Source organism: Mchenga conophoros, linkage group LG23 (genome assembly GCF_057382185.1).
Source record: "Mchenga conophoros isolate Kocher_MC1m ecotype Shallow Benthic linkage group LG23, M_conophoros_male_GT1.1, whole genome shotgun sequence".
NCBI classification, from domain to species: domain Eukaryota; kingdom Metazoa; phylum Chordata; class Actinopteri; order Cichliformes; family Cichlidae; genus Mchenga; species Mchenga conophoros.
Genome location: NC_140547.1, coordinates 43,384,319 through 43,456,407, shown reverse-complemented (window position 1 = coordinate 43,456,407; position 72,089 = coordinate 43,384,319). Strand labels below are relative to the sequence as shown.

Below are 72,089 nucleotides of genomic sequence, written 5' to 3'. Positions count from 1 at the left end.
TATTACACAAGCAAGCACGTGTGCGCATGCGCACATATTAGAATCCCTTCGATCGCTTCTCATATGTGCGCATGCGCACATATTAGAATCGCTTCGATCGCTTGTGACGTGGTAACTTTGCTTTGATCCTTTCTGACGTCATAACTTTGCTTTGATCCGAAAACCTATAAATAGAAGCGCTCACCTGTTACTTTATGCTTAACGGACGTTGACCTGCAGCAACTAAAACCCTTTTGAGAAGATTTGAGAGCAATTTACGAGAGAAACCAAAACAAGTTCAGTTTTGTTTCTCACCAATTCACAGCGCAAACTTTACACCATGTCAGCCAACCCATCCTTCGGCTCAGATGAGCTTGGAATATCTAAAGGGACCATTTTGGGAGATCACCACATGGTGGAGGCTTTTCTTGGAGAAGGAAGCTTTGGTGTTGTAACCAGATGTCGCGATACAAAAAACAACAAAACTGTTGCTGTTAAAGTCAACAAGAGCGACCCTGAAATTCTGCTCCAGGCAAAACTGGAAATTTTCATCCTGGAGCAGCTACGACGCTTGGATCCAGACAGGTGCAACATCGTCGAATGGAACGGCTATTTCCTCGATGGAGAGCGCATTTGCCTGAATTTTGAACTCCTCGACCAAAGCCTGTCAGACTACATAGGGGACCGGAATAACCGAGGTCTCCCAATGAGAGAAATCAGGCCAATTTTGCATCAGCTTGCAAATGCTCTATTCCACCTGGGTTCTGTGGGAATAGTGCATGCTGACCTCAAACCTGTCAACATCATGGTTGTGAACCGCAGTGAGTCTCAAGTCAGAGTCAAACTCATAGACTTTGGCATCGCATGTAACACCTCTGCAGTGATTCCTGGTGACTGTGTGGGGACAATTGGTTATTGTGCACCTGAGATTATGCTTGGCACTCCATATGATGAAGCAATTGACATGTGGTCTCTAGGGCTGGTAGCTGTGGAGCTTGCTACAGGGGTGCCTCTCTATCCTGGGGAAGACGATTATGACGTTTTGAAATTCATAATTGAAACCCAGGGTCAGCTACCAGATCATCTCCTAGAGTCTGGCTTGTACACTGACAGCTATTTCATCGAGGATAACCACAAGGAACAGCGCTGGACATTTAAGACCCCAGAACAATTTCAATACGAGACAGATTATCGATCCAAGGAAACTCGATCGATAAAACTTAAGCGTCTCGATGACCTCGAACAACTGCTGAAAGTTAGGCGAGGACCGGAAAATGGCCAAACATTATTTGTAAGGCTAATCAAAGAAATGTTGGCCTTGGATGCAAATCTGCGCATAACACCCTCGGAGGTTCTGAAGCATCCCTTTTTCCACCCTGGCCTCTCAAGGAGAACCCCCTGCACTGACATGAATAGTACAGGGGGAGAACTCCTTGTGCTCTCTCAGCAGCCTTCAAGCTGGAAAAGTCATGGATTGCAAAAATTCAGCTGCAGTTTCCAAAACTCAGTTGAATTTCCTCAAAAAGGAGACATCAACACCTCAGCCAACCCATCTGCCTCTGAAGATGATCTTCAAATAACGGAAGGGACCATTTTAGGAGATCACCACGTGGTAGAGGCTTTCCTTGGAGAAGGAGGCTTTGGTTTGGTAACCAGATGTCGCGATACAAAAAACAACAAAACCGTTGCTATTAAAGTCAACAAGAGCGACCCTGAAATTCTGCTCCAGGCAAAACTGGAAATTTTCATCCTGGAGCAGCTACGACGCTTGGATCCAGACAGGTGCAACATTGTGGAATGGAACGGCTATTTCCTCGATGGACAGCGCATTTGCTTGAATTTCGAATTGCTCGACCAAAGCCTGTGGGACTACATTGGGGACCGGAATAACCGAGGTCTCCCAATGAGAGAACTCAGGCCAATTTTGCATCAGCTCGCAAATGCTCTGTTCCACCTGGGTTCTGTGGGAATAGTGCATGCTGACCTCAAACCTGGAAACATCATGGTGCTGAACCACAGTGAGTCTCCCGTCAAAGTCAAACTCATAGACTTTGGCCTCGCATGTCCTGCTTCTGCAGTGATTCCTGGTGACCGTGTGGGGACAATTGGTTATTGTGCACCTGAGGTTATGCTTGGCATTCCATACCACGAAGCAATCGACATGTGGTCTCTGGGGCTGGTAGCTGTGGAGCTTGCTACAGGGGTGCCTCTCTATCCTGGGGAAGACGATTATGATGTTTTAAAATTCATAATTGAAACCCAGGGTCAGCTACCAGATCATCTCCTAGAGTCTGGCTTGTACACTGACTGCTACTTCATCGAGGATAACTACAACAAACAGCGCTGGACATTTAAGACCCAAGAACAATTTCAATACGAGACACATTATCGATCAAAGGAAACTCGATATATAAAACTTAAGTGTCTCGATGACCTCGAAAAACTGCTGAAAGTTAGGCGAGGACCGGAAAATGGCCAAACATTATTTGTAAGGCTAATCAAAGAAATGTTGGCCTTGGATGCAAATCTGCGCATAACACCCTCGGAGGTTCTGAAGCATCCCTTTTTCCACCCTGGCCTCTCAAGGAGAACCCCCTGCACTGACATGAATAGTACAGGGGGACAAAACCTTGTGTTCTCTCAGCAGCAATCATCGTTTGGGTGGCCAGAATTCTAGGGGAGCTAGAAATTCTTGTGGAAAAAAAGCCCAAAACAATAACATCAACAAAAAAAAGCAATGAATGTGGTCTTAAACTTGGGCACAATTTGGCTTGAAATCCATCAACTAATCTGTCAATATTCAAAGCGGAGCAGCAGACAACTTACCATCACATCAGTCCTTCAATCAGACCTACAACAAACGTCTTCAGTCTCTCACCCCAACCGGTCGCAGCAGATGGCCGCCCCGACCTGAGCCTGGTTCTGCCGGAGGTTTCTTCCTGTAAAAAGGGAGTTTTTCCTTCCCACTGTCGCCAAAGTGCTTGCTCATAGGGGGTCATATGATTGTTGGGTTCTTTGTATGTATTATTGTAGGGTCTACCTTACAATAATACATACAGCCTTGAAGTGACTGGTGATGTGATTTGCTGCTTAATGAATTCGGAACTAATTGGAAATCTGGATATTAATTAAATAAACCTGCTTTGAGCATCAATTAATTGTTGTTTGAAATTCTTTATAAATATATAAATATAGTGCCACTCTTCTACTGTTTAAATTGCAACTGTTTAAAACTGACTAATTTATTCATACACTTGAGCATAAACACATGCACAGTAAATGGCCTGTACTTGTACAGCGCTTTACTTAGTCCCCAAGGACCCCAAAGAGCTTTACACTACATTCAGTCATTCACACATTCACACACTGGTGATGGCAGCTACATTGTAGCCACAGCTGCCCTGGGGCGCACTGACAGAGGCGAGGCTGCCGGACACTGGCACCACCGGGCCCTCTGACCACCACCAGTAGGCAACGGGTGAAGTGTCTTGCCCCGGGACACAACGACCGAGACTGTCGGAGGCGGGGCTCAATCTGGCAACCTTCCAATTACAGGATGAACTGCGAACTCTTGAGCCACGATTGACCTATATACACATATACTTTACAGTACTAGTCAGTGCTTACATACTAGTTCTTTTCCCTACTTTTTCATGCTTACTGGTACAAATGCCTGTTACTAGAGTTAAATGCTATCAATGTATTCTCACAGTTATGGAACTGTACAAATGCATACAAAATAACGCTCACGTAAACATAACTGTGCACTAGTTTGCCCTTATTGCTGCAGTTTGTTTCAAGTTGTTCTCTCTCTCTCTCTCTCACACACACACACACACACACACACACACACACACACACACACACACACACACTCACTATGTAACGTTTCAGCAAAAAAATACCGCCCCTCCCCCCCACAGTGACACCACCACCACTAGTCTGCACAGCTGACATAAGGCAGCATGGATCCATCCTTTCATGCTATTTATGCCAAATTCTGACCCGACCATCTGCATGTCAGAGCAGAAATCAAGACTCATCAGACCAGGCAACATTTATCCAATCTTCTCATGTCAAATTTTGAGAACTGTAGCTTCAATTTCCTGTTCTTAGCTGACCAAAACGCTCTTCTGCATTCTTTGGTTGCAACAAATGGTTGTATGAGCTACGGTTGCCTTCCTATCAGACATTTTTCTCTGACCGTTGACATCAATAAGGCAGTTTTTCCAAGAGAACTGCCTTTCACTGGATATTTTCTCTTTTTTGTCACCGAAAAGGGTGTCTGTGTTACTTCTTGTCTTATATATATTGTCTCTGTTTTCCTCTGTCCTTTGTCAGAGTGCCTGTTCACCTACCCCCTGTGTCTCCATATTCCCAGTGTTCAAGGTTTCCAAGTGTTTTCCCAGTTTAGGTTGTCATGGTTGGTTCTGTTTGCTACTCAGCCAGAATAAACAGCTCGCTCTTTTTAAAAGTAGGCTCCAGAATGGATGATGGCATGTTCGCATGTCTTTATGCAACACTGAGTGTGCTGAACTAAAGGTAGGCCTAGTTTCATTTTCATGGTCATTATTATCAAGACAATGATTACGCCTTATTCTGATTATTTCTCCCTTTTGGAGGTGTAACGTTTACATGAGGGGTGTAGGAACATTTCCCCCTAAATATTTTTAGATAAACTTTTGCTAAAGTCACAGTTTTTGTCGTATTGATGATGCAGCTAGAATAAGTGCTTTTAAATAAAAGAATAACCATTCAAAGTGCTCAGTGGTGAAACTGTAACTCTTTCAGAGTTTGACAGCTGGACAAGTGATGCCGTATTTTAAGAAACATGAGATGAGTGCAGCATATTATCTGAACAGAGACCATTCAATGAGCAAGAATAAACACTGAAAGAGAAACACTTCACTGTTGATTATCATATGAAGTCTAATGAAAGCTGTTAATCTGTTAATATCCTGTTAATCTGCAAATACAGAACATGCGACTTTAAAGCATCCAGCAAAGTGATAACTGTCCTCTGCCCACTAAGTAGTGACTCTACAAAAGATTATTTTCAATATCATCTTTATATTATATTTAGTTATTCTCCAGCGCAACAATGTAAGGAGCTCTGTGATTGGTTAGGAAAGGACAGACTGGCCACCTGGATTTTTCTTCACTGCACATTGATCCATAGCTTTGCTCTGTAAAGGCTAACAAAGTGCTTTTGCTTTACAAAGACATTCAGCGTCGGTATTCACTCTTTTAAAATGCCACTGAACACTGGAGTGAAATGGAGCCCTGATCCTCAGAGTTTTATTGTTGCTAACATTTCTTATAGATAGCACAGATAGTGCCCCACTGCAGTAATCACTCATGTCTAGATATTCCTGTTAAAACGGAGTTTTTCCTCCCCACTGTTGCATAGCAAACCTAGCAAACACAAACTATTGTATAAAACGATCTAATTTAAACGAACAATCATATTGAAGCTTCAGACAGCCGTCATATGACAGTGAAACACTGCCATCTGCTGGACTCGAATAACAAAGACGCTGCTTTGACGGGTGAGGGAGTTTCAACAAGTCTGCAACGACTCAAGCATCAAACTACAGAACTATTGTAGCGGACATGGTGCTCTAATGACTGCTTCATTAACGCAGGTCAGAAAGGATCAAACATATCAATAAATTGTGAAATACAAAAAATTACTGTTTCACTGCACACACAAACCTTCTCTTATTAGCACAACACTGCCCAGGCCTCAGAGTGTATTCCATATAGACTATTAAACCTTAGCATGTTATTTTAATGTCTTACAGGTAAAACAGCCAAAAAGTAAAGTTAACTGTAATTTAAAATATTCAGCTGCAAAAATGCTTTTAGCAAATAATTTTTTATGACTGCTGCTAAAATTCAATACTAGATTTTTGCTGGTCTGATTAAAAGGTTAAATGTAGAAGTTTTGGGATAATATATTAATACTTCCAAAACAATAAAGTTGTTGTAGAGAATCTATGTTCATTATTGTTGCTCATCATGGAAAGACAAAGACATTACACCCTCCTACTCTCTGCACACAGTGGTCTGAGGGATCTTCCAGGATCGGGGATTTTATTTATTTTGTTCTTTTTCGGTCTTACTGGTTAGTAGGTGGTGATTTTCTACCTGTTGATCTCACATTTGGAACATGATTTGCTCTGGAGCAGATTAGGTTCAAAGCATGAGTTGACCTGGCATTATGTCTTGGATTACAAAAAAATCCCACATTAAATCTTGAAGTTAACCGGATAAGACAGCGTTGTGTTTCACAGTAAAGGCCTCAGAGAGTTGTTGCTAACCAAATTCCATCTTGTATGGCCACTCAGCATCTTATGATGTTTTGTAACCTGCCACTACAAAGAAGCAGTGAAACAGTTTCTGTTTTAGCGCACATACACTGTGTGCTGAACAGTATAAGGGCAATAAAGTGATGGTACAGAAATCTGCATCTGGTCAGAAGGAAAAGCACGCACACTTGGAAGACTTGGCCAGATTTTTATAAAATTATTGGCTGACAGTGGACAGATGAAAGGATGTGGATGGTCACACCCTCGTGCAGTAAAGACGGCGTTCGGTTCATTGAATACACAAAACCAAACACACAAAAGACACAATAAGACAGCTGATCAGTTTGCTTCACTGACTCATCTTTTTTTTTTTTTTTTTGCCTGTCCCGTTTGGATCTTTAGCCATCAGAATTGTTGTCTGAAGGCCAAGAAAGATGCCAAGCGGCTTTACTTTACCAATTGGATCATCACGGTCTTGCGTTTGGGCCATTTGATTGACCTTTATTATAATTATATATTTATTTGATTTGATTTTTGGTTGTTACAGATGGGACAGACATGACTGGGGGATAGGACAGGGAGAAAGAATGAAAGAAAGAGAGGGGGAGAAAAAAAAATAGAGGGGAGAAGAGACGGTGAGAAAGGGGGGAAGAAAAAAAGAAAAACAAACAAAACACCTGGATCACCTGTATGGAGATAAGAAAAAACAGAAGAGAAAACAAACAAGAAAGAGCAACATAATAAATATAGCACCATCACAATAAAACAGCTAACAGTAGATAACAGTAGATACCAAATATTAGATGTTATGTTACAGCACGCAAGATCGACAGCGCACAATGTGCTTTCAGGCAGCAGCCAAGAAAGGTGTAGTTTGTGTCTGTGAACACCTGTGTGCACACCTGTGTACACACCTGTGTGGATCAGCACGCTTGTATTCAAAAGGTTTCTCCATGTAACGATCTGCTAGGGAGTGTGGGGAGCCATAGCCCCGTCCCCCAGGGCATGAAGCAGGTATGGAGGAGATCCAGGCCCCAGACATCCAGAGGCCCCAGAGTACGAGGACCCGAGGAGGACCACCAGGGGGCCAACGTGCCACCCTCCTGGGAAGAGCTGAGGAGAGCCCCAAACGAGAGGTCACCCAGCAGCCACGGAGCAGAGGCCAGAGGGGGTTGCAGTGATGTGCCCGCGGGCTCTGCCAGCAGCCAGCTGTGCCAGAGAAGACCGGGTATCAGGCCGAGAGGCCTGAGGGCACCCGACCCCCCGTAAGGGGCCTAGCTGGGCCACAGGTGCCAGGCCCCGCCAATCGGCCACCAGGAGTGAGTCGGTACATACATGAGCGCCCCGCCCCAGACACCAAAACGAATAACAATAATGGATTGCATTTATATAGAGTTTTTCTAGGCACCCAAAGCGCTTTACAATTCCACTATTCATTCACTCTCACATTCATAAGACTGGTGGAGGCAAGCTACAGTTGTAGCCACAGCTGCCCTGGGGCAGACTGACAGAAGCGAGGCTTCCCAAATCCCTGAGCCACAGTCGCCCCCAGAACCACCAACACACCAACACCAGCCACCGGCAGGGAGCGTGCCGAGGGGGGAGAGGTCTCCACACCTCGGAGAGCCCGAGATGTCCCCAGAGAGGTGGAGTCTTACACCCAAGCTCCCCCGCTGACCCCAGTAGGCACCCCCACACTCTGGAACCCACCGGGGCAAGAGGGCCCAGGCCCATCCGGACCGGGACCCACAGCAGCAGCACCACCCGGCCCCACAGAGTCCGGGACAGCCCACCCGACCCCACTGCAGAGAAAAATGCACCCACCCCGTCATCCAATCTTCTCCCAGACTACACAAGACAATAGACACCCAGGTTGAGTCATTCTCCACCTCTCCAATATCTTTCCCCCACCTGCAGAGTCTGCTCCTGTAGAGAGGAGACCTCCTGCAAAGATGTAACAGCCTCCCCACCAGTTAGAGAGCCCTCCATTCAGGCCGATGCACCAGAGGTCCCCCGCTCCGGGGCTGAGCCCCCATGCACCACCCCGGCGACACAACAACCAGGACCCAAGGCCCCAAGGCCCAGCCAGAGCCCCAGCCTGGGGGCGGAGCACCCCCAGACCCCCAAGCCTCCACGCCCATCCCGGACCCACCCAGGGGCAGCCAGGCTACCAGGCCAGTAACCAACGTCCACCAGCACAGACCCTCCCCCATCTCCGCTGTAAGCAGCCACAAGGAAAACACCATCTAAGAGCCACCAGAGCCCCTTACCAGGTCATGGCCACAGGGAAAACGTCCCTAGGGAATCCCTAGATGCCCTAAGGCCGTCCCGACCCCCATATCAACCACAATAGCGAAGGCAGAACTAAACCATGACCCCCCACCCCCACTAGGTGATGAAGCCAATCAAAGTAGTCCAGAGGGATTGATCAAATGTGATGGCAGAGGCTGTATCAAGACTAATGTGATCTATTAGATGGTTTTTATATTGGTTAGAATTAAGATTATTTTTATTTTTCCAGTTAATGAGGACCATTTTCTTGGCAATGCATAGGGCCGTAAAAACAACGTGGGCTGTGTTTATTTCTGTAGTGACCTCATCCAAGTTGCCCAGCAAGCATACTAAAGGGGAGGCTGGAATGTTACATTTCAGACACTTTGATAAGTCGTCACATATCTTGCGCCAAAACTTCTGAACTGGTGGACAGAACCAAAGAGCGTGGATATAATTGTCCGGTGTATTTGCTGTGCAGTGTGAGCAGTTGTTGGAAGACGTATAGCCCATCTTGAACATCCTATGACCAGTATAGTGCACTCTGTGTAATATTTTGTATTGTATTAATGGCAAACTGGGATTTCTGATCCATTGAAAGGTTTTTAAGCATATCTGAGACCAAAGGATTTGGTCTAAGCTGATTGATAAATCTGCTTCCCATTTTGCAATCGGAAGGGATATTGATTCATCTACTTTAGAAAGTGTGCTGTATATTTTAGACAATAATTTTGGGGGGGGGGGTTAGATTAAAAAATTGTACCACACTTGGTGGTGTTTGTAATTCAGCTTCACTGGAATTAAATTTCTTTTTTTTACTATGGATTTAATTTGTTGATATTCCAAAAGTATTTTCTTGTTGATCCCATATTGTGTAACTAGTCTGTCAAATAAAATAAAGTCTGTTCCTTCCAATATATGTTCCAAGTTTTTAATTCCTTTATAACTCCAAACTGGAAAGTTTATCATGTTATTGTTTTGTAATATGTCCGGATAGTTCCAGATAGGTGTACGTTTGCATGGGATTAATGAAGACGCCGTCAATTTTAGAAACTCCCACCATGCTGTCAGAGAAGAGCTGATATTGATGCTTTTAAAGCATTCATGTCGTTTGATGTTTGAGCTGATAAATGGTAGGTCTGAAATCTCTAGGTTATTACATAGTGCCTGTTCTACATCTATCCAGGTTTCATCTAAGAAGATGTGTTTAAACCATCTAGAGATGAACTGAAGCCTGTTGGCTAAAAAGTAGTGATTAAAGTTAGGCAGATCTAATCCTCCTTTATCCTTGGTCCTTTGTAGTGTTTTTAAGCTGATACGTGGGGATTTATCTTTCCAAAGGAATTTAGAAATATACGAGTCTAGAGATCTGAACCAATCTTGTGATGGCTTATTTAGGATCATTGAAAATAAATAGTTTATTTTTGGCAAGACCATCATTTTTATAGCGGCGACCCTTCCCATGAGTGATATGGGTAGAGAAATCCATCTAGCCAGGTCGCCTTCTACTGTCTTTAAAAGTGGGATGTGGTTTAATTTAGTTAATTCTGCAAGCTCGGGAGAGATATTACTAACTCATCTACACAAGTCGTGTTGTAGAAGGTACAGTATTTATTGTTGTATTTATTATGTACCAGCTCAGGTAGTATAAAGAAAAATGACGTGTAACCAGATGGTTTTTTTAGTAACTTTTTTTATTGCTCAAACACAAGAAACATGCTTTGAAAAACAAAATTGCTGGGCAGCACACAGCCCTGGAATGCTGCTAAAAACAAAGAAAGAAATTAAAAAGTGGCTAACACGTGTTCAGGTTGTTTACTAAGCTCCAAAAGAAATGACAGAGTCAAAGGTAAAAAGACAAAAAAAGTGACAGTCTTCCTCCTGCTGTGACTGACAGAGAAACTGTCACGGTCCTGGGTCTCCTGACCCAGCGTTTTTAGTTCTTTGTGATTTTTGTATTATTGTACTTGTGTGTGATTTATTCTATGGCTTCTAGTTTTGATCCCTTGCCCTTCATGTCTCTCTGTGTCCCCTCTGTTCTGTGTAATTGTGTGTCTTTGCATGTTTGAGTTTCTTGTTTTCTGTCACTCTGCATTGTGCATTATGTTCTCATGGTTGGTTTTTTGTTACTCTCTCTAGTCTAGTCTCTTGTGTTCCCAGCTGAGTATTTCCCTGTGTATTTTGGTTCTTAGACCTCTGCCTTATGGTTTATGTCTCTGTATTTCTTAGTTGCTGTCTCCACTGTGTCAAGTTCGCGTCTCTGTGTGATACTTCCTGTTTTACTTTGATGGTCCGTGTCTCATGTGAATGCGTCCTGCTTTGCTTGTCTCGTCAGTCCTGATTTCTCCCAGCTGTGCCCTCCTTCTGTGTCTCATTCCCCTCGTTACTTCCCAGTGTATTTAAACCCTGTGTTTCTCTGAGTCAGTGTCGCGTTGTCCCTCATGCTGTGTGGATCTCCCTGTGTGTCTCTCTGTGAGTTTTCCAAGTTCCCAGTTTAGATTAGTTTGTATGTTTTTTCCCTGCCAGCAAATAAAGCTGAGTTTTGAGTTCACCTCCCTGAGTCTGTGAGTCCTGCACTTTGGGTCCAACTCCTGCCTGCCGCACAGCGATTCATGACAGAAACAGCTCATGTGTGTTCAGTGAAATGTGTGTGATCATGAGACTAGTCATTGACATCGTCCAGACTGTAAAAGTATCACAGAAACACAGTCACCTTTGGCACTGCGTCACAAGCCAGCCATGGCTGATGACAGAATCACTGAACAAGTGGCAGCATGTTACTGTTACGACATGTTAATGCTTTGGACCACAAACTCAAAGCAACACGAGCTTCAGGAATCGTTCGATGTTCTGTGATTACTTTGCAGTTTTAGAGAGATTCAAATTCATTGTGTGTTTAGCTACAGGTTAACAGTCTTCAAAGCTAAGTTTTGCTTCCACCAAAGAGAAAAGAAAAAATAATATTAGGGGCTTTCCTGAACATACTTAACACTAGTTGTTAGCCGTCTAAGACCAGAATGTCTCTTGCAAAGTGTACAGGTAAATTATTTTCACAATCAACTGCAACATATCTGTTAGTGAGGAGATTACCAGTATACTGGCATCTGGGTTTTCTGGCTCCCTCCTTCCTTAGTTCACACTTAACAACTTTGAACATCTTGTGACTTTTTGTCATTTGAAGTGTTTCATCAAATTTTCCCTCAACACAAATGTTTTTGATCTCACTTGGATTATCAAGGATGAACGTGTTGGTATCTTTACAGCTGTTGTCAACATTGTAGATCTGTTTCCTTCTTATAACCGTATCACAATCCATTGCAGTCATCTTGGCGTTTATGTGCTGTCTTCTAAACTGGCCATAGCGGGTTTCTTCAAGCGTTGAACTCTCAGTGGCAATGAGCAGCAAACAGATAAACAGGATCCTCATTATTACCTGGTGAAGAAAAAACGGAAACAATATTCTGATTGAGAATTTTATCCAGAAAAAGCACAAATTATTGCAACAAATATGTAATAAATTTGAGTCTACATGCTAACTTGTGGTTCCTAAAGTAGAATGGGAAGTGATAGGTTTGTAGCATAAACCAGTTTACTACACAGCAAAAATCAAGACACAAGTAGGCAAAGTTCTTTGTGTTACTCATGCATGAGGGAGACCTGCCTGGAGCCAAGTGTCTCTCTGAAGAGGAGTGAACGCACCCCCCTCTTCATGCTACACAGAGTTGTTACAGACCTCCTAGGATGAGACATTCTTTCAATCTACAAATGAATATATACTTCTAAGCATATATAAATATATATTTCTAAGCATAAATGACAATCCAACAATACAAATCTAACAGGAAGCAGAGGCTTCAACTATCACCCAGCCCTCTCCTGTTGAGCCTGCTCCTATTCTGGCTTCAAGCCCAGCAAGAAGCGTCGGATCAGCTGCTGAATGATTGCTTAGTTACTTTGCTTTTGTCTTTGGGTGCTCAGGGACTTCTCATACACTCCTTCCCCTTCATTCATATTCTACTGTTACATACACTATGTTGCCAAAAGATTCTGTTCCTCTGCTTTCACACACACATATAAACTTGAATTACATCCTATTTTTAATCCATATGATGTCGACCTCCCTGTAAATGCTTTCCACAGCGTTTAGGAGTGTATGGGGAATTTATGAGGTCAGCCACTGATCTCACACATTAACTTGCAGTCTCTGCTCTATTTATGAGCAGTTCTTTCAGGTTGAGATCAGGACTCTGTGCAGGCCAAACTCGCTCATCCATGTCTTTATGGATCTTGTTTTGTGCACTGGTGTGCAGTGACGTTGGAACAGGAAGGGGCCATCCCCAAACTGTTCCCACAGACTATGGAGCATGAACGTATCATAAGTGTTTTGGTGTGTAGAAGCATTAAGAGTATCTTTTACTGGAACTAAGGGGCCGAGTCTTAAATTGCTGTTGAATCTAAATGTCTTATAGTGAGACACATTAGAATTTTGATTTTGTCTTTTCACAAACTGATCGCCAGCCAGAAATCTTTACATCACACAATGAAACAATTTGCAAGAACTTAAACGTCGACTCGGACATGAAATCATCATAAATGTAAACGCTGGAAGCTTTCCTCACATCTCCTCGTGTATTGTGGCTTGGTCTGTAATAACAAATCTGCACTGCACATCTGAAAACGAATAAAACTCAACTCAAGAACCTCACGACCTTTGCTGCACTAAAAGGCATCCAGCATGAGATTACCTTATTTTTGCTTCACTGATGAGTGAATGAGTGGTTGTTGGTTGGTTGGTTGGTTGGTTGGTTGGTTGGTTGGTTAACCTGCAGCGGTTCAGGCACAAGTGGGTCGTGTGGAGCAGCAGGTGAAAGGCTCTGAAGCTGGCGAAAGATTACAATAAATCAAATACATGACTGAATAGGCAACATCTGATAGTCAGTGTGAATGAAAATGAAAGATTATCTAACATAAAGACTGGTCTCAAACTGTACATGCATGTAGCTTATGCAGGATTTGTGTGCTCACAGAACCCAGATAATGTCAGCATGTTTTTAAGCCCGTGTCTGGATTGTAAAAGTAGGTAAAGTGTGGCAGGAGCGAGGGTTGTTATACTTCCTTGGAGGTGTAGAACATGAGCCTGTTGAGAATTAAATATTTTTATTGTACAAACAAAACATTCTTACCAAATGAGGAGCGAAGACTCGAGATGAGCAGAGTGTAGCTGAGACACGCTGTTACGTTCAAGTCAGTCAAACTGGAACAAAGAACACTTGGTTCTTGTCACTTTCATTTTTATACATTTCAGCAGCACCGCCTTATGTAATCATTTAAATTATCACCTACATCACCAGTGCACCAGTTCTAAGAAAATGTACCACTTCTCTGTTTGTGTTTCAGAAACTTAATGCAACATGACCACAGCATCACGCAAATGTAGTTTGTCACTCATAGCTGGCTTTTCTACTGTTTTACGAAAAAAAAAGTTTTCTTGCATATTTGCAGGCCAAACAATCAGGTTGAACGATCAGGCTTGACGCCTCCATTTCTACCTGTTCGTGTTTCCAAAGTAGAATCACTGTGGCGATCGCTTTAAAGGCTGCATGGCTTTCATTGTTACATTGTGTTCATACCTAAATACTAAGACAAAGTTCATATGTGTGTCCTCATTAGGACCGAGATTTGTGTTGTTGTGTGGGACTGTTTCCTAAGGTTTATACTGTTACTGGTTATAATGTGACAATGTGTTTCAGCTATTTTACAGAGTAACACAAAAGTAGAATAAAATAGAATAATCCTTTAATTGTCCCACAAGGGGAAATTTGGTTGTAACAGCAGCCAAAAAGACAAACATACAAACAAACAGTACACAGGACACAGAACAGAAACATACACAATTTTTCTTACATATTTACATTAAGGACAATGGTTACTATAAACAGAGAGTACTGTACAGTTATTAAATAAAATAAAAATAATTACAGGTAAGAGGCAAACCAGGTTGTAGTGCGAATTGGTTAATTAACTAACTTATTGCAGTTACAGCATTGATGTAAACATCTATGTTTGTTGGGAGCAGTTCTGATTGTACAGTCTGACAGCTGCAGGGAGGAAGGACCTGCGGAAACGCTCCTTCATGCATCTAGGATGCAGCAGTCTGTCACTGAAGGAGCTCTGCAGTTCAGCAACATCTACATGCATGGGGTGGGAGACTCTGTCCATCAGAGATGTTATTTTGGCCAGAGTCCTTCTGTCTCCCACCACCTGCACTGGGTCCAGGGTGCATCCCAGAACAGAGCTGGCCTTCCTGATGAGTTTATCCAACCTCTTCCTCTCAGCTGCCGATAAACTGCTGCTCCAACATACCACACTGTAAAAAATGACAGATGTAATGAGTAAATAATGCATTGCAATACTTTTAAGAACACTGTTCTGTGTAATGCATTACTTTTTTGACTAGGTTCATGTTTCCCCAGTATTGAACTCTATAAGAACGGGCGATGCCTCCAACATGCACAAACATTTGACCCACAGCATGCAATTCATCTGCATGAATGTAATGCCTTTAATATGCTGCTTAGAGATGGTTGTAGATCTCAACGTGGAGCCAATTACAACCCAATAAGAATCAATAAGAGAATCATATTGATAAGTGATATTGAGAATGCCATCCCTACCTGCTTGTGTGTCACCCTACTTGCTCATAGGGGTTCATATAATTGTTGGGTCTTCTGTTGTCCTTGTATTACTGTAGGGTTTTATCGTACAATATAAAGCACATTTGTGATTTGGTTCTATAAAAATAAAGTTTAATTAAAAATAATATTTTTTCCGCTGTGCCTTGGCTCAGCCGGTTTCTCTTTTTGGTAATAACCTCTCCATCTCTGGAGAAAAACCCTTTCACGTGGTACTAAGTAGGCAGGGGTTTAAGGGTATCCCACAGAAAGCCTGTAAAGATTTGGATAGATGCACCTCTGCTTAGATTATATAGATTAGGTGTTGTTGTACCCCAGTTGCTTGGCACACACACAAAAAGAGGTGAAAAAGGTGAATCTCCAACATGAGCAGAAGAATTTTGCAGGGATCCAATAGCACATACAGTGGTCCCTCACTGTTTCGCTGATTTTTTCTTTTTTGTTGCATTTTTTATTTATTTTTTTAAGTGCATTGTATTCTGCGTCCTGACTGGCTGTAGACAATTAGACCATTGTCAATCAATCTCGTGTTGTGTCTCCTGTACAGTACAGAATGCGTTCAGCTGGTCAAATTTACATAAAGCTTCGATCGCTAGCAGTGTGACTCTGACGTGCTGTACTGTATGTTTGTAAGTTTTCTCCCCAACAAACACAACAATGTCGACAAAACATCGTCACCGGCGGGTGCCTTTGGTTTCCTTCTATAACACTGGACTTATTTTTCTACAAGACTTTGAGAGTGTTCAAACAAGAGAGAAAAGTGTGAAAATGTTCATGCCTGCCTGGGAAAAGTGTATAAAGTGTGTAGTGAGGGGTTTTACAGCCTTAAAACATCTATAATAATTGTAAAAAATAAAGTTGGCTACTTCATGGATTTCATCTATCAGTGACTCCTGCGATAAACCAGGGACCACTGTATATGGTCATTAATCACACCAGCACTCAAACCACTTTCTGAAACAGCAAGACTCTAATAATTTTCTTATCAGAGACATTACTCACTCTTAAATAAGCAAGCCTTGATACGTGCTTCATAAAAAACGTACTGGATTTCTCCACAAATGTTCAGTATGTCCCATCATTATTTATTTTCCTGTGTGCAGATCCCGTGGAGAAAACAATGTTGTGGTGAGCTGTTCAGGATTAATTCTAAAGTGTGTGAAGTGTGAAGTGGTTTGGATCTGTCAATGCCCTGTGGAATATCGCTCGCTATCATAATGAACAATAAGCTCATTTTTAACTTTGTTTCTTGAAAGGATATATTTTGCAAACTCTTGAGTCATGAGTTCTGTAGCTGCGTCTTTGGCTCAGTGAATTTGAATATCTTACTTTCACAGCTGTCTGTTGCTTACAGTGGGGCAAAAAAGTATTTAGTCAGCCACCGATTGTGCAAGTTCCCCCACTTAAAATGATGACAGAGGTCAGTAATTTGCACCAGAGGTACACTTCAACAGTGAGAGACAGAATGTGAAAAAAAAATCCTTGAATTCACATGGTAGGATTTGTAAAGAATTTATTCGTAAATTAGGGTGGAAAATAAGTATTTGGTCACCTCAAACAAGGAAAATCTCTGGCTCTCACAGACCTGTAACGTCTTCTGTAAGAAGCTTTTCTGTCCCCCACTCGTTACCTGTATGAATGGCACCTGTTTGAACTCATCATCTGTATAAAAGACACCTGTCCACAGCCTCAAACAGTCAGACTCCAAACTCCGCCATGGCCAAGACCAAAGAGCTTTCGAAGGACACCAGGAAAAGTATTGTAGACCTGCACCAGACTGGGAAGAGTGAATCTACAATAGGCAAGCAGCTTGGTGTGAAAAAATCAACTGTGGGAGCAATCATCAGAAAATGGAAGACATACAAGACCACTGATAATCTCCCTCGATCTGGGGCTCCACGCAAGATCTCATCCCGTGGGGTCAAAATGATCATGAGAACGGTGAGCAAAGATCCCAGAACCACACGGGGGGACCTGGTGAATGACCTGCAGAGAGCTGGGACCAAAGTAACAAAGGTCACCATCAGTAACACACTACAACGGCAGGGAATCAAATCCCGCAGTGCCAGACGTGTTCCGCTGCTGAAGCCAGTGCATGTCCAGGCCCGTCTGAAGTTTGCCAGAGAGCACATGGATGATACAGCAGAGGATTGGGAGAATGTCATGTGGTCAGATGGAACCAAAGTAGAACTTTTTGGTATAAACTCAACTCGTCGTGTTTGGAGGACGAAGAATACTGAGTTGCATCCCAAGAACACCATACCTACTGTAAAGCATGGGGGTGGAAACATCATGCTATGGGGCTGTTTTTCTGCCAAGGGGACAGGACGACTGATCCGTGTTAAGGACAGAATGAATGGGGCCATGTATCGTGAGATTTTGAGCCAAAACCTCCTTCCATCAGTGGGAACTTTGAAGATGAAAGGAGGCTGGGTCTTCCAACATGACAATGATCCAAAACACACCGCCCGGGCAACAAAGGAGTGGCTCCGTAAGAAGCATTTGAAAGTCCTGGAGTGGCCTAGCCAGTCTCCAGACCTCAACCCCATAGAAAATCTGTGGCGGGAGTTGAAAGTCCGTGTTGCTCGGCGACAGCCCCAAAACCTCACTGCTCTCGAGAAGATCTGCATGGAGGAATGGGCCAAGATACCAGCTACTGTGTGTGCAAACCTGGTAAAGACCTATAGTAAACGTTTGACCTCTGTTATTGCCAACAAAGGTTATGTTACAAAGTATTGAGTTGGATTTTTGTTATTGACCAAATACTTATTTTCCACCCTGATTCACGAATAAATTCTTTACAAATCCTACCATGTGGATTCATGGATTTTTTTTTTTTTTCACATTCTGTCTCTCACAGTTGAAGTGTACCTCTGGTGCAAATTACTGACCTCTGTCATCATTTTAAGTGGGGGAACTTGCACAATCGGTGGCTGACTAAATACTTTTTTGCCCCACTGTATTTCTGCTCAGATATAGCATTCTCATTTCTGTTTTTTAATCAGTATAAAATGGTTTGTAAGGAACTTACAAAGCAGTTTCACTACTGAGCACCATATATGGTTAGTCTTTCTTTTACAGGCATTTAAAATAGAATAGAATAGAATAGAATAGAATTCAACTTTATTGTCATTGCACATGCACAGGTACAGGGCAACGAAATGCAGTTTGCATCCATCCAGAAGTGCTTTAGTGATATAGATATATTACAATATATATTAGCAATAATATAGATATGTGAGTATATTACAGAAATGGGTCTATTATGGTATGTTATAATGTACACGGTATGAAGTATGTTGTGAATATTCTATAACTATAAGTATGTACAGGCTGTAGTGAGTACGAGCTATGTACAGGCTATGAACAGGATATAAATATGAAAAACTATACAGAATATGAAATAAATAACTTTACAGAATCTGAGATATACAGCTATACAGAAATGGGAACTATGCAAGTTGTAAACAGTTGTAGGGTTAAAGATTATCGAATGTACAGAATGATTATTTACACAGAGCTATACAGTAGTGCAGTTAAGATAAGTGAGGGTGTAGATAGTTTCTACAGAGGCTATATAAAGTGCTAGTGGTTGTGAGTGGTGGTTCAGTCCATGTTATTATTGTGTGTTTGAGGGTACAGTTGTCTATTGTGGGTGTGTGTATGTTCAGTCCATGTTTTAACGTGGGTCAGATGTCAGGAGGCAGAGTTCAGGAGTCTGACAGCTGTGGGGAAGAAGCTGTTCCGGTACCTGGTGGTCTTAGTCCGGAGGCTCCTGTAGCGCCTCCCAGAGGGCAGGAGGGTGAAGAGTCCATGTGATGGGTGACTGGGGTCTTTGATGATTTTCCCAGCCCTTTTCAGACACCGCTTCCTGTAGATGTCTTTTATGGCAGGAAGTGGTGCTCCGGCGATGCGCTGGGCAGTTTTCACGACCCTCTGCAACGCCTTCCGGTCCGAGGCAGAGCAGTTCCCGTACCAGACTGTTATACAGTTGGTCAGGATGCTCTCGATGGTGCAGCGATAGAAGTTCACCAGGATGTCTGAGGACAGGTGGTTCTTCCTCAGAGTCCTCAAGAAGAAGAGGCGCTGATGAGCCTTCTTGACCAGCTTGGAGCAGTTGGTCGTCCAGGTGAGATCCTCGGAGATGTGGACTCCCAGGAACTTGAAGCTGCTCACACGCTCCACAGCCGTCCCCTTAATGTGGATGGGTGGATGTGGGTCAGCATTCCTCCTGTAGTCCACGATGAGCTCCTTGGTCTTCTCGGTGTTAAGCAGCAGGTTGTTTCTGTCGCACCACTCAGCCAGACGATCCACCTTTTTATTTATCAGAAATGCATCATCACTACCAGTATGAAGACAATGACTGCAGCGCTATTTGATCAGAATATGTTGTCTTTATATTGCTTGTTTTATGCTAGCATCTTCTTGCAATTGGGGCCTTCATTTGTTTCTCTATTTGGCTCCAGGAAGGAAACTATAAAATACTACAAGGTCAAATATCAACCATGGCTTTCGCTCTAGCATCCACATCACATAGACTATCTAGTCTTTTTATGCGGTACATGATCCCAGTTGTAGCAGAGTAACAAGCACATTACACGTTTTAAGATTACTTTGATGCTTTTTTTCTGATTTTGAAGTTTTCTCAGGTGTATGTTCAGGACAATTACTGGAAGCCACATTTCCTTACCCTTAGCCAATGAAGGCCCAAATACAGCTGCCCTCAGTTCTTATAACATACCAAAAGTTTGTCATGGCCTGAGGCATCTCATAGTAACGTGAAAGGTATCTTTCCGCATCCTTATGAGATGCTCCAGATTCCCATTTGAAAACAACCGAACGCTGCTCGCAGCAGTAACACACACTTGGAGCAGAGGCTCCTAACATTAACTCTATCCATAACTTTAACCTTAACCCTATCAGGTAGTGTTTTTCAAAGCGATTCATGATTAGAACAAAAAACACATTTACATGTATAGATTCATTCCAAACGGCTCTCATGCCTCCAAACGCATACTGATGACTTGTCACATAGCATCGTTACCTGTTGGGATGAGAACGTGTTGTTTCCAAAGCACCATAAATTGGGGTGTCTGTAGCTCAGGTAGGAAACCTACTAATCAGAAAGTTACTGGTTCAATCCCCCTCTGCTCCAGCCTGCATGCCAAATATCCTTGGGCAAGACGCTAACCCCAAGTTGCTCTCCGATGCATCCATCGGGAGGATGAATGTGTATTAATGTTAGATAGAAAGCACTTACAGAGAAAAAAAAGAAGTGATTGGGTGAATGAGGCAAGTTGTAGAGAGTAGAAAGGTTTTATATAAGAACCAGTTCATTTTTATATTTCAGATTTACTTTCAGTTTTCTACTTTTTACATGTAAGATTGATGTACATGTATCACACCTAACTCGGTGACAGCAAATTTGAACAACTGTAATCATTTCTTTCCGGCATCTGAAATATTAGTTTAGTTTGGGGTTGTTGTTTTTTTTGTTTCCTTTTGGCTCCTGATATTAGTCAACTACTATTTGTCAATGTTGAATAATGATAAATGAATTATCTACAGTTGCCTCAAAGCGGTGTATAATGCAATTTCACCAGCTGAGACCACATCCTCTTTTTAGGTTTGATAGCATTTTTAGTAGATAATGGCAGATGGCTTGAGCATGAATTTAAGCTGCAGTTTGGGGAAGGTCACAGAGGGGACAGCCAGCGACTCCTAAGCTGTGCAGATCCCTGAGTGCTAATGAGAAGTAAACGAATTGGAAAAAGGAGGGAGTGCGGGGCTCAAAAGCAAGAACATACAGCTTGTAGTGCTGAGTGAAAACAAATATGTTCAAATTATACATTTTCACAATTTATTATCAAATGGTCAGAATTTCAAAGTAGTTTTACATGACGCCATGGACCTCCATCTCTCTGGCTCAAAGACAAAGGCCAAGAGCAAGAAAAAAACAAGAGGATGCAATGACAGAAGAAGCTGTGTCAACACACAGCTTCGATGGAAATGATGATGCAGCTTCAATAAGTGGTGCAAAAGTTAACATGAATGGTGCTCTGAGCTGAAACTGCTTTGCAGATCCCAAAATGTTGATTCTGAAAACGTTACATCCAGATGAACAGAATCAAAGTTTTCGTTACATGGATGATTGAGCAGCGTTTGATTAAATGAACAATAACTGCTCTTATTTGAATAAAGGAAAAAATGAGTACAACATAATATCTGAACAGAGATATAACATGTGCTAAATTAACATTCACTGAGCCAGCCACTTGCTTGCATGAGATCTGAGACACTGGAAGCAGCAAAACAGCTTGTAACATGTTGTTATGTTTGATTCAGGTGGACTAAAGAGTCTAATATGGGTAAACTATTAATGATATCAATAAATGAAAGACTGCAGTCCACTTTAGCTAACTAAAGATCCAGAGGAGGCAGAGCATTAACAAGAACACTGTCAGTGTCTGTGTGTCATGGTTCTGGGTCTTTGTCCCAGTGTTTTGTGTTGGTGGACTTTTGAATGTTGCTTCATCATTATTGTTGTGTTCTTATACTGACTGAAGTTTCCTAGTTTAATTTTCCTGCATTCGTGAATTTTCTGATTATTGTTTTTTCTGTGTCTCCTGTGGATGTCAGTCTTGTTGTCACGTAATGTCTGTCATAGAGTTCGTCTCTGTGTTCTGTCCTCAGCGTCCCCTTAGTGTCCCCAGCCCGTCTTGTGTCTCCCTCTCTTTGTGTCTTAGTGCTGTCTCTGGGTTTTTGTCTCCTTTACCTGTTTCCAGTGTCCCTCTCTTTGTGTGTTGTCCTTGTCTCCTCAGTCCGTCGTGTGTTCCCATGTTTGTTTATTTCCATCCTAGTGTCAAGCTCATGTGTCCTTATCTCAGTCTCTGTGTTCGTGCTACTTCTTGTCTTATTTTGATAATCCTAGTCTGTGTTCCCATGTTTGTCCACTCCCTGATCACCCCTCAGTGTATATACTGTCTCTGTTTTCCTCTGTCCTTTGTCAGAGTGCCTGTTCACCTACCCCCTGTGTCTCCATATTCCCAGTGTTCAAGGTTTCCGAGTGTTTTCCCAGTTTAGGTTTTCATGGTTGGTTCTGTTTGCTACTCAGCCAGAATAAACAGCTCGCTCTTTTTAAAAGTAGGCTCCAGAATGGATGATGGCATGTTCGCATGTCTTTATGCAACACTGAGTGTGCTGAACTAAAGGTAGGCCTAGTTTCATTTTCATGGTCATTATTATCAAGACAATGATTACGCCTTATTCTGATTATTTCTCCCTTTTGGAGGTGTAACGTTTACATGAGGGGTGTAGGAACATTTCCCCCTAAATATTTTTAGATACATTTTTGTTGAAGTCACAGTTTTTGTCGTATTGATGATGCAGCCAGAATAAGTGCTTTTAAATAAAAGAATAACCATTCAAAGTGCTCAGTGGTGAAACTGTAACTCTTTCAGAGTTTGACAGCTGGACAAGTGATGCCGTATTTAAAGAAACATGAGATGAGTGCAGCATATTATCTGAACAGAGATCATTCAATGAGCAAGAATAAACACTGAAAGAGAAACACTTCACTGTTGATTATCATATGAAGTCTAATGAAAGCTGTTAATCTGTTAATATCCTGTTAATCTGCAAATACAGAACATGCGACTTTAAAGCATCCAGCAAAGTGATAACTGTCCTCTGCCCACTAAGTAGTGACTCTACAAAAGATTATTTTCAATATCATCTTTATATTATATTTAGTTATTCTCCAGTGCAACAATGTAAGGAGCTCTGTGATTGGTTAGGAAAGGACAGACTGGCCACCTGGATTTTTCTTCACTGCACATTGATCCATAGCTTTGCTCTGTAAAGGCTAACAAAGTGCTTTTGCTTTACAAAGACATTCAGCGTCGGTATTCACTCTTTTAAAATGCCACTGAACACTGGAGTGAAATGGAGCCCTGATCCTCAGAGTTTTATTGTTGCTAACATTTCTTATAGATAGCACAGATAGTGCCCCACTGCAGTAATCACTCATGTCTAGATATTCCTGTCAAAAAGGAGTTTTTCCTCCCCACTGTAACATGGAAAACATAGCAAACGGATAATCCAGCTGAAGCTTCAGACAGCCGTCAGACAGTGAAACACTGCCATCTGCTGGACTCCAATAACAAAGACGCTGCTTTGACGGGTGAGGGAGTTTCAACAAGTCTGCAACGACTCAAGCATCAAACTACAGAACTATTATAGCGGACATGGTGCTCTAATGACTGCTTCATTAACGCAGGTCAGAAAGGATCAAACATATCAATAAATTATAAAACACAAAACGTCTCTTATTGCCCAGGGCTCAGGAAGTGAGTGTGTTCCTTATAGCCTATTAAACCTTAGCAGGTTATTTTGATGTGTTACAGATGAAACAGCTATCCAGTAACATTCAGCTACAAAAATGCTTTTTTATAATTACTTTTTTACAGCTTCGTATTGTAAGATGGTGACAGATGTACCCTTAGGCCCCCTCCTTGATTCAGAGAGGGTCTTTCCCTTTTCACGTAAATGGCCTCCTTGACTCCGCCCTCAAACCAGCGTTCATTGCAGTTATTGTTGACAATCACATTGTATCGTGTAACCATCCAGCTCACATATTCAATGTAAATGATTTGTTGAACTCAAGACATGATGAATGTTCCTGCATTAAAACACATCCAGCCTAGTGTTCTCACTCTCCCTAAATGGATCTGTTACATTAGTGATATGTGGGAGTTGTGTTTCAGTCTTTTCCACATGAGGACATTTACATTTAGTTTTTGCTTTACTGATGAGTGGCTGGTTAACCTGCAGTGGTTGAAGTATGTGTCGGTCGTCTGGAAGAGTAGGTGTAGAAGACGTCTTTAATGAATGTAATGCTCTGAAGGTGTCAGTGATTACTGTGAATTCATTATAAAAGTGGATTTCAGTGAATAAAGACAGGCCCTCATGGTGAAGCTCAGGAGTCCATGAAGTGTAACAGGAGAGCTTTGTCATACTTTCAGAGATTTTACATGAGCCAGTCTTTCAAAAATTACATAAATAAATAATTCATTCATTCATCCACAGGAAACACAATGCTCATATCTGAAAGTAAACTCTGATATATATCCCCGACTAGAGTTACTACTAAATAAAGGCTAAATAAATGACTAAATATATAAAGACACTCTCCAGAAGAAGAAGTTAAAGGGATTTTATTTATTGTACAAGCAATATCTTCATAAGAATGACAAATTCTGCAGACATATTACCTTCTTACTGAACCTGTATAACTCACACACAGACGTGTCTGCTGCTTATCTTTGTTCAAACATGATGTTTTATCTTCTCTTCAAAACACATTACTCATCTTTCTGGCATCGTGTTACATGAAAACACCTGCATTCTACCTGTGTCATTGTACCACAAAGACAATGATTGCAACACTGTGCTTGCAAAATAGAAGAAATAAGACGACCAGCAAATACATCAAAGATGGTAAAAGTGATTCCATCTTTGTGTCTCCTCCCATTGTTTCCCCAGTCTGTCTAGTTCCCATATTCCCAGGACACCGCTGGACAACAAGTGGGTATTCCAAGACTGAGAGACAGCCAGAGTTGGCAAAAGATCAGACATTCTTAAGTAGAAGTAAAAATACTATTGTTCCAGTGAAAGTTAAAGTACTGATTCAACTTCATTACTCAGCTAAAGCAAAAAAGTACAGGCTCGAAGCGCTTACAGAGAAAAGCATACAACAGAATGCTGATCGCGGCAGTAACACACACTTGGAGGAGAGGCTCCAGCCGTCCATTCCAGCCCTATCCCTAACATTAACTCTAACCATAACTTTAACCTTAACCCTATCAGGTCTTGTTTTACAAAGCGATTCATGATCAGAATAAAAAACACATTTACACATACCGATGATTTGTCACATAGCATCGTTACCTGTTGGGATGAGAACGTGTTGTTTCCAGAACACCACAAATTGGGGTGTCTGTAGCTCAGGTAGAGCAGGAAACCTACTAATCAGAAAGTTGCTGGTTCAATCCCCGCCTGCTCCAGCCTGCATGCCAAATATCCTTGGGCAAGATGCTAACCCCAAGTTGCTCTCCGATGCATCCATCGGGAGGATGAATGTGTATTAATGTTAGATAGAAAGCACTTACAGAGAAAAAGCATAGAAAAAAGTGAGTGCATGAATGAGGCAAGTTGTAGAGAGTAGAAAGGTTTTATACAAGAACCAGTTCATTTACCGTTATATTTTAGTTTCATTTTCAGTTCTGTACTTTTTACATGTAATATTGATTCATTAGATTGACTACATGTATTAGACCTAACTTGCTGACAGCAAATTTAAACGACCGTAATAATTTATTTTCAGCGTCTGAAATATTTATTTAGTTTGTTTTTTGTTTTCTTTTTGGCTCTTGATATTAGTCAACTACTATTTGTCAATGTTGAACTAATAATGAATCTAAGAACAGCTATTTGTCACGGTTGTCCAGCGTCAACCGTGGGGATGTGAGGAAGGAGGAGCCAGGCACGGAGCTCTGAATGCAAGCAGTGCGTTTATTTACAGTGAATGGAAAATAACAATAAATCCGCAGTGCGTTCCCGACTCCCGTGAAATGTCCTCTTCCCAGTGCTAGTGTTCCTTGTCTCCGCTCCTCAGTGTCTGAGCACCCCGTGCTCGCTGCCCTCTCGTCTCCACGCTTCTCCTGGGGAGATAACAAACAGGCAGCCGTAAGACACATACAATGCGGCAGACTATCCGTACTGACTGGCCGAGAGACTAACGTGAAGTCACGCAATGATCCAGCGTCAGAGAGAGCGCCACCGCATTCTTAAGTAGCTCCTCCGACAAGGCTTGATCAGCTGTGTGATGGTCTTCAGGTGTGGCCAACCACCTGGCAGGGCCACACCCACCAGGCCTGAAGGTGCCTGTAAACAGGTGCTCTCAGAAACTCCGGCACACACACACACACACACACACACACACACACACACACACACACACACACACACACACACCTGCAAGCAGGGAGAAGGAGGGACAGCACACCAAAAACACACATGTCCATAACTGCTGGGTCGTTTAGACTCCTGAGCTGTGCACGAGGGGTCGACCACCCACTGGAAGGCCGGGCACTCGTTTTCAACCGTAATATACCTGATGTGCTCAGGTAACCTGTAGCGCCATGAAACCTCTGTCACGCCAGGGCGCATAAAAAATGATGCTTTAAGAGACTGATGGGATCGGGCAGCAGGGAAAACATCCACAAAATGCTACTTTCAGTTTTTAAGTAGAGTCATTACATGCTTGTTAAAAGCAAACTCTCATATAGTTTTTAATGTGCTTCTTTCATTACAATGACTAGATAAAGAATGTGGCACTGTCTCTATTTAACACTGGCTACCCCAAAATGTTTCCAAACCTACAACCGTAACTTTCAATGAGAGATTTTTAGATACGGTTATTGAAGCTGTGGGGTTAATTTTTTAAGTAACACGAGACGAGAGGCAGCAGCATACACACAGAGCATCAGTGATAGAAAGCTAGGCTAACATAGGGTAGCTACCTGTTCAAGGAGAAACATGTATAGGCCCATCTCAAGTGCCAGTGAACATCTAAATGATTCAGGGAAGACTTTGGAGAAAGTGCTGTGGGGAGATGAAACGAAATTATGTGGCTTTAACTGACCTTTTGAAATAGGAGTGTGATGCAAAAAATAGCATCCCCACAGTCAAGCAGAGAGATGGAAACATTATGATGTGGGCTACAGGACGACTTAGTCGGGGTTCCAAGCAGTCAGGAAATGTGACATCGTCAGACTGCAGGCCACGGATTGGCTTTTGTCTTTCACTAAAATCAAAACTGCAGTTTTTTTAAAACCCTGCAACAAGGCAAATAGCTGCACAACACCGTGGTTTCCAAGTGTGACAAAAAGCCACAGATACATCATCGCTGCGACGTCTTCCTTTGTTGTGGCATTCGTGTTGCTCATAAATGACAACATGGACATCGGGCCGCTTTGCTGTAATGACCCCACGCACATTAGGTGGTACTTGATTGTAATGGAAAATGAGTCACAGCAAGCTGATCTGAGTATGTACTAATGGAGAAGTGCTATAAGATCACGGAGTGGTCTAGTCAGTCTCCAGACATCAGTACTGTAGAAAATCTGTGGAGGGAGCTGAAGTTTCAACTTTCCAAGTGGCAGTCAAGAAACTTACAGGATTTAGAGAGTTTCTGTAAGGAGCAGAGGGTTAATGTTTGTGTGTCCTCACTGTAAAGACTGCAGGTTACTGGAGCGTGTCGTGTCATGTTTCCTGTTGCTCTGAGGTGCATCCAACAAATACACAAATCATTTACCACTAATAATAACACCTCCCCCACTTAAGTGTGTTCAACAGGAAGCTAAAGACTGGTGCTGTTAAAGTGTTCAAAAAACAGCAGGAGCTCGGTGTGAGGCCACAGTGGGCCAAAAAACACAAGGTGACCTCCAGCAAGGACAAAATGTATCTGGACGTCTCTGTGAGCATCTGTCTCACTGTGTAAGTGTAGCACAGTGTCTGTGTGTGCATGGCTGGGCAAGAGAAACAGCACAACTGAAAGCCAGCACTCAGACGAGGACCCGGTGCATCGTCTGTCTCATCTCAGCCAGTTTACTTACAAACTCTTTAAGTTTGAATTTTAAAGCCAACAATGTGCACAGGGCAGTGATATTTAAAATGAAGGTAAACTATTCCAATCTCTGCAGCCCCAATTGTGTATCACACACACACTAAGTTCTCCTCCTGCCTTCAGCCCAACCGTTGAGCGCGATGACAAATAGAGCCGCAGAATTTTGCTGCTGTGTAATTAAATTGAGACGTGGGGTCAAAATTCCCACCTAGATTGAGTGAGATGAAATAGAAATCGGCTCTCCTCTAACTGACTTTATAGAAATAATTACATCAGCTGCATTTATAACTGTTATTAAATAACAGCAGCACACGAGAACTAAAGTGTAATCCCAGCACATTTCGCTTCGCTTGCACTGATTCTTTAGAGATGACGACCGTGGTGGGTAATTAAGGGCAAACAATATACAAGTGGCGTGAAAAATGGAGGCTGCATTACCTTTCCAAAGCTTCCTTTCCCGATGGCCCGCAGTATCTGGAAGTGGTCAAAGTTTACTGTGGAGAAAATGAGAAGCAGTTAGTGAGAACGTGTCAGTTTGAGCTGAGCTATAAAACAGGGAACATGACATGTACAGCACTGTGCAAAAGTCTTGAGCCATCCCTCATTTGCTTCCAGGGATCCGGACTTCCCTGTAATCTTTAAAGTGGTATTAAGGAATAGCTCTCCAGGCTTTTTAAAGTGTTTCTGATTTTTAATCCAGGGCTTGTATTTGACCACTTTTTGTCTGTTAAGACCCTTCACACTAATCTCTGAATCATTCAAACATAAACAGACACCTAAGTCACGGAAAGGACCACAAAACTTAACAAAGAACCAATTTTAAATTGTATCTGTACACATTTACTTGCAGCCTATTGCAAAAAAACAAAAGCCCACATCATTTGTTCTCACTTCTTTAGTTGAAGAATGCAGTTAATAACACCGTTAACACAGACTGACCTGGCAAAACACGAAAAAATAAGGGGGTGGTTCAAGACTTTTGCTCGGTACTGTATGACAAATGCAAATGTGCACTTCACAATGTATCGCTGCACTTCGGCAGTACTGTGAAGATTAAATGTTTTTTCCTTCCCGATGCATGTGAAAGGTTAAGACTTACATCTCCAAATGTACTGGAACTGATTTGAACCAGAGGACTCAGCCACACTGTTACTATGTACTGCATAAACACGTTTACCGATGAAGGTAAAGCAGACGCTGTCCTGACTGTGTGGCTAAATTTTGTGCTGAAAGCATCAAATCAATTGAATATGATTAACTTGCTATGAGAGGTTTTTACTCCAAGTGTGACTTTTTCTGGCTTCATACACCTTTCAGGGTCAAATTCAAGCACTTTGTAAGCACGTTTAATGTCCATTTTCAACATTTTCCAGCACATTACCATAAAAAGGATGCATATTTCACTTCGCATCACCTGAGTAAGACCACGTGAAAGGCCAAATTAATAAGTCTTCTCATCAGATATTGATGCTTCTTTCTTATGTGACACAAAAAACAGGAGGAGACAGATCTTTGCTTGTGTTGTTTTTTAAGTTCATTCATTCAAAACTAACTGTAAGACGCTTAACTACATTGCAGTCTGTGTTATTGTTGTAGACCTAATTATCACCTTTAAAGTGTTTGTGCTAATAACATCATGTAGAGTAAGACAGGCATAGAGAACAGCACTGACTGGGAGAGGCTTTGAACACATGACATACTCAGATCAATTCAACACTTTAGACTTTAAAAATGCACAAGCGTCTTTCAAAAACCCATTTATTTAATCTATCATCATTGATATTATTATGTACAGTTAGAATGTACTGTTCATCTCCCTTAAATAAACAGGCAGCCTTAAAGTGTGAAATAGTCACTTGTCTACTGTCTCAGTGGCTGATAGTGCCCCACAGGCCTCAATGTCAGCTCGAAGCCATTATGTTTCAATTGTTTAATGATAAACAGATTTTGAATGAAAGCGAGGAAACTTCGCTAGCACAAAAAGTGCCTATTCTTTCTTCCCATATGGTTCAGTCATATTACCGTCATTTCCCCCTAAGCTGTTCCCAAAGACACCAGGTTAATACTTGAAAAGGCTGCAGCGATACACAAAAATATCATCAATATTCTGTTTACTTGGTGACAACGTCGCTTTTAGCCTTCAATCAGAAAGCCTGACGTTGGCTAGTTAAGCATCGGGCTAACGTTTAACGCTTTCACTTGAGGGAAGTAACTCGTATTACTGCTACTGCTGTGTAATCTTGGTTCAATTCACAGCATATTCTACAAGTTACCCTGCAATAACTAACTGTTAGAATAGCGCCACCGTATTGTATCGCACTGAGTGCACTTCAATCCTTTATCCCGCGAGTTTGCTAGCTAGCAAAATAATAATACCAATTTTAAACAAATAACATGTGTAACGTACACACTCGAGACAATTATTTACTAGTACTTACGCAAACTCCCCCGTTGTGAAAACGTACAAATCCTTCTTGTATTTTTCGTTTTCCAGCAAACACTCATTAAAACGGCCTCCAGGCACATTAGCGCACTCACCCCCGACTGATCAGGGAGGGGGTGGGGGGTCACACACTGAAACAGACTAACGTGCAGAGGTACAGCCCAGGCAGAGAAATGTTGCTTTTAGACTTTGCGACTCGTTTTATTTCTCTATCTGATAAGAAAACTATTCAATCAGATAGTTCTTTGTGGTGAATGAAATACGGTTACAGTTTCAAGAAGTTTTAAGCACCAAATCCGAAATCCAAGCACTGCAATATTAAAATCCAATTCAATTTCTTGTTTGCTCCGAAATCTACGACATGACTATATACAGAAAAGCTTGACATGGTATGCAAAAAAAAACCCCGAAGACAATACAAATACAAATACATGAACAAAAAATGTTTTAACTGTCAGTTATGTCATTTTAAAATTTTCCAAAACTAACATTTTCTTTGATTGACTGATATTAAATTGATTAGGGTCAAGTTTACTGTGAACAATATTACACAAGCAAGCACGTGTATGCGCATGCGCACATATTAGAATCCCTTCCATCGCTTCTAATATGTGCGCATGCGCACATATTAGAACCCTTCCATCGCTTCTCATATGTGCGCATGCGCACATATTAGAATCCCTTCGATCGCTTCTCATATGTGCGCATGCGCACATATTAGAATCGCTTCGATCGCTTGTGACGTGGTAACTTTGCTTTGATCCTTTCTGACATCATAACTTTGCTTTGATCCGAAAACCTATAAATAGGAGCGCTCACCTGTTACTTTATGCTTAACGGACGTTGACCTGCAGCAACTAAAACCCTTTTGAGAAGATTTGAGAGCAATTTACGAGAGAAACCAAAACAAGTTCAGTTTTGTTTCTCACCAATTCACAGCGCAAACTTTACACCATGTCAGCCAACCCATCCTTCGGCTCAGATGAGCTTGGAATATCTAAAGGGACCATTTTGGGAGATCACCACATGGTGGAGGCTTTCCTTGGAGAAGGAAGCTTTGGTGTTGTAACCAGATGTCGCGATACAAAAAACAACAAAACTGTTGCTGTTAAAGTCAACAAGAGCGACCCTGAAATTCTGCTCCAGGCAAAACTGGAAATTTTCATCCTGGAGCAGCTACGACGCTTGGATCCAGACAGGTGCAACATTGTGGAATGGAACGACTATTTCCTCGATGGACAGCGCATTTGCTTGAATTTTGAATTGCTCGACCAAAGCCTGTGGGACTACATTGGGGACCGGAATAACCGAGGTCTCCCAATGAGAGAACTCAGGCCAATTTTGCATCAGCTCGCAAATGCTCTGTTCCACCTGGGTTCTGTGGGAATAGTGCATGCTGACCTCAAACCTGGAAACATCATGGTTGTGAACCGCAGTGAGTCTCCCGTCAAAGTCAAACTCATAGACTTTGGCCTCGCATGTCCTGCTTCTGCAGTGATTCCTGGTGACTGTGTGGGGACAACTGGTTATTGTGCACCTGAGGTTATGCTTGGCATTCCATACCACGAAGCAATCGACATGTGGTCTCTGGGGCTGGTAGCTGTGGAGCTTGCTACAGGGGTGCCTCTCTATCCTGGGGAAGACGATTATGATGTTTTAAAATTCATAATTGAAACCCAGGGTCAGCTACCAGATCATCTCCTAGAGTCTGGCCTGTACACTGACTGCTACTTCATCGAGGATAACTACAACAAACAGCGCTGGACATTTAAGACCCAAGAACAATTTCAATACGAGACAGATTATCGATCCAAGGAAACTCGATATATAAAACTTAAGTGTCTCGATGACCTCGAACAACTGCTGAAAGTTAGGCGAGGACCGGAAAATGGCCAAACATTATTTGTAAGGCTAATCAAAGAAATGTTGGCCTTGGATGCAAATCAGCGCATAACACCCTCGGAGGTTCTGAAGCATCCCTTTTTCCACCCTGGCCTCTCAAGGAGAACCCCCTGCACTGACATGAATAGTACAGGGGGACAAAACCTTGTGTTCTCTCAGCAGCAATCATCGTTTGGGTGGCCAGAATTCTAGGGGAGCTAGAAATTCTTGTGGAAAAAAAGCCCAAAACAATAACATCAACAAAAACAACCAATGAATGTGGTCTTAAACTTGGGCACAATTTGGCTTGAAATCCATCAACTAATCTCTCAATATTCAAAGCTGAGCAGCAGACAACTTACCATCACATCAGTCCTTCAATCAGACCTACAACAAACGTCTTCAGTCTCTCACCCCAACCGGTCGCAGCAGATGGCCGCCCCGACCTGAGCCTGGTTCTGCCGGAGGTTTCTTCCTGTAAAAAGGGAGTTTTTCCTTCCCACTGTCGCCAAAGTGCTTGCTCATAGGGGGTCATATGATTGTTGGGTTCTCTGTATGTATTATTGTAGGGTCTACCTTACAATAATACATACAGCCTTGAAGTGACTGGTGATGTGATTTGCTGCTGAATCAATTCGGAACTAATTGGAAATCTGGATATTAATTAAATAAACCTGCTTTGAGCATCAATTAATTGTTGTTTGAAATTCTTTATAAATATATAAATATAGTGCCACTCTTCTACTGTTTAAATTGCAACTGTTTAAAACTGACTAATTTATTCATACACTTGAGCATAAACACATGCACAGTAAATGGCCTGTACTTGTACAGCGCTTTACTTAGTCCCCAAGGACCCCAAAGAGCTTTACACTACATTCAGTCATTCACACATTCACACACTGGTGATGGCAGCTACATTGTAGCCACAGCTGCCCTGGGGCGCACTGACAGAGGCGAGGCTGCCGGACACTGGCGCCACCGGGCCCTCTGACCACCACCAGTAGGCAACGGGTGAAGTGTCCTGCCCCGGGACACAACGACCGAGACTGTCGGAGGCGGGGCTCAATCTGGCAACCTTCCAATTACAGGATGAACTGCGAACTCTTGAGCCACGATTGACCTATATACACATATACTTTACAGTACTAGTCAGTGCTTACATACTAGTTCTTTTCCCTACTTTTTCATGCTTACTGGTACAAATGCCTGTTACTAGAGTTAAATGCTATCAATGTATTCTCACAGTTATGGAACTGTACAAATGCATACAAAATAACGCTCACGTAAACATAACTGTGCACTAGTTTGCCCTTATTGCTGCAGTTTGTTTCAAGTTGTTCTCTCTCTCTCTCTCACACACACACACACACACACACACACACACACACACACACTATGTAACGTTTCAGCAAGAAAATACCGCCCCTCCCCCCCACAGTGACACCACCACCACTAGTCTGCACAGCTGACATAAGGCAGCATGGATCCATCCTTTCATGCTATTTATGCCAAATTCTGACCCGACCATCTGCATGTCAGAGCAGAAATCAAGACTCATCAGACCAGGCAACATTTATCCAATCTTCTCATGTCAAATTTTGAGAACTGTAGCTTCAATTTCCTGTTCTTAGCTGACCAAAACGCTCTTCTGTATTCTTTGGTTGCAACAAATGGTTGTATGAGCTACGGTTGCCTTCCTATCAGACATTTTTCTCTGACCGTTGACATCAATAAGGCAGTTTTTCCAAGAGAACTGCCTTTCACTGGATATTTTCTCTTTTTTGTCACCGAAAAGGGTGTCTGTGTTACTTCTTGTCTTATATATATTGTCTCTGTTTTCCTCTGTCCTTTGTCAGAGTGTCTGTTCACCTACCCCCTGTGTCTCCATATTCCCAGTGTTCAAGGTTTCCGAGTGTTTTCCCAGTTTAGGTTGTCATGGTTGGTTCTGTTTGCTACTCAGCCAGAATAAACAGCTCGCTCTTTTTAAAAGTAGGCTCCAGAATGGATGATGGCATGTTCGCATGTCTTTATGCAACACTGAGTGTGCTGAACTAAAGGTAGGCCTAGTTTCATTTTCATGGTCATTATTATCAAGACAATGATTACGCCTTATTCTGATTATTTCTCCCTTTTGGAGGTGTAACGTTTACATGAGGGGTGTAGGAACATTTCCCCCTAAATATTTTTAGATACATTTTTGTTGAAGTCACAGTTTTTGTCGTATTGATGATGCAGCTAGAATAAGTGCTTTTAAATAAAAGAATAACCATTCAAAGTGCTCAGTGGTGAAACTGTAACTCTTTCAGAGTTTGACAGCTGGACAAGTGTGAGGAGAAGTTGCTCTTTGTTGATGGTGGTCGATGCATTTAAAAACAGCCCAAAACGATAGTCCCATAGTCAGGGGGTCGCTGTGGTTAGGACAATTCCTGAATATTGATAATCTAGATTGGCAAAGCTTGCTGCGCATGTCACTTGAGTCATATTCATAGGTTTGCCATATAATATAGCATGCTGCGTTGTAGTAGGCATGTGTGAGCATATATATCTGTATCAGGCGTTTTTCATCCAGGGATGGATGTGGTCCTGTGTCACTTCGACCAGGTGTGAATTGTCATATGTCCATGTCCTTCTATACAAGTTGGCTTCTTGATCCATTAAGTGCATCAGAGTCCATGCTGTAAGCAGCAAGGCCAAGGTGGTAAACAGAATAATCTTCATGATGACCAGACACACCGATTTCTCTGGTGAGTAGACTACAGGTGAGAAGTAGAAGGCGGGATATACCCAATCAGCCCTCCCTTCACCTGTAGATCACCAAAGAGTCGGGGTGGTGGTGTCTTTTAGGTTATGCTGTCACTCACTTCCACTTTTTTGCAATGGCTCTGGTGGATCCAAAAGGGCCTCTCAGCGATTTTGCAAACTGTTGGCGTCATTAGGAGTACTTGGTATGGACCTTATCGCCTGGGTTTAATCTGCAAGAGACTCTTTGTTGTGCTCTGGTGGACATCTCTAAACACCATCATGAGTTCAGAATCAGAATCAGAAACTTTATTGTCATTGTCACGAGAACAACGAAATGAAGAATGGTCCCCGATCATTGCATCATCCCTAGCAATATCAAAATATAAATAAAACAATAAAATTCAATAAATAAAATAGATAGAATACTTAAAATACTAATAAGATGTAACAGTAAAACATTCACATACATTCCCACACACATGCTTCAGACCGTGCATAGATTAACACAAGAGTGGCGTGATGGACATTTTTTTTGTAGTATTCAGATGTGTTATTGCAGTTGGATAACAACTGTGTTTGAGTCTATTAGTCCTTGCTCTGATTGCCCTGTACCGTCTGCCTGAGGGCAACAGTTCGAACAGGGAGTGGCCAGGATGTGAGGTGTCTTTTATGATGTTTTGGGCCTTTTTAAAACAGTGGGCGTTGTGTAGAACGTCCAGTGTGGGGAGAGGGCAGCCAGTGATCTTTTGGGCGGTGTTAATGATCCCTTGGAGTGCTTTCCTCTGAGCCCCTGTGCAGCTAGTGTACCAAATACATATGCAGTAAGTTAGAACACTCTCAATGGTGGCTCTGTAGAAGGACACCAGCAGTCTCTGTGTGATGTTATTCCTCCTGAGAATTCTCAGGAAGTACAGTCTCTGTTGGGCCTTTTTCAGGCTTCAATTTCAACCCAATTATACTCCTCTGGGCTTCACCTTCCCACTGGCCCCTGTACCCTTCTCAAAGTGTCCTTTGTTGTCTTAAATCTCCAGCAAACACAATCTGTTTCTTCTCCGTTTCCTTTCAGTATTTTCCTTGTAGATTAAGTCCCAGCCAGGCAAAATATCACATTCAGTGCCTTTAAACAGTTATGTCACACTGTTCTTACCAGCCTGCTGTTAATTCTTCAGGTTCACGATGCTCTGTTGGTCTTCATCAGGAGATTGACTGTCCTTTGAGCTTCTTCTCAGGATCGGGATAAGTGGGAGGTCAAGCTGTAAAATTTTAAGCCAAACTTTGGCTTGTTTTTTCCCAATTATGTTAAATCTATGGTTTTGCTGCTATGCTCAAAATTCTAGGTTGAGGAAAGTCCACCTTTATCTATTTGTGGCCTATATTAACACACTAAACCATACCATTAATATCATTTTCATGTCTTTTCTTAAAGCCTCCATTGCTTCATCTGGCTAGAGTCTGTCTCTTCTGTTTTTCTCTCTGGGTGCTCACTCCTTCTATAGGCATGCAAAGGTCCTGTCACACACACACTTCCTGTTACTCTCTTTTGTGTTTCTACAGGCTAATCAAACTCATTTTGCATTTACAATCTACAAACCCTTTGTAATTCTACTAACTTTTGATCTAACATGTAGCGTTATTTACACAATAATTTCATATTTTAATAAAATCCATGTATATGCATATCCATGTCCAAGAATAAACACTGAAAGAGAAACACTTCACTGTTGAGGTGTTGAGTTGCACAAACCACCTGCAACTCAACACCTCAAAGACCAAGGAACTGGTTGTGGACTTCGGAAGGTCCAGAGAAGGTCCACTGCCGGTTCAGATAGAGGGGGAGGAGGTGGTCAACAAGTACAAGTACCTCGGGCTGTGGGTGGACAATAAACTGGACTGGTCATGCAACACAGAGCACCTGTATAAAAAAGCCCAAAGCCGACTGTACTTCCTCAGGAGGCTGAGGTCTTTTAACATCTGCAGGAAGCTCCTGAGGATGTTTTACCAGTCAGTGGTTGCTGGAGTACTTTTCTATGCTGTGGTGTGCTGGGGGAGCAGCACAGCAAAGAAGGACTCACGCAGGCTGGAGAAACTGATCAGGAGGGCTAGCTCTGTGGTTGGCATGAAGCTGGACACTCTGGTGACAGTGGCAGAGAAAAGGACACTAAAAAAACTGCTGGACATTATGAACAATGCTGCTCTGCACACGGCCATTAACAACCAGAAGAGTCTGTTCAGTGACAGGTTGCTTCTCCCCAAGACAAGAACTAACAGACTTAAAAACTCCTTTGTCCCACACGCCATCAGACTGTTTAACTCCACTCTGGAGGGGAGAGGGAGGGGAGACAGGAGGACAAAGGAGGGGGGAACAACTAAGCTGTAGTGCCTCTTCACCTCACTGTGCAATACCTTTGTGCAATACTTTTGTTAATAGTCAATGGTGCAAATAGACCTCAATACTTGAAATGTGCAATTCACTTGTATTTTTATTTTTTATTCCTATTTATTCTATTTATCCCCTTCGTATATTTTATTTTTATTTATATTTGTCTCTGTATTTATATATGTGTGTGTATGTATGTATATATATAACATTCTGTAACTGTAACTTCTGTCGGTGCTGTGCTTTTGGAAACCGAATTTCCCAGAGGAACCCACCCAAGGGATTAATAAAGTTCTATCTTATCTGATTACAGGGCTCTAGAGTGCGACCAATTTGGTCGCAAATGCGACCAAATTTTTCAGTGGTGCGACTAAAAATAAATATTTGGTCGCACAGGTGCGACCAACTGTTCCGGTAACAAAAAAAAAATCTCTGTAACTCTCCGTGTGGTCAACAACAGACACACATTATGCCCCTATCGTGGACTAAACCAATCAGAGATAGTCAGGGGCGGGACCTCTCTGATTGGCCGTGGTCCAGTTGAAAGTGCAGGTGGAAGAGAGAGGTGAGTAGCTTGAATAAAGCGATATCAATTCATTAACGGATTCCACACAAAGACCTAAACACGGAGCGGACCCAACACATCAGAATCAGCTTCGTCTTTCTCGGCTTTCTCACCCGACGGCCTGAACACGGACACGCTGTCGGAGCTTAGCGATTCTTCGGGTCCGCGCTGTGTTTACGTCTTTTTGCGCTGATTCTGAGCTGCAGGTTTTGCCTCTCTCCAACCAAAATTCACCGAGCCTGCAGCAAAAGAAGCAGCAAACTGCGCTTCACATTTGATCAATGTCGTCATGAATTCCCTCTGACTTTTGCTGTTTTGCTTCCACCACGATAAAAATCACACTTCCTGCACAGCTCTCTCTCTCTCTGTACTTCAGGAACAGTTTCCCGTCTCAAATCTGTTTTCTGCATTATTCATTCGCTTATTACCCACCAGTCTAGCGTTGTTTACAGCGCTTTTTCTTTTTTCACTTAAATGACCTCGGACAAGAAAGCCTAATTTCTGCTGTTCAATACTGAAGAAATGTAAATTTCTTAAAATTATGCAAAATTGCAGAATATTTTTAAGGTTATCTGCTATAAAAAGCCAGACCAGGAAAATCTCCTTCATGTTTTCCTGTGTTTTATTCTCAGTTACTTTCACACAAAGGCATCTGCTGTGATTTTCACAATTCTGATGAAGTCTCATGTGTATCAGTACTGATAAATGATCAGAATTATAATATTTCTGACTGTCTGAGGCTAAATTGAATCAAATCAGGACTTTGAGAACCGGAATTGAATGGATTATAGAAATCAGTGATGATACTCAGCCCTAGTGAGCAGCCTAGGCCTGAGAGAAGTGGATGTACTGTAGCTGTGGGTAATAAGAAAAGATGAAAAGAACTATTGATAACTTTTTTGTTAAGTTAAGGCCTGATCTGTCTGAAATTCATAGCCAGTGCTCTGACACGGTGCCATCAATATTTGAATGCTGAAAAAGCACATTATATGCTGCAGTAAATGCACTGCCCAAGTGTCCCCTCTCCCCACGGCCTTTCAGCAGCAGACAGCAGCAAACAGGTCGTCAGAGGAGGCCAAGATGATGATTAAGTTTTTAACATTTTCTACAATATTGACAAAGCACTTTAAGCACAAGTTTGTTAGTTAATAATTTAGAAATTAATATTGTCTGTATGGACTTCTCCCCCCAAAGAAAGTGCACATGTAAAACTGCGGTGTTAAGCGATGCGGTTGAAAAATTTGAGTGCGCCTAACTTTTGTGCCGGTACGCCTAAATTTTTAAAGTTAGGCGTACCGGTGCGCCCATGTCAAAAAGTTAGTCTAGAGCCCTGGATTATCATATGAAGTCTAATGAAAGCTGTTAATCTGTTAATATCCTGTTAATCTGCATACAGCAAATACAGAACATGCGACTTTAAAGCATCCAGCAAAGTGATAACTGTCCTCTGCCCACTAAGTAGTGACTCTACAAAAGATTATTTTCAATATCATCTTTATATTATATTTAGTTATTCTCCAGCGCAACAATGTAAGGAGCTCTGTGATTGGTTAGGAAAGGACAGACTGGCCACCTGGATTTTTCTTCACTGCACATTGATCCATAGCTTTGCTCTGTAAAGGCTAACAAAGTGCTTTTGCTTTACAAAGACATTCAGCGTCGGTATTCACTCTTTTAAAATGCCACTGAACACTGGAGTGAAATGGAGCCCTGATCCTCAGAGTTTTATTGTTGCTAACATTTCTTATAGATAGCACAGATAGTGCCCCACTGCAGTAATCACTCATGTCTAGATATTCCTGTCAAAAAGGAGTTTTTCCTCCCCACTGTAACATGGCAAACATAGCAAACGGATAAACCAGCTGAAGCTTCAGACAGCCGTCAGACAGTGAAACACTGCCATCTGCTGGACTCCAATAACAAAGACGCTGCTTTGACGGGTGAGGGAGTTTCAACAAGTCTGCAACGACTCAAGCATCAAACTACAGAACTATTATAGCGGACATGGTGCTCTAATGACTGCTTCATTAACGCAGGTCAGAAAGGATCAAACATATCAATAAATTATAAAACACAAAACGTCTCTTATTGCCCAGGGCTCAGGAAGTGAGTGTGTTCCTTATAGCCTATTAAACCTTAGCAGGTTATTTTGATGTGTTACAGATGAAACAGCTATCCAGTAACATTCAGCTACAAAAATGCTTTTTTATAATTACTTTTTTACAGCTTCGCACTTTTACACAAGTTTTATCATCAGTGTCACAATGGCTGCTGCTAAAATTGAGTACAAGATATTTGTTGGCCTGATTAAAGGTCTTGATGCGTGCTCAATCATCCAGGGAAGTAAATCTCCAAAAGTTGATCCTGTTCTTCTGGACGTAGCGTTTTCAGTCAGAGAAACCAGCCGACTGAAGGAACAATGGGCTGGGAGGTCAGTTCCTTAATCATGATTATGCAAATTCTCATGACCATTGATCAACAACCACTGATCAATGGTCTTGAGTACCATTCACAGAGAGTTGGAGAACGGCTGCAATCACAGCATTGTAAGATGGTGACAGATGTACCCTTAGGCCCCCTCCTTGATTCAGAGAGGGTCTTTCCCTTTTCACGTAAATGGCCTCCTTGACTCCGCCCTCAAACCAGCGTTCATTGCAGTTATTGTTGACAATCACATTGTATCGTGTAACCATCCAGCTCACATATTCAATGTAAATGATTTGTTGAACTCAAGACATGATGAATGTTCCTGCATTAAAACACATCCAGCCTAGTGTTCTCACTCTCCCTAAATGGATCTGTTACATTAGTGATATGTGGGAGTTGTGTTTCAGTCTTTTCCACATGAGGACATTTACATTTAGTTTTTGCTTTACTGATGAGTGGCTGGTTAACCTGCAGTGGTTGAAGTATGTGTCGGTCGTCTGGAAGAGTAGGTGTAGAAGACGTCTTTAATGAATGTAATGCTCTGAAGGTGTCAGTGATTACTGTGAATTCATTATAAAAGTGGATTTCAGTGAATAAAGACAGGCCCTCATGGTGAAGCTCAGGAGTCCATAAAGTGTAACAGGAGAGCTGTGTCATACTTTCAGAGATTTTACATGAGCCAGTCTTTCAAAAATTACATAAATAAATAATTCATTCATTCATCCACAGGAAACACAATGCTCATATCTGAAAGTAAACTCTGATATATATCCCCGACTAGAGTTAGTACTAAATAAAGGATCGCCCCAAAATGACTAAATATATAAAGACACTCTCCAGAAGAAGTTAAAGGGATTTTATTTATTGTACAAGCAATATCTTCATAAGAATTACAAATTCTGCAGACATATTACCTTCTTACTGAACCTGAATAACTCACACACAGACGTGTCTGCTGCTTATCTTTGTTCAAACATGATGTTTTATCTTCTCTTCAAAACACATTACTCATCTTTCTGGCATCGTGTTACATGAAAACACCTGCATTCTACCTGTGTCATTGTACCACAAAGACAATGATTGCAACACTGTGCTTGCAAAATAGAAGAAATAAGACGACCAGCAAATACATAAAAGATGGTAAAAGTGATTCCATCTTTGTGTCTCCTCCCATTGTTTCCCCAGTCTGTCTAGTTCCCATATTCCCAGGACACCGCTGGACAACAAGTGGGTATTCCAAGACTGAGAGACGGCCAGAGTTGGCAAAAGATCAGACATTCTTAAGTAGAAGTAAAAATACTATTGTTCCAGTGAAAGTTAAAGTACTGATTCAACTTCATTACTCAGCTAAAGCAAAAAAGTACAGGCTCGAAGCGCTTACAGAGAAAAGCATACAACAGAATGCTGATCGCGGCAGTAACACACACTTGGAGGAGAGGCTCCAGCCGTCCATTCCAGCCCTATCCCTAACATTAACTCTAACCATAACTTTAACCTTAACCCTATCAGGTCTTGCTTTACAAAGCAATTCATGATTAGAACAAAAAACACATTTACACATACCGATGATCTGTCACATAGCATCGTTACCTGTTGGGATGAGAACGTGTTGTTTCCAGAGCACCACAAATTGGGGTGTCTGTAGCTCAGGTAGAGCAGGAAACCTACTAATCAGAAAGTTGCTGGTTCAATCCCCGCCTGCTCCAGCCTGCATGCCAAATATCCTTGGGCAAGACGCTAACCCCAAGTTGCTCTCCGATGCATCCATCGGGAGGATGAATGCGTATTAATGTTAGATAGAAAGCACTTACAGAGAAAAAGCATAGAAAAAAGTGAGTGCATGAATGAGGCAAGTTGTAGAGAGTAGAAAGGTTTTATACAAGAACCAGTTCATTTACCGTTATATTTTAGTTTTATTTTCAGTTCTGTACTTTTTACATGTAATATTGATTCATTAGATTGACTACATGTATTAGACCTAACTTGCTGACAGCAAATTTAAACGACCGTAATAATTTATTTTCAGCGTCTGAAATATTTATTTAGTTTGTTTTTTGTTTTCTTTTTGGCTCCTGATATTAGTCAACTACTATTTGTCAATGTTGAACTAATAATGAATCTAAGAAAAGGTATTTGTCACGGTTGGCCAGCGTCAACCGTGGGGATGTGAGGAAGGAGGAGCCAGGCACGGAGCTCTGAATGCAAGCAGTGCGTTCCCGACTCCCGTGAAATGTCCTCTTCCCAGTGCTAGTGTTCCTTGTCTCCGCTCCTCAGTGTCTGAGCACCCCGTGCTCGCTGCCCTCTCGTCTCCACGCTTCTCCTGGGGAGATAACAAACAGGCAGCCGTAAGACACATACAATGCGGCAGACTATCCGTACTGACTGGCCGAGAGACTAACGTGAAGTCACGCAATGATCCAGCGTCAGAGAGAGCGCCACCGCATTCTTAAGTAGCTCCTCCGACAAGGCTTGATCAGCTGTGTGATGGTCTTCAGGTATGGCCAACCACCTGGCAGGGCCACACCCACCAGGCCTGAAGGATGCAGTTAGGAAATAGCTGTCACAAAAAAATGTTATCTTCATACACGTCACAGCTGTGTAAGCACTGATATTGATAATAGATGTGATCACAAAGAGACAACATTTTTGCTAAATGTATTTATTATATTAGAAATTTATAAAACTTGTAATTTGAATTTTTCAAAATGACAACATATACCTTTTTTTGCTCTACTGATCAGTGTTTGGTTGGTTAACTGCAGGTGTTCAGGCACGAGTCCGTATTCTGGAAGAGCAGGTGGTGAAGATGACTTCAGCGACTGAAATGCCCTGAAGGTGGAATTAAAGATAAACTTTATTTGAACATAAATCAATAAAGACAGGCCTCCATCCTGACATGCAGTACTTGCATTACTTATGTATGATATGCATCCTCACAGAACCCAGATGATGCCAGCATGTTTTTTAAGCCAATGTCTGGATATGAGTATATGTGAATGTGAGTATAAGTGTGGCAGGAGAGTGAGTTCACCCTCTTTCTTGGAAGTATACAAAAGCCAACGAGCCAACTTACCGAATGAGAATTGAAGCCTGGAGATGAGCAGAGATCAAGTCAAGTGCAGTTCAGACACGCTGTTAAGCGAAAGTAGCCTACACCTCAGAAACGGCCTTTTTATACATGCTGTAACGACACATACACGCTTACGTTTTTTGTTTTCTATATTTAAGTTAAAATCTCCAAACCACAAAAATGTTGGACTTCCAAATCGTCCGAACACACTGTGTGCTCTCTGTCACTTTTACACTGTGCTGTAATCAACGAACATGTCTTCTTATCGCGATGTTACTGCGAGAAAATCATTTGTGCAGCTCAATGTTGTCGCTGTAACATATGACGTTTAGCACAATAATATATATTAAAGTGTGTGACATTTGCCACCGATAAAATGTCTTTTTGACAACTGATCTTTCGCTTACGGCCATACCACCCTGAACACGCCCGATCTCGTCTGATCTCGGAAGCTAAGCAGGGTCGGGCCTGGTCAGTACTTGGATGGGAGACCGCCTGGGAATACCAGGTGCTGTAAGCTTTTGCACTTACACACACAAACTGCAGAGGGCGCTAAAACTGTCACTACTCCTTCCTTCTCTCTCTAGTTTCTTCCTGCTTTCTTTTAAGCACAAAAGCGACTCGCTGACCATTTCCCAGGTGCTAATTACAGACCTCTCATAGGGAATATTTCCTTTTGACAGTAACAGCCATAAAACCTAATACAGCACCTCACACCACATCACATTCATATAAATACACAGATCTGACAGACTTGTGAAGGCACAAAGTGAAGGAAGTGTTGAGTTCATCTGCATGAGACATGGATAATGGAATGGAATGGAAAATTTCTATTATTCTCAATTAAAGTGTTTAAGTTCTATCAGAGTGAAATATTATGTTACATTCATAATCCTTATTATTACTGTTGCATCATTTATGATTGATCATTGTTGTCATTTCATTGACACATTTATTGAAACTGGTGATGTTATATTAAAGTCTGTATTTCAGGTGTTAGCATAAGCACATAATAATCTTTCACATATTGCCTGTGTGCATTCAGCAGCCTGCTGCATTGGAGTTTGCCTGGTAACAGATGACTCAAACGGAGTCAGGAAGTATACTTCTAAAATGTCTTTGTTTGTTGAGTGAGGTCATGCACTGAGGTTAACAACACAGACACATAGTCTGTCTGGGTAAACTGATTGCAAATGTTGTGTAAGTCTAGAAAAGTGTAATAACAGGATGCATCTGGGAGGCGGTGGAGGAACTGAGAAAGGAACTGTTCTGTTTTAGAATATCTCCTGACATAGAATTACTGGAACAGGCATGTTGTTTTTCATCTGCGGTGACACGAGTTACTGGTCATCATAAGTATAAATATCACACCCACCTATTGTCAGGCGGGAGATTGAGCGTGATGTTTTGCAGAGCCCATCTTCACCACATATATGTGTTTTAATAAAATCATTTGTGTTGACCCACTATGGACTTTCAGTTGTATGTCTCTTCCTCAAAAATTCGAACCACGACAGTTCCTATGCATATGCTTAGTTGTGACACTGTAATAGACTGTTCAGTGGAAATTTAAAAAAACTACATGAACTTATTTCAGCCTCAGTAGAAGACAACTCTCTGTGACCATGTGTCATCTTCTGCTCCTCTCTTGAGTGGTGTCCCACAGGCCTCAGTTCTCAGCCCCCTCCTCATTTCTTTGCATCTGCTCCCTCTTGGTTCTATGCTGGGAAAATACGGCATTGCATTTCACTTTTTTGCTGATGACTGTCAGATCTATGTCCCTATAAAGAAAAAGGGCACATATTCCGTACAGCCATTACCTCAGTGTCTTGATGACATGAAGGCTTGGATGTCTCTTAACTTTTTAAAATTCAGTGACAAAAAGACTAAGGTGATGGTTTTTGGTAGCCCCACTGAGACCCCCAATGTGAATTTAGATACCTTGGCCCAGTATAATCAGAGAATCACAATCAGAATGAGAAAGACTTTATTTATCATCAAGGGGCAATTATGATACAACAGAGCAGCATGACGTTGAAGATAAGGAAAGGGCATAAACAGGCAATAAGAGTGAGATAATAAATGCACAGAGTATACAGTATATACACAATTTTAAAATTACACAGTTTTAAAATTAAAGTGACTGATAAGCCAGCTGTCACAAACCTGGGGGTCATAGTGAACTCTGAACTGAAGCTTGACAGTCAGATTAAGGCAGCTGCTAAAATGAAGCCAATTCTTTCGCGGCAGCACTTTGAGACAGTTATCCATGCCATTGTTAGCACTCGGCTGGATTACTTTAATGCACTTTATGTGGGGGTCCGTGCTTCATCTACAGAGGGTGCAAAATGCTGCAGGTCGTCTTTTAACTGCCACTCGAAGAGTTTGAGCACATCTCCCTTATTTCAGCTTCACTTCAGTGGCTGCCCATTTCATAGGATTCATTTTAAAATTCTTTTATTTGCTTTTAAAGCCCTCCATGGCCTAGCCCCATCTTATCTCTCTGAGCTGCTACAGCCTTATACGTCAGCTGGTCAGCTGTTCCCGAATGTACCCAGGACTGAGTGTAAACTTAGAGGACATCGTGCTTTTGCTGCAGCATCTCCCAAACTGTGGAACGATCTTCCTTTAGAGATTAGACAGATCTCTTCTCAGCATATTTTTAAATCACTCCTGAAAACTCATCTCTTCACTCCGACCTTTGACACCTTGTAAGATGTCAGTTTTAGTTTATTTTTATGTTAGTTGTTTTAGTTGATTATATGCTGTTCTGTCTTGTTTTTTTAATATAGGGCTGTTTTAATCTTTACTATGTGTTTTATTTTATTCTGTTTTGTTTTATTCTACTGTTTTTTTTTTAACTTATTTACTGTAAGTAAGTAAAGCTGGGTACTTTAAAGTGCTTTATAAATAATGTTGGATTGGATCATCCTCCACACCACAGCCATTTTTGTATTCAACAGGACACATCCACATGAATTTTCAGCACATCCAAATGTCCGTGTGGCTTTGTCACTCCTAAGAAAACAGACACAATCTTCTCCAGTCCCTCTGGATCATTTGTACACTGGCTACAGGTTTATTTCTCTACCAGGAGTGGAGTTTGAACCCACGTGGACACATATCCATTGAAGCTTAAGTCCAACGCCTTCACCACTCGGCCATCCTGGTCTGACTGAGCGGAGCCGCGTAACAGTCACCCAGCGGTAAAATCATTACTCACAGCATTAAAATGCTTTTTACAAAGTTATATATGAATAAAATAAATCCTATTAACAGGACAGTGTTGCTTTGGCAGAGAGAAGAACGTGTGCAACAGCTTTTATTTAAAAAATAGGTTTGTGCAGTTTGGAGACTACAAGGTCAAAATATAAAAAAATACTGTATTACAGCATCAACAAGAGGCCTGTTCCTCACAGCCACACTGACCCGAACACGCCTGTCAGACATTAGAAAATAATTACAGCTTCAAAATGGCTTTTTTTCCCCATAGTAATACAAATAAAATGATACATTTTTGTTTTTAACGGCTCAGTGTTGGATTCACAGAGCGCACACAGTCTCTTAAGATCATTTGAAGTAAAAGATTTTTTTTTATTTGAAAACTTCAACTAACACATACAAGATACAAAAACAAGAATATAATTTGAGTATAAATCTTCACACATCAGCAGTTTTTCTTGTGTAACCGCATCTTTGTCCAGAAAGTAAAGTGAGGAATGATGTTGGTGTATTTTTGTCATCCTGGAGCTTTCAGACTCATGAATCACTGAGCTGAAGCTCTGCTCTACAACAGAATCACAAGAGTGTCTCCGATAAGCTGCAGAGATGATTGTTGTTTTAATTTTTTAACTGTACACAAGCACTGGGACTGAAAACAGGTTTTGATCTTTGGTTTCATTCTATAATGGAAACAAGAGAGAAAAGTGTGAAACTGTTCATGCCTGTCTGAGAAAAGTGTATAAAGTGTGTAGTGACGGGTTTTACAGCCTTAAAAAATCTAAAATAATTGTAAAAAATAAAGCTGGCTACTTCGCAGATTTCACCTCTCGCTGGTTGTTTTTAGAACGTAACACCTGCGATAAACGAGGGGACTCTATATAAAAATACTGAGAAATTTCAGTCCTTTCTCTCTTTTGCTCTGAGGCGCGATGGAAAAATATCGGCAAGTTGATGAACATCATCTACATATATATTCGGTAAATGACCAAGACACCTTGAGAAATGTAAATCACCGCTTGATTCGTCCATTTGGTTGACTGTTTTTGGAAAATCCAACCTTAAACAAGACGCGAATATCACACCGGAAACGAAGTGCCCCACAGGAGTTTCCCCACCGGAAGTAGCATATGCTAAGGTGCGCAGAGTCTATTGTAACTGACAGTAAAAAGTCAGCACAATGAAAATAAACTCCACCTAAACTTGGTTCATATCTGACCCAGATAGACTGCAGGTCATAGCTTCTTACCTGAAGTTCAGTTCACCTGACACTCGGATCGGCGGCCGCCTCGGGTCTGTCCTCCTGCCTCCCCTTTCTCTTGTTCCCTCATCCACCTGCTGGCCTCCACCACTTGCTAATGTTACTGAATCTGTGGAAGCTCCGCCATAGCCACCACCAAACAATTGAGTTATTTTTACACATCTGCCAGCATCTGGCCAATCCACCACCTTTCATTGTTTATACAAAAAACAAAAGAAAAGAAAAAAAAACTTTGCCCATAAAAACGAAAAATCACCATCGGCCCACCGAGTGCAGCTATGGCTGCATATGTGTTTAATAGTAATTTATTTTTGTAGAGGGCCAGCAAAACAACAGTTTTTGAGGGCATTGCCATGCATATTGAAATCCCAACTTCTCTGACGAGGCTAACCAGATCGCCGTTTACTCCAGCGAGACATCGTTGTCAGGTCCGTGTTTCGATTTCCGAGGTAAGTCGAACGCAACACGCAAAGTAACGAATAAAGACCCTATCCAAATCCCAGTAACGATTAAGGCGTTCCTGATTTTGGCATAATAAAGAGTTACCGTGCTCGTTACCACAATAATAACGTAGTTACTGTAACGCGTTACTTAATAACGCGTTAGTCCCTACACTGCTAATAACAAAGAACTGTAATGACAGGCATAATAGAGATGAACAATGGACTTAAACATAGAAATAAACTCAAACTCAAAACGCTGGGTCAAAAGACTCAGGATCGTGACATGAACAGAATCAAAGTTTTCATTACACGGATGATTGAGCAGCATTTGATCAAATGAACAATAACTGCTCTTATTTGAATAAAGGAAAAAATGAGTACAACATCATATCTGAACAGAGAGATGTAACATGCACCAAATTCAAATTTACTGAGCCAGCAGCAAAACAGCTTGTAACATGTTGTTTTGTGTGATTCAGGTGGACTGAAAGAGTCTAATACAGGTAAACTATTAATAATATCAGAATATGAAAGACTGCCGTCCACTTTGGCTAACTAAATAAGATCCAGAGGAGGCAGAGCATTAACAAGAACACTGTCAGTGTCTGTGTGTCATAGTTCTGAGTCTTTGTCCCAGTGTTTTGCGTTGGTGGATTTTTCAATGTTGCTAATGCTATTGTTTTATTCTTATAGTAACTGATGTTTCCTAGTTTAGTTTTCTTGCTTGATTGTTTGCCTTGATAGCCAAACTTAACAAAACAAAAAGGTGGGGGGAGGAGGACTGGGTGGTTGAGCCAAACCAAAAAAATAATAAAACAAAAAGAGGTCAATAGCTTCCCTGTGCCTAAATAAAATAAAATGTAAAACAAAAAGGCCTATCTAGCTACTCGACAAAAAGGTCAGTAAAACATGCAAACGTGGCGTCAACCGCATAACCTAGTGCACGGGTCGGGAACCCTGAGCACGCGTGCCGGGTTAACTGATGGCACGACCATAGTTGGACTGGCCATCCTGATATGCCGGTGGTGATTTTTCGTTTTTATGGGGGGATGATTTTTGTTCGTTTTTTTTATAACAGTATAAACAATGAAAGGTGGTGGATTGGCCAAATGATGGCTGATGTGTAAGAATAAATCAGTTGTTTAGTGGTGGCTATGGCGGAGCTTCCACAGAGGCCAGCAGGTGGATGATGGAAAGGGGAGGCAGGAGGAGGAGGCAGGAGGAGGAGAGACCGAAGGCGGCTGCCGGTCCGAGTGTCAGGTGAACTGAACTTCAGGTAAGAACTTATGACCTGCAGTCTATCTGGGTCAGATATAAACCAAGTTTAGGTGGAGTTTATTTTCGTTATGCTGACTTTTTACTGTCAGTTACAATAACTCCTACTGCGTGCTAGCTAGCATGACGGAGTTTCTATACAGCTGGGTGGTACTTTGATGTTACTGATAGTGAACTTTAGTTTATTCATAAGGTTAGTTATTAGAGTTTCCAACCGTCCTGTAAAAAACTGAATCGTCCCGCATTCAGAGAAAATATTATGTGTTTCGTATTGAGCTGAAAAGGAAAACAGTTTGTCCCGTACTTCAGCTAGAATGAAAAAAAGACACAAAGCTGGAGTTATTCTGTCTTTACGCTGCAGCTGTCTCTTCTTCTCTCATTCTCTCCCCCTGCCTCTCCTGTTGCTTCTTCAATCATGAAACTGATCAATGATCAGCTGATCGGCTTTTCTCTCTTGTTTGTTTATCGCCCACTTTGCGCCAGAAAGAGGAAACCAGCGGATGTCGCACTAATCAACAGCAGCACGTTTAAGCTTGATCAGCTGTTGTTAGAATTTATTTAATATTAATTTCTAGTATCAGCTGATGTTTGCTGGAGCCACAGCTGCAAAAAAGCTGCTGGTCATGATATCAGGTTGGATATGTGGTGAGAGGGAATCTGAATGTAAGTTTTATTTGTACAATAAAGGAAGTTGCCAGAGAATAATCTCCTCCTTAATGTCAGCAAGACTAAGGAGCCGATCGTGGACTTCACTACAAAGCAGGAATTACAAGCCCCTCATCATTAGTGGCACACCAGTGGAGAGAGTGGACAGTTTCCGATACCTGGGTGTCCACATCAATCAGGACCTGTCATGGTCCTGTCACATCAACACCGTGGTTAAGAAAGCCCACCAGCGTCTCTTCTTCCTCAGAAGACTCAGAGACTTCCATCTGCCACTGAAGGTGCTCAAGAACTTTTACTCCTGCACCATCGAAAGCGTCCTGACGGGAAACATCTGCACCTGGTTTGGGAACAGCACCAAGCAGGACAGACGAGATCTGCAAAGAGTGGTGCGCTCAGCCGAACGCATCATTCGATCAGAGCTTCCTGACCTGCTGACCAAAGCCAGGAAGATTATGATGGGCCTCTCCCATCCCAATAATGGACGCTTCTCACTGTTGAGGTCTGGGAAGCACTTCTCTTGAGGCCAAAACAGAGAGAATGAGGAGGAGCTTCTTCCCTCAGGCTATTCGGGCCCTGAACCAGGTGTAGGACTGGACTCTCACACGCATCACATCACCACATGCACTCTGGTTTTTCTTCTTGCACACTTCCTAAAATTTATAATTTCTTTTGACTAATAATCTCTTACATAAACTGTTATTTGTACATTTTTACTGTTATTTGCACAATTTTACTGTAAATTTTGTAGTAACCTGTAAATTTGTATATCTTACTGTAAACTACTGTCATTTAATGGTCGGGCACTGCACAGCTACAAGCATTTCACCTCATGTCATACTGTGTATGGTTGTGTGTGTGACAAATAAAATTTGAATTTGAAGTTCACCTAAACCAGGCTTTCTCAGGCAGCTAACACAAAGATATGGAGCGCCAGGACTGCCAAAATGAAATAAATAAATATATCATTAAATAATTAATTAAATGTGTCAATAATTAATTAAATGTGTCAATAATTAATTAAATGTGTCAATAATTAATTAATTACATGTGTCATAACTATTTATTTAATTAATTAATCCCAATTTTAATTAATTATTGCCACATTTAATTAATTATTTAATGGTGTATTTAATTAATTCATTATGGCAGTCCTGGCGCTCCATACACTTAAAACACGCTGTGAATAAAATATTCAGTGAAGCACAACTCATAACCTGCTCCTGATATTTTTAGTTTTTATTCTCTCAGCTGCAGGGTTTAAGGGTTAATTAATTATCAATTAATGACAGTGGGTGTGAATACAGATTATTGAACTGTAAAACAGGAGAAATAATAAGCAAAGACATTCGCCTCGTCAGCCATGCCACAATTTATTGGACAGGAAAAAGCAAACCTTCATGAATTCATCCACTAACTTCTGAATTCTATAACTATAGCCTTGTTTGTTTGTTATGTCTTTTGTTACAAATAAATGCATTTATAAACAAATATGCATAAACACTTAATAAACACATAAACTCAGCGTGAAATTACATGGGGTAAAGTTCATAATATTCATTTATGCATTTTTATGTTTTTTTATATGTTTTTTTATGTAGCTATGGACGCATTACTGAGTCTTGCAAGAATGCCAACCTTACAAGCAGCGACAGTTTTTTTTAATTTAATAAAAGATGAGCAATAATTGTGAGAACAAGAGAAGATGTAGCCAATTAGAAACAACTGTCAAAATGTACAACATGCAAGCTAAGAAAGCAAAGTGTAACAATGTTGCCATAATTTTAGTGATCGTTGTATCTTTTCAACATTCATTTCAAAATCAGTTCTCTCATATTTCCTCTTTATTATTTCCATCACTGTTTAAGAAACTTAACAAAGTCTTATAAAGCATCTAAACCAGCATCATGAAGTGATGTTTAAAGATCGCAGCAAGCTTACAGCATCTCTCAAATCAAAAGAAAGATTGAAAGTGTACAGGCTCAAGGACATTTCTGATATAATCACATGCAATTACAATACGCCTTCTCATCTGTGTCGATGTGTATGTAGGCTGTATATTAATTGTTTGTCCCAGCAGTTCACAACACAGAATGTGCTCGTTCCTGGGGCTTCTATAAAGATTACTATTCTTATAGATAAGATTACTGTCAGCACAAATTTTTCTAACTTGATTAAAGTTACCAATGATAAAGGTATTCCTGTGCTTCCAGTTACCATTATTATCTCTGATGTTCCTGTTTTCTATCAGAAAATCACATCCCCCTCGTGGGATTTCAGAGATTATATGCTGGTTTTGGAATTTCCGAACACGTCCGTCAGTCATGCAGAGCACAATGACAGAGAGCGCCACCAGCAGGAAAATGGAAGTCTTCATTGTATTTCTATAGCAAAGAAAGTAAACAGAGTGAATATATAAATCAGTATTATTTCATTTAATTTATTAACTTGTTTATTTTTGTTTCCTAAATTTTAATCGTGCTTAACTATTAAAGTAAAAATGCAATAGATATTTAAAACTACAAATTAGATGATACTAATGCTCCAAACAATAACTAGCAAAGATGTCTCACCTTGTCTTCTTTTTTCAGTTAGCCAAAGTGTGATTGGATGCCTTGAACACCCACAGTTGTTGGTTGAATGAGGAAGATCTTCAGTGTAGGAAACTCTCTGAAAAGTCAGATTGTTTGCAGTGAGTTCATATGGCCTGTATTTATATAGTGCTTTACTAGTCCCTAAGGACCCAGAAGTGCTTTACATATCCAGTCATCCACCCATTCACACACACATTCACACACTGGTGATGGCAGCTACATTGTAGCCACAGCCAACCTGGGGCGCACTGACAGAGGTGAGGCTGCTGGACACTGGCGCCACCGGGCCCTCTGACCACCACCAGTAGGCAACGGGTGAAGTGTCTTGCCCAAGGACACAACGACAAGACTGTCCGAGCCGGGGCTCGAACCGGCAACCTTCCAATTACAAGGCGAACTCCCGACTCTTGAGCCACGATCGCTCCAGAGGAAAGGTCAGCACCTGCATATCTGACCAGTTTGAATGAATTTATATCTAAACAGAAATCAGTTAAAGCTTTCACTATGCAAGTAAATATGTAAAATATGCATATAATTAAAATCACAAAATAAAGATCAAGTCATGTAATGCTGTCCATAACTGGTTGATTACGATGTCTTTGGTATATACGGATATATTGATATCCTTATAACTGTAGTTCTTTTAGATTTTGTATGTCATCTTCAAAAATTTCACAAAAGGTTATTTTTCCATATTGTCTTTAGATTTTATTTAGATTCTCCTGCTTTGAAACTCGAGTGGAAAACTAAAAACAGAAACATGTTTTGCATTAAGAGTTTAGTGCAGCTAAAGCTATAGTATTAGAGTGAATATCAAATATGTCCAAAAGGTTAAAGTGGCATTTAGCAAGTAGGGAAAGTTTTGTAATTTAATCCATTCGTTCATTTTATTCTGCTTATCCGTGGCCGGGTCACGGGGGCAGCAGCCCAAGCAGAGAAGGCCAGACCTCCTTCTCCAAAGCTTGTATCTGCATCTCATTTTTTTCGGTCACTATCCAAAGCTGGTGACCAAAGGTGAGGGTAAGGACGTAAATCAACTGGTGAAGTGAGAGATTCGCGTTTAAGCTCAGCTCTCTCTTCACCATGGACTGGTAAAGAGTCTGCAGCCGCAGCACCAAACTCACTTTGTGTAGCTGTTTAGGAGATAATCTGGAATTTAATTTTTCCTTCTTCACAGTTTCAAATTTTTTAACTGAGCTTCACTTTTCACTTCACCAACCAAGTAATTTCTTATTTTATCTTACACTGTTTTACGGGGCAATCGTGGCTCAAGAGTTGGGAGTTCGCCTTGTAATCGGAAGGTTTCCGGTTCGAGCCCCGGCTTGGACAGTCTCGGTCGTTGTGTCCTTGGGCAAGACACTTCAACTGTTGCCTACTGGTGGTGGTCAGAAGGCCCGGTGGCACCAGTGTCCGCAGCCTCACCTCTGTCAGTGCGCCCCAGGGTGGCTGTGGCTACAATGTAGCTGCCATCACCAGTGTGTGAATGGGTGGATGACTGGATATGTAAAGCGCTTTGGGGTCCTTAGGGACTAGTAAAGCGCTATATAAATACAGGCCATTTACCATTTTACCAAAAGGTTGTTAGAGATTCAGATTTGTCACTGTTGACTTTCCGTGCATAAAACCTTATAAACACTGAGCTCTAAATGGTTTGAAACTCTAAATCTCGAGTCTAAAAGGGAGCATGTTTATTTTGAAAGCCTTGCAGATGAAATTTTTGGGCGATTCTTTCAGTGCTGATGTTATAACAGCTACTTTTCACACTTACTGTGTGCGCTGTCCTTACTGCTGTGAAATTATGTGTCACATGTTGTAAAAATTAAGCTAAGATGAATGCAGCTCATATATTTTGACACTGTGATGTTTGTGTGTCCTCAATGCAAAGACTGCAGGTTGTTGGAGAGTTAATAAAAGTGACACTACCTTGATGTTGTTTGGCCTCACTGTTTAATAATCTTAGAATTATTTAATACTTCTTAAAATAATAGCCATGTGAACATACTTGCCAACCTTGAGACCTCAGAATTAGGGAGACATTCAAAAGGGCTGTTGGGGAGGGGTGGTTATATATATATATATAGATATAGATATATAGATATATACACACACATATACATATATACATACATATATACATAAATTAAAAACTTGAATTTTACAATGTTTATTTATCGGATAAAATAAGTTAAATGTCACCGTTATTATTGTCCAGCCGGAAACAGGCCAGGGGTGTCCAAATTCAGAGTCTGCGTCCACCTGAGGACCCGGCCTTCGTGGTCTAAGTGGGCTGGGTCCTCCAAAAGCCGGGCAGACCGGAAATGAGCAACTGTGAAATTGGACGGTCTAGCCTTCAGAATTACATCACGAGGTCTCTCGGTGGAGTGAAACTCAGGTGTCTGCTCCTTGCTATCTAAAATATAACCGGACGCTGGCGTAAATTTTCGACCATCTCACACTTCTGTTTAATCAGTTTTCTGTTTGACGTTTATTCAGCTGTGTGAAAACCCCGGAGGAATCCTCCCGAGGGATTAATAAAGTTTTATTTAATCTAATCTAATCTAATAACTTTAATCTCAGCCAAACCGATTTACTCATGAACAAATAAAACCCAATAACAAAAACATGTTTCAGTTATTTAAGTGACTTATATATCATGTTTAACCTGAGTAGCGAAAGACCGCGGGGGTTTGAAAACGATGTTCCAGGAGTTTGCTGTTCTCCCCGGCTCAGATATTTGAAGTTTACACAGCTATATTGTCGCCTGAAAATATGTTAAAAGTTTATTTTGTGACCCAGAAAGAGTAATAAGAGTAAAATTAAAACTAAGTAGCTGCAGTAGTAGTATCCATTGTTGGAAACTGGAATTGGCTGGGCCAATCTGGGATATGGTTTTTCAATTTTGTTGTCCGGGTGGAAAATCGGGAGAAATTGGGGAGAATGGTGGCTCCGGGAGACTTTTGGTAGCGGCACTGAAATTCGGGATTCTCCCGGAAAAATCGGGAGGGTTGGCATGTATGCATGTGAATCAACATTGCAGTTATTGTTGACAGCAGGCCTAAAATTTTATGATATTGGATCATGAAACTGTCCTCAGATATTAAATGTAAATGATTTGTTGCTGCCACAGGATTAGTCTTTCCTGCTTTGGTTTTGATGGAGCTGATGGTGGAACAATGATATTCTCCTCAGAGAGGTGCAGTATAAAACAGGACTTTCCTGCATTAAAAGACATCCAGCGTAGTGTTCTTACTCTACCTAAATGGATCTGTTACATTAGTAATATATGGGAGTTGTATTTAAGTCCTTTCCACATGAGGACACTTACCTTATTTTGTGCTTTACTGATGAGTGGTTGGTTAATCTGCAGTGGTTGAGGTATGTGTCGGTCGTCTGGAAGAGAAGGTGAGAAGACGTCTTTAATGAATGTAATGCTCTGAAGGTGTCAGTGATTACTGTGAATTCATAGTAAAACTGGATTTCAATGAAAAGTTTATTTAAATTTGAGCATAAATCCATAAATTTGGTGTGTATAAATATACATAATATAAATAAAAAATTCTTACCAATTGAGGAGTGAAGACTCGATGAGCAGAGATCACGTCTGGTGCAGCTCAGACACGCAGTTCTGTCACAGAAGCAGAAGAACTGACACTTGGCTCTGGAGGCTTCAGTTTTTATACATTTTAAGTAGCTCCAAAAATAATCAAGACCTACGTCACTATTTGCACCAATTGTAACACACTTCTCTTTTTGTGGTTCAGAAAAACATTGCAAATGTGAGGAGAAATGACCACAATAGCATGCAGATGTGCTTTGTTATTCACAGCTGAGTCCTGCAAGCAGTTCCTGTGGCCAAACTATTGACAATGTCTTTAAATTATTTTTCTTTACATAAATAAACTGAGTGCACCTAAGAATTGCAGGCAATTGCTTTTCAGTTTTACATTTCAAATAAGGATCCAAATGCAGACACAACAGAGAAAAGGGAAGAAAAAGGTATTTAATTAAAACAAAAGTCAAGGCTCAACACAGGCACGAGAAAAACTAAATATTCCAAAATTAAATAAGGACATGAAAAACACACAATGGACTGGAGATACAACTTCATATGGCATAAATTTCTTATTGAAAACTAATTTTAAAAGACTCCTAAAATGTAAAATAAAGACACTAAAATCATCAAATAAGAACCTCCAGCAGGTTAAGTCTCAAACACAACTGAAGATGAACACACCAGACCCCCAGGGGCTCTTACTGTTACAGTCCACCCTTTTTGTTCAGTTCAGGAAGTCCTGTATTATCCAGTTCTGTATTTCATAGCATTACCAGGCCACTTTCCCTGTAAGAATCCATTTTCTCTCTTTACTCCCAGCCAGTTGTCTGTCAGAGGAGCACAGGTGCCATCTCTTACACTTTGTAAGTGATAGTTGGACACAAAAGAAACCTTTCATAATAACCAAACATAATCTTCCTGTCCTAATAAGCACACACAATGATCTTTCTTTTACTTTTTACACATGAACACAAACCTGACGAAACAAAGCAAAGATGAAAACCAGCCCAAAGTGACTTTAAAGCGATTGCCACAGTGATTCTACCATAGAAACCTGTACAGGTAGAAACAGAGGCTGCAGTCTGACTGCCCATAACTGTCTTTCCTTAGGGATTATTAAACTATTCTGATTCTGACTGATTGTTACCTGTTGAGGGTCAGGGTCTGGCTGGTTGGTCGGAGTCAGCATGCACTCAGCTGTATCATCACTCTTCTTTGTTAGCTCTTTACGTTAGCATGTTGTCTGTGCTGTTGGTTTGATTTTGTTTTGTCTGTCTGCCTGACATGCAGATTACCGAAGATCATTTCTTAAGCAACAATTAACAACATCATTGTAACAGTAACGTAATTAGCAAATTTAATACAGGATTGAGTTAGATTACTGCATTATTAAAAAAATGTAATGAGATTACAGTAACAGTTTGTAACACATTCCTTGTGCTCAGAACATCTTTAACATGAGTTTTCAGGGGACAAAGACACAAACAAAACAAACATATGACACACAAATAGTCAGGTCTGTTTTTTACAGATGCAGAGCAACACTAACATCTGCATTCACTTCTACTCAGTGAGCAATACACATATTATTAAAGTTATATGAAATTATGAACTTCTTTACCTTTTGTGACACTAATTCTGTCAGAAAACAGTGGAACAGTTAGATCAACAATTTAATTCTGAAATCTTTGAAAAGCAACACTGTTAAATCATTGAAAAGATTTAATTGTGCATGTCAATACAAATGTGACCTAGGGGTTTGACTGTCTGGTTATAGCTACATGGGTTTCTTTTAGCTTGCAGGTCTTTCACAGAAGAACAAAAAACACCCCCGAAGGCTCAAGATTTCTGATGGTCAGTGCAACCTCACACACTAAGTTCGTCTTACCATCAGATTTCAAACAATTGAAACACAGTAAGTTATTGTTTTGTATGTGTCATGATGATAGATTCATTTACGGGTATCACAATGCTCATATCTGAAAGTAAACTGTGATATATATGTTGCACACTTGGACAAATGACACTTCCAGGCATGCATGAGTTCAGAATCGTTCTCTTTACTTGCTCATTTGCAACTGCAAATACAAAACACAAGCACTTCAGTTCAGCGTAGCTGCACTCTGCAGGCTATCTGTGCAGTAGAACACACAGGACCCCAAAGCTGCCCGATTCAGTGCCTGCGTGAGCGCCACCCGTGGGAATCATCATTGATCAGAATATCCTAGCTGGATTGCCAGTTATCACAGTATGTGTCAGAAATAGTAATAAAGAACTGAACGCATAACATAACAATGATAAGAATGCATGAAATTATGGAGAGGGGGGGTGGGGGGGGGGGGGGGGGGGGCAATATCTATTACAATACTTCCATTACATGAGTCCCACACTCTCCCCTCCAAAAATGAATGTCATCCTGACATTAGAGATTTCCCAGAATACACGTCTTCAACAGAAGGTTACAGCAGTAGCTTCACTGGGAGTCAGCCTCTAAAGATACTTTCTGTCCGGTAACAGTCTTTGGCATGACATACATCTCCCCCTTCATGTCATGTACCAGCAACAGACACTACTGGCCAGGCAATGTCTGTAAAGTCTCTCCGCCTCTCAGCCGTGCTCTGTATCAGACTGAAGGTGTAGACCTATCACTCTACCATGTAACCTTTTACACAGACACACATTTACTGCTGTATATCTCACATACAAGCCAGTATCTCTCTTTGTGTAGCTAGTCTGGTTCTGGTACTCCCTGTTTAACTCATGTGTACTATTAAACTAATACATGCAGTTGTTGCTCTGTCAAATTTGCTCTTTTTAACATTTGCTACTGTGAACACTTCCCTTTCTGTTTAAACTGTCACCACAGTAAACTCAACATGTGACAATGAACTTAGTTTTTTTTTTCTTAGCTGTGGACATCATTTGTGTCTGTTTATGACTGATGGCTGACCTAAGGTGTCATATGTGAGTGTCTTGGGTGGATTTCTGCATCGAAAAGGATACTTTCTTATGGGAACTGGCTGTGAGTTGGCCTCTCCCTTGTCTTCCTCATCAGATGACGACACCTGTTCTTGATTTCTTCTGTTCTCCTCCCCAGACAGCTCACTTCGCCCTGCCTCCTCCTCTGCACTTGACTCCAGTCCACCTTTTCCACCCTTGTCTAGGCACTCGCTGCTGACACCACCACTTGACAGTTCTCCGTTAGCTTCTTCTGGCTGGAACTCCTCTGCCTCTGCCCGCAGCTGACTCCTGATCTGGGTGGGTGATTCCGCAGCTTGTGTGGTGATAATTCCCCAGTCACCCTCATCCTCTGAACCGCTGTCGTGGTCACTCTCCTGCTGCTTTTCTTGGGTCTTTCCTTTTCTTTGTTGTTTGGCATCCTCCTTCCCATTCTTGTTTTTCTCCAGCTTCTCCTCCTGAACGGGGAGAAAGTCACAGGGCAGTAGGAGGTTCCTGTACAGAACTCTCACTTTCCCTGGTCCTCTCTCTGGCTGTACGGCATAGACAGGGCTATCTTTGTGCTTTCTTTCTAACACAACATGTACTCGCTCCTCCCAGTAAGACCGTAGCTTTCCGGGCCCACCCCGGTCTCTGAAGTTCTGTACTAGCACTCGACATCCCGGTTGCAGTTCCACTCCATGAGCCTTTCAATCGTACTGCCTTTTCGCTCTGTTCCTCTCTTTCTGAGCTGTTTCTGATGCCAATCTGTATGCCTCTTGCATCCTACTTCTCCACTTACGGACATAATCACCGTGAGAAGTACTCTGGTCACCTGGAACCAGGCCAAACATGATGTCCACTGGTAGGCGGGGGTTTCTGCCATAGAGAAGATAATATGGGGCATATCCTGTTGCTTCACTGCGTGTGCAGTTATACGCATGCACAACTTTGCTCAAGGAGTTTTTCCAGTCTGCCTTGGCTTCCTCTGCCAGGCTCCTCAACATGGAAAGGAGTGTCCGATTAAATCTCTCCGCCTGACCGTTCCCCGCTGCATGGTAAGGTGTTGTGCGTGACCCCTGGATTCCACAGTACCTTTCCAGGGTGGCAAACAGCTGGTTCTCGAACCCCCTTCCCTGATCATGGAGTAACTGGGCAGGGAATCCATATTTGAGCACAAAATCTCCAAAGATCTTTTCTGCTGCTGTTCTTGCTGACTTGTTGGTGCATGCATATGCCTGTGCAAACCGGGTGAAATGATCCATCACGACTAGAATGTACTCATATCCTCCTTTACAACTCTCCAGATGCAGGAAGTCTATTGAGACCATCTCAAAAGGGTATGTGGTGACAATGTTGACCAGCGGTGCTCTGGTTGGTTTGCCTGGACATTTCCGTTTCAAGCAACTGCACACCTTAGTCACATAATGTTCCACATGTCTTTGCATATGTGGCTAATAGAATCGATCACGGACCAAGGCGAGTGTCCGCTCCACTCCGAGATGTCCCATTTCCTCATGGAGCTCCTTGTACACCAGCTGATGGAATTTTGTGGGTAACACTAGCTGAGCTCGAGCAGCTGATTTCCTGTACAGGATGTCGTCTTTGTCGAGATTCAATTCAATTCAATTCAATTCAATTTTATTTATATAGCGCCAAATCACAACAAAAGTCGCCTCAAGGCGCTTCATAGATACAGAGAAAAACCCAACAATCATATGACCCCCTATGAGCAAGCACTTTGGCGACAGTGGGAAGGAAAAACTCCCTTTTAACAGGAAGAAACCTCCGGCAGAACCAGGCTCAGGGAGGGGCGGCCATCTGCTGCGACCGGTTGGGGTGAGAGAAGGAAGACAGGATAAAGACATGCTGTGGAAGAGAGACAGAGGTTAATAACAGATATGATTCAATGCAGAGAGGTCTATTAATACATAGTGAGTGAGAAAGGTGACTGGAAAGGAAAAACTCAATGCATCATGGGAATCCCCCGGCAGCCTACATCTATTGCAGCATAACAAAGGGAGGATTCAGGGTCACCTGGTCCAGCCCTAACTATATGCTTTAGAAAAAAGGAAAGTTTTAAGCCTAATCTTAAAAGTAGAGATAGTGTCTGTCTCCCGAATCCAAACTGGAAGCTGGTTCCACAGAAGAGGGGCCTGAAAACTGAAGGCTCTGCCTCCCATTCTACTTTTAAAAACTCTAGGAACAACAAGTAGGCCTGCAGAGCGAGAGCGGAGCGCTCTAATAGGGTGATATGGTACTACAAGGTCATTAAGATAAGATGGGGCCTGATTATTTAAGACCTTGTATGTGAGGAGCAGGATTTTGAATTCAATTCTGGATTTAACAGGAAGCCAATGAAGGGAAGCCAAAACAGGAGAAATATGCTCTCTCTTTCTAGTCCCTGTCAGGACTCTTGCTGCAGCATTTTGGATTAGCTGAAGGCTTTTCAGTGAGTTTTTTGGACATCCTGATAATAATGAATTACAGTAGTCCAGCCTGGAAGTAATAAATGCATGAACTAGTTTTTCAGCGTCACTCTGAGACAGGATATTTCTAATTTTAGAGATGTTGCGCAAATGGAAGAAAGCAGTCTTACATATTTGTTTAATATGTGCGTTGAAGGACATGTCCTGGTCAAAAATGACTCCAAGGTTCCTCACCGCGTTACTGGAGGCCAAGGTAATGCCATCCAGAGTAAGAATCTGATTAGATACCATATTTCTAAGATTTTCAGGGCCGAGTACAATAACCTCAGTTTTATCTGAATTAAGAAGCAGAAAGTTAGCGGCCATCCAGGTCTTTATGTCTTTAAGACATTCCTGCAGTTTAACTAATTGGTGTGTGTTATCTGGCTTCATGGACAGATAGAGCTGGGTGTCATCTGCATAGCAGTGAAAATGTATGCTATGTCTTCTAATGATACTGCCTAAGGGAAGCATGTATAATGTAAACAGAATTGGTCCTAGCACTGAACCCTGTGGAACTCCATAATTAACCTCAGTGTGTGAAGAGGACTCTCCATTTACATGCACGAATTGGAGTCTATTAGATAGATATGATACAAACCACTGCAGCGCAGTACTTGTAATACCTACAGCATGTTCTAATCGCTCTAATAGGATATTATGATCAACAGTATCGAACGCTGCACTGAGGTCTAGCAGGACAAGCACAGAGATGAGTCCACTGTCAGAGGCCATAAGAAGATCATTTGTAACCTTCACTAAAGCTGTTTCTGTGCTGTGCTGAGCTCTGAAACCTGACTGAAACTCTTCAAATAAACCATTCCTCTGCAGATGATCTGTTAGCTGTTTGACAACTACTCTTTCAAGGATTTTTGATATGAAAGGAAGGTTGGAGATTGGCCTATAATTAGCTAAGACTGCTGGGTCTAGAGATGGCTTTTTGAGTAAAGGTTTAACTACAGCCAGCTTGAAGGCCTGTGGTACATAGCCGATTATTAGAGATAGGTTGATCATATTTAAGATCGAAGAATTAATTAATGGCAGGACTTCTTTGAGCAGTTTTGTAGGAATGGGGTCTAAAAGACACGTTGATGGTTTGGAGGAAGTAATTATAGAAGTTAACTCAGAAAGATCAATTGGAGAAAAAGAGTCTAACTTAATATCAATGGTACTAAGAGTAGCTGTAGATAATATTACATCTGTGGGATGATTACTGGTAATTTTTTCTCTAATGATAAAAATTTTATTTGTGAAGAAGTTCATGAAGTCATTACTAGTTAACGTTAAAGGGATGGTTGGCTCAAAAGAGCTCTGACTTTTTGTCAGCCTGGCTACAGTGCTGAAGAGAAACCTAGGGTTGTTCTTATTTTCTTCAATCAGTGATGAATAGTAAGATGTTCTGGCTTTGCGGAGGGCTTTCTTATAAAGCAGCAAACTATTTCTCCAGGCTAAATGATGATCCTCTAGATTTGTGACACGCCATTTCCTCTCCAGATTACGAGTCATCTGCTTTAGGGTACGTGTTTCAGAATTATACCACGGAGTCAGGTACTTCTGATTTGAGGCCTTAGTTTTCACAGGAGCTACAGTATCCAGAGTCGTACGTAGTGAGGAGGTGAAATTATTAACAAGATAATCGACCTCTGTTGGGGTAGCGTTCAGATAGCTGCTTTGCTCTGTGTTGGTACAGGGCATTGGAGATGATAACAGTGGGTGGATTATATTCTTAAACTTAGTTACAGTGCTTTCAGAAAGACATCTACTTTGATAAAGTCTACTCTTCACCGCTGTGTAATCAATTATTGTAAAAGTAAATGTTATCAGGAAATGATCAGACAGGAGAGGGTTTTCAGGAAACACTGTTAAATGTTCAGGTTCGATGCCATATGTTAAAACAAGATCTAGAGTGTGATTAAAGTGGTGGGTGGGTTCTTTTACATTTTGAGAGAAACCAATTGAGTCTAATAACAGATTAAATGCCATGTTGAGGCTGTCATTTTTAGCATCTACATGGATGTTAAAATCACCCACAATAATTATTTTATCTGAGCTCAGAACTAAATTAGATATAAAGTCTGAGAAATCAGACAGAAACTCTGTGTAAGGCCCAGGTGGACGATAGATGATAACAAGTAAGACTGGTTTCTGAGTTTCACAGCTGGGGTGGACAATGTTAAGCATCAGGCTTTCAAATGAATTAAAAGTCTGTCTTGGTCTTTCATTAATTAATAGGCTGGTGTGAAAAATTGCTGCCACACCGCCCCCTCGGCCTGTGCTTCGAGATTTCTGGTAGTTAGAATGGCTCGGGGGTGTTGATTCATTTAAACTAACATAATCATCCTGCTGCAACCAGGTTTCTGTAAGGCAGAGTAAATCAATTTGTTGATCAATTATTAAGTCATGTACTAACAGAGACTTGGAGGAGAGAGACCTAATATTTAATAATCCACATTTCACTGTTTTACTCTTTGGTTCAGATGTGGATACTTTATTGTTCTTTCTTTGTGATTGTTTATGTTTAAGTTGTTTGTTGCTGGTTTTTAGTTTGTTTTTTGTCTTTTTGGAAGCTGACACAGTCTCTATGGAGATGGGTTTTTGGGGGGGTACAGCTTACTCTTTTCCCGGCTTAGAACTGAAGTGTCTTCACCCCTGTCTCTTCCTCTCCAAGGAGGCCATTGTCCTGTCATAACACATTCTCGCACCCTGCCAATGACTGGATCATCCTCCTGTGCTTTCTTTAGTGTCTCTTTGGAGATCTGTGTCACTGGGGCCATTACTCGTTCATGCTCTACATCAGCACATGCTGTGGTTATGGTAACCGGACACATCCATGGCTCATGTTCATGGAATTTCAGCTGAAGTGCCTGTGTCGCAGGTGTGATTATCTCTGGTTTCATTTCCTGCGAGCATGTGCGCATGTAGTCCTCCATGTCTAGTGGCATCCGTGATAAACCATCAGCATCGCCATTAGCCCTTCCCGGCCGATACTTGATTGAGAAGTTAAAATCGGCTAGCTCAGCAACCCACCGGTGTGTTGTAGCATTTAGCTTCGCTGTAGTCAGGACGTAGGTCAACGGATTGTTATCTGTATACACTGTGAAAGAAGGTGCGTAGTACAGATACTCCCGAAACCTCTCACAGATTGCCCACTTCATTGCTAGAAACTCTAGCTTTCCAGAGTGGAGGTGGTAGTTGGTTTCTGGAGCTGTTAGAGTTCTCGACCCATACCCAATGACAACCAGTTGGCCCTGCTGTCTCTGGTACAGGACTGCACCAAGCCCTTCTTGAGAGGCATCGCAGTGCAGCACAAATGGCCTTTCGAAGTCAGGGTATGCTAGGAGTGTTGGACTCAGCAGGTGTTCTATAAGTTGGCATAGCACTGCCTGGTGTTGTTCCGTCCATGTGATTGGCTGGCTTGAGTGGAGTTGGTCTGATTTTTTCCACTGTCCTTTGTGCCTTATTACCGTTGATCTTCTGTCAGTAATCACTTGAATCTTTCTGGTCGATAGCAGCTGGTATAGTGGCTTGGCAGTGCGTGAGAAGTTTGGAATGTAGGGGCGGTAGTATGACAGGAAACCTAGCATTTTCCTTAGGTCTCCCACAGTCTGAGGTTTGCGGTTTTTTAGTGCTTGCACTGGTGCCAATTCAGCAGGGTCCATGCAGTAGCCATCTTTGGATACAATCTTTCCCAAGAATTTCACCTTGTCCTTGAACACTTCACACTTTTTGGGGGTTAGCTTCACCCCGTCCTCTTGATAGCGGCGCAGGACCTCCCTCAGATCACGCAGGTGGTCCTCAAATGATCTGCTGTGGACCAAATTGTCATCCAGATATGGCTGAGATATTTCATCCCTCAAGCCTGCAAGGCACTCTTCCATACTGCGCTCGAACTCTGCTGGAGCCGAGGACAAACCAAAGGGAATCCTTACCCACTCATATAAGCCCCAAGATGTGATAAAGGCTGTGAGGGGTCTGCTACTCTCCTCCAGGAAACCCTGGTGGTACGCCTTGCCCTGGTCCAACACTGAGAACCATGCACTCCCAGTCAGGCTGTTTAACATGTTTTGAACACGAGGGATGGGGTGACCGTCAGGAATGGATTTCCGGTTTAACTCACGGTAATCCACGCAGAGACGCAGACTTCCATCCTTCTTGCGCACGCAGACGATGGGTGATGAGTAGGGGGATCGGGATTTCTGAATCCATCCTCTATTCAACAGGTCCTCCAAATACTCCTTCACCTCCTTGTGCAGTGGCTTGGGGACTGAGATGTATGTGCATCTTACTGGGGTTGTGTCATTTAATCTGATCTTTAACTTCAGGGAGGGGATGCATCCCACATCGCTCTCATCTTTTGAAAATGCAGCACACTCTTCACACAGGACTTTTCTCACCTGCTCCTGCTGATCTGGGGTCAGGTGATCAACTGACACAGGTGGGTCCCATAAATCTTGGCTGCAACTGCCCACCTCTTCATACTCCCCTTTGTGCTGTTCTGGGGCGCTGACGGTGCTCCCTGTGTTTTCACTAGCACACGTCAACTTGCCCATGTTTTCAGCACTTACTGGTCTTACGTCTACTGGGTAAATAGCCTTCACTTGCTATAGTTGTCCCAACACTACATGAGGGAGGAGGGTGATGTCCTGGCTGCCACCATTCGTGACTGGAATAACCACCCTGGACCGGGTTCCCCTCTGCAGGCCAATGACAGTTTCATTCAGGTTAACCCCCTCTGGTAGTTTTGAAATGTCCTCTGGTTTGAAAAGAACCTCCTGTGTCAGGGGGAGGGGACCTGTCCTCACACTGCACTTAACCTCCCTGCTTTGTCCAGCTGGAATCACTATCTTTTGTCTCCCGACTTTCACCACACCCTCCTCGTCATTTTTGTAGCAGCGCTGCACGATGTTAATTAGCACTTCCGCTTTCTTACAATCAATTGAGAAGGCTTCCTTTACCACCGCAGGTGTAACGTCTGGATGCTGCTCCATTCCATCCTTTACAAAATGTTCAATCACATTATAGCCAATGATAGGTGGCTCTGCTACTCCTGGTTCTTTTGAAACAAGCACAGGGACAACTAACTCTGGCTGTGGATCTCTAGTCGACCCCAGTCTAAATTTTAGCTCAACCCAACCTGCAAAGGGTATGGGTGTTTGGTTCGCTGCTTTGCCCACCAGAGCCTCATCCTCACCTAGGAGTTCACTTGTGCTTCTCAGTTGGATATGTGGAAAGCAGGACTTCCTCCAGTTCTCATTAATGATAGTCACCTGTGAACCTGTATCCCACAATGCTTGTGTTTCTACACCTTCAAAGAAACAATCCACCATACACTTCTTCCCGATCAGGGCTCTCAGCTTAGCCTGACAGCGTAGTGAGAGATGACTGGCATACGTGGCACCCACAGTCTCTTTAGCCTTGCCACTCTGCTCTAATTCTGCCTCCAGCTGTCTTATTCGATTCCAAAGCAGTTCATGCAACTTGTCGTCTGCTTCAGCATGGATGGGAATTAATGATTTGGGAGGGGCAATGGTCTGGATTCCCACTTGAGTGCCCTCCGATCTTTCTGTTGCCCCCTTCGCCCTCTACAGCCTCTGGAGGCTGGCCACAGTTGAAGCAGTGTTCACACCCATCATTGGTTCCCTGCTCCTGGCATGCCTTACATCCCCTCCTCCCACTGGTTCTTAGTGGGCGAGTGGGGCCATGAGGGGTGGTGATGCTCCTCCTTAATTCAGCCATCTCCTCTCTCAGCAGCCTGACCGCTTCATGCAGCTCTGACTCTCGGGAAGCAGCTACAACAGGTGTTCTGCGGTTCTTGGGTTTCACCACTTCTGCTGATTGCTCTTGAGTCCTAGTTTCGCCTACACCCAGACCCAATTGACTGGTTGGCCTTTCCGTCTGGAGTTCATTTACTTTTACAGATTTGCTGCCTGTAGTTTTCTTTTGCTTCAATTGCCTTTCTGATTCAACACTAGCTGCTTCATTCATCTTATCAATGAGGGTTTCATCTGATAAGGACTGATAAGGAATGGGAAGGAGAGCTACAGGCAGAAGATGGAGAACCAGCTTCAACAAAACAACGTTGGTGAAGTCTGGAGAGGCCTCAGAACCATCTCGGGCCACAAACAGCAGAACTCTCTGCCTGGGAGGGATGTGAGATGGGCAAATGAACTGAATCATTTCTTCAACAGATTTGACTCAGCCATGAGGCAGTCTGCAACATCGGCTGCAGACTCACCCACCCCCACTGCTGCTGTTCCACCTCAGACACTTCACACCTCCTCTATTCACCCTGCTCACTCCCCCCCACCCCCAACAACAGCATCCAATACACACTCAACACAAGGCTCCAGCCTGTCTCTCTCAACCACCCAGGTTAGGAGGGAACTGAGGAGGATTAATGGCAAGAAGGCAGCGGGTCCAGATGGCATCAGCTCGAGGGTCGTCAGGTCCTGCGCGGACCAACTGTGTGGGGTGATGGAGCACCTCTTCAACCTGAGCCTGAGGTTGGGAAGAGTCCCACAGCTCTGGAAAACCTCCTGTGTTGTACCAGTGCCAAAGACTTCACGCCCCAAGGACCTCAACAGCTACAGGCCGGTGGCTCTGACATCCCACCTGATGAAGACCCTGGAGCGGTTGGTCCTGGCTCAGCTTCGGCGCCTAATAAGCTCATCACTGGACCCACTTCAGTTTGCCTACCAGCCCGGCATTGGAGCGGATGATGCCGTCATTCACCTCCTACATCGTTCCCTCGCTCACCTGGAGACCGCTGGAAGCACTGTGAGAATCATGTTCTTTGATTTCTCCAGTGCCTTCAACACCATTCTTCCCTCGGTTCTAAAGGACAAGCTGGTGAACTCTGGAGTGGACCATCACCTCACTACCTGGATCCTGGACTACCTCACCGACCGACCACAGTATGTGAGGACTCAGGGCTGTGTGTCGGACAGGGTCGTCTGCAGTACGGGGGCCCCACAGGGAACGGTTCTGGCTCCGTTCCTCTTCACCATCTACACTGCAGACTTCTCCCACAATTCCACCCAGTGCTTCCTGCAGAAGTTCTCTGATGACTCTGCAATAGTCGGCCTCATCACTGATGGGGACGACAAGGAGTACAGAGGTCTGACCCAAGACTTTGTGGACTGGTGCCAGCTGAACTACCTCCAGATCAACGCCAGTAAAACCAAGGAACTGGTGGTAGACTTCCGCAGGCACAAGCATTCTCCACTGCAACCACTGAACATCCAAGGTATGGACATTGAGGCTGTGGACAGCTACAGGTACCTTGGTGTTCATCTGAACAATAGACTGGACTGGACTCATAACTCAGACGCCCTCTACAGGAAAGGGCAGAGCAGGCTGTACCTGCTGCGGAGACTCAGGTCATTTGGAGTGGAGGGCCCACTCCTGAAGACCTTCTATGACTCTGTTGTGGCTTCTGCTATCTTTTATGGCGTGGTCTGCTGGGGCGGCAGCATCTCTGCTGGGGACAGGAAGAGACTGAACAGGGTGATCCGAAGGGCCAGCTCTGTTCTAGGATGCCCTCTGGACCCAGTGGAGGTGGTGAGTGACAGGAGAACGGCGGCTAAGCTGTCATCCCTGATGGACAACATCTCCCACCCCATGCAGCAGACTGTGACAGCACTGAGCAGCTCCTTCAGTGGGAGACTGCGGCACCCACGGTGTGGGACGGAGAGATTTCGCAGGTCTTTCCTCCCCACTGCTGTCAGACTCCATAATAAAGACTTTAACTGATCAAGCACACACATCCATACATATGCAATAATACTAAGTGCAATAATCCTTTCTGTCATCGTTGTATTTTTACTCAGTTGTATATAGTATTTGTATTTGTATTCTATTTTTATCTTATTGTATATTTATTTTATTTTATTCTACTGTATATAGTATTTTATTTTATTCTATTCTGTACAGTTGTGTACTGTATTTATTCTTATTGTATTCTAATTTTTGCCTCATAACTTTTGCACTGTCCACTTCCTGCTGTGACAAAACAAATTTCCCACGTGTGGGACTAATAAAGGTTATCTTATCTTATCTTATCTTATCTGTCACCCGAGGGTCATCCAGATAGGGCTTGAGCTGAAACTTGATAGGGTCACTCAGTAGCCCAGTACTAACCGACCTCAAGAATTTCTTCTGGATGAGCTCAGGGCTGTATTGTTCATCGGACCCCGTGTCTTCCGATGCGAGCAGCAGCCTCTCTTTTAACTCAATTGCTCTGAAGAGGAAGTTTTGGGGAGACTCACGGCTGTCTTGTGTGACGTTCACTAGCCTGTGATACAAATCTGTGGTGCTATCTTCTTTAAAATGCCCCTTTAATATGGCCTTCAATTGGGGGAGGGTGAGGTCACAAACAGAGACTGCAGCGTGTTGTGCGCTCTGCTGAGAAGGTGATTGGCTGCAGACTCCCATCTTTGCAGGACCTGTACACCTCCAGGACATTGCGGCGTGCAGCTCGGATCTCAGCTGACCCTTCTCACCCTGGACACAGTCTGTTTGACCTGCTCCCCTCAGGCAGGAGGCTCCGGTCCATTCGCACCAGAACCTCTCGCCATAAGAACAGTTTCTTCCCCTCTGCTGTTGGACACATGAACAATAACCATATGACTGTCCCCGCCACTAACACATGACCCTACGCTGTGTTCACTGCATCATTCCATGTTTGGCACTGATCACCACCTGCACTCATGTATATATCTTTCAACGTAGCACTCTTAATTCTTACTCTCATGTATATATCTCATGTATATCTCATGCACATATCTTCCCACGTAGCACTTTTAATTCTTATCCCTACTTTTATTTTTTTCCATGTCTATTTAAGTGCTATTTATGACACTATGTTTGCACTGAAGCACCGCAGCAATTTCCTAATGTTGTAAACCTGCTCAACATTTGGCAATAAACCCCATTCTGATTCTGATTCTGATTCTGATTTTATCTCAAGCATGTCTCTAAGACTCAAACCTGGGCTGACAGACTTCACCACAGCCTCTATAACCTCCGCTTCACTGTGTCCTTTGTTCAGACCTCTGTCAATCTGATGCATCAGGTTGGTGTATGAGAGTCTGTCCTTTTGGCCCTTCTCCCCAATTTGACCACAGATCTTGAATTCCCTCCTTATCGTCACTTCCGAAAGGCGGTTGGCTGCAACAGGAAACACATTTTGTGGGGTGGTTGGCTGACTTGGTGGTGTCCTCTCCACCCTTTCACTCAGCCTCCTAATTTCTTCCTGCAGTGCTTCGCTGTTTCTCTGGAGCTGTGCGTATCTCTCTGCTAAATCAACTTCTTCCCTTGTTTCCTGAGTTCCCTGTGGCGAGCTCGTTGTATTTGATCCACTTTCTGTGTTTCTGGAGCTCCCTATCGCTGGGTCGACACTTTCTAACATTTTCTTTAGATAGCAGAGTGCAACATCCTGCTCTTCATCATTAATAACCTTGTCCATAGATTCTGTAATTAATTTTATTAACACTCGTCTTGTTGTGACATTTCCACTAGGGATTTTAGCTTCAGCACATACCCCTTTGAGTTGGTCGAGTTGTAGGTTCCAGAGTGTCTGGGACACAGTCTCTGCCAGCTCCTCGAGGTCCATCGTGGTTGCTGTAGCCACGCCCCTTCCTTATTTTCATCACGCTGGACACGGCATTAATAATCCCAGCGGTGCCTCCAATATTTGTTGCACACTTGGACAAATGACACTTCCAGGCGTGCATGAGTTCAGAATCGTTCTCTTTACTTGGTCATTTGCAACTGCAAATACAAAACACAAGCACTTCAGTTCAGCGTAGCTGCACTCTGCAGGCTATCAGTGCAGTAGAACACACAGGACCCCTTTTACACATAACTACTGAACACGTGTTAACAAAGTACTCATTTACTCAGTATTTTCCTACCAATGTTCATATTACAATATTCTGCACACTCGTATGCTCCTCCAACTAGTATTGTTGCGCATGGAGACTACCCTCTCGATCCCCTTATTAATCATTTGCGATGTGACATCCCGTTTAACACCAGTTCAGGTACATCATGTAAATCACAAACTCCGACATTAGCGTTGTGTTCCATTAATGACAGTACCTTACTCTAATACATTTCTCATACGTCAACATCATTCTGTTTATCAACACATAACTTGTGCTCACCTGCAAATACAAAACACAAGCACTTCAGTTCAGCGTAGCTGCACTCTGCAGGCTATCTGTG

At 42.3% G+C, this 72,089-nt stretch overlaps 1 protein-coding gene, 3 long non-coding RNA genes and 2 other non-coding genes across 8 annotated transcripts; 2 read left to right on the top strand and 4 right to left on the bottom strand.

Annotated features, from left to right (window-relative positions):
* The first annotated feature begins 218 nt into the window (after positions 1–218).
* LOC146548015 (uncharacterized) lies at positions 219–2,975 on the top strand. The gene has a single exon (XM_085263727.1). The coding sequence runs from the start codon at positions 320–322 to the stop codon at positions 2,654–2,656; it is 2,337 nt and encodes a 778-aa protein (XP_085119853.1). The 5' UTR covers positions 219–319; the 3' UTR covers positions 2,657–2,975.
* Positions 2,976–11,671: 8,696 nt separating this feature from the next.
* On the bottom strand, positions 11,672–13,816 carry LOC146548014 (uncharacterized). Its single transcript, XR_014890616.1, has 3 exons — positions 13,745–13,816; positions 13,307–13,441; positions 11,672–11,994 (listed from the first exon to the last, which is right to left on the bottom strand). It is a non-coding gene; the product is annotated as an uncharacterized LOC146548014 (long non-coding RNA).
* An 11,989-nt stretch (positions 13,817–25,805) lies between these two features.
* On the bottom strand, positions 25,806–28,477 carry LOC146548013 (uncharacterized). The gene is made up of 2 exons (XR_014890619.1): positions 28,380–28,477; positions 25,806–25,974 (listed from the first exon to the last, which is right to left on the bottom strand). It is a non-coding gene; the product is annotated as an uncharacterized LOC146548013 (long non-coding RNA).
* A 15,373-nt stretch (positions 28,478–43,850) lies between these two features.
* On the top strand, positions 43,851–43,969 carry LOC146548012 (5S ribosomal RNA). The gene has a single exon (XR_014890986.1). It is a non-coding gene; the product is annotated as a 5S ribosomal RNA (ribosomal RNA).
* Positions 43,970–46,537: 2,568 nt separating this feature from the next.
* Positions 46,538–46,620, bottom strand: trnal-uaa (transfer RNA leucine (anticodon UAA)). Its single transcript has one exon. It is a non-coding gene; the product is annotated as a tRNA-Leu (tRNA).
* Positions 46,621–51,662: 5,042 nt separating this feature from the next.
* Positions 51,663–71,619, bottom strand: LOC146548010 (uncharacterized). Of its 3 annotated transcripts, none has more exons than XR_014890611.1 (5): positions 71,404–71,619; positions 56,468–56,529; positions 56,230–56,294; positions 52,884–52,980; positions 51,663–52,694 (listed from the first exon to the last, which is right to left on the bottom strand). It is a non-coding gene; the product is annotated as an uncharacterized LOC146548010 (long non-coding RNA). The 3 variants fall into 3 exon arrangements; XR_014890612.1 differs by lacking the exon at positions 71,404–71,619 and adding an exon at positions 57,605–57,623; XR_014890610.1 differs by lacking the exon at positions 71,404–71,619 and having other exon boundaries at positions 56,468–56,616.
* Positions 71,620–72,089: the final 470 nt, after the last annotated feature.

Excerpts from the sequence above, each read along its gene's own strand:
- LOC146548015 (XM_085263727.1), top strand. The coding sequence starts at position 320 with ATGTCAGCCAACCCATCCTTCGGCTCAGATGAGCTTGGAATATCTAAA.